Source organism: Salvelinus fontinalis, chromosome 5, assembly GCF_029448725.1.
Source record: "Salvelinus fontinalis isolate EN_2023a chromosome 5, ASM2944872v1, whole genome shotgun sequence".
NCBI classification, from domain to species: Eukaryota; Metazoa; Chordata; class Actinopteri; order Salmoniformes; family Salmonidae; genus Salvelinus; species Salvelinus fontinalis.
In genome coordinates this window covers 55,536,056-55,608,144 of record NC_074669.1, presented here as the reverse complement: position 1 = coordinate 55,608,144, position 72,089 = coordinate 55,536,056, and the positions used below count along the sequence as shown (strand labels likewise).

The following is a 72,089-nucleotide window of genomic DNA, read 5'->3' as shown; positions in this document are numbered from 1 at the left end:
TTAACTCTTCTTGAACTGCACTGTTGATTAAGGGCTGTAAGTAAGCATTTCTGCGTAAGTTCTACACTTGTTGTATTCGGCGCATGTAACAAATCAAGTTTGAATTGATTTGATTTGATTGTGAACACACATCTAGAACTATTCCTAAAGCTAGTGGGAGGAAGCATGAAGTCAAGCTTTGAAAGTCCACAAACCTTTATTTTAAAAGACTATGTGAAGATCAAAGGTTTCACGATATACCATATGTGCTGTGTTGCTTCTCATTGTGCAACCCAACCATATCATATGCGCAAAACTGGTTGCAATGACATCAGCCCAGGTATCAAACTCTGTGGTGGGATGTGCAACTCAATACCGCATTAACCCACTGGCACAGAGCTAAAGCCTACAGTTGTAGCCATGAGGGCTGCATAGTGAATGTCAACTTGCACTCTTTAGATGAAGTACAAATAAAGGAAGGTAAATATATGGCTAGGGAGGATGTGACTAACTGACAGAGATACACAGATGCTCAACCACACAGGAGTCATTTGTTACCACAGTATGCGTACTAACTGTGTCTGTGCTTTCCTGCCTTTTTGGCGCCAGAGAAGTCAAGCTATTCAGTAATCATTGTTAGGGTGTGTGTGTGTGTGCCTTCTGCTTTTTTAATATTTAGATTTAGAGAAGTATATCAGACAGGTTAAAATAAATCAACTGTCTGACAAAGCAGAGAAGGTGACACTTTATTTGACCTGAATCCTATGTTCAAAGATGTCTGAAGAAGGCCCTAAAAATCCTCAAAGACTGCAGCCACCCCAGTCATGGACTGTTCTTTCCGCTACCAACTGGCAAGAAGTGTCGGAGCACCAGGTTGCGAACCAACAGGCTCCAAGACAGCTTTACCTCTAAGAAAAATATCCATCTGCATTGACTCGTCATGCACTGATTATATACACACTCATAGACTCCATCCACACATCCACAGACTGATAGCCCCCCACCCTTACACAATGAACATCATACGCACACACACACACACACACACACACACACACACACACACACACACACACACACACACACACACACACACACACACACACACACACACACACACACACACACGCGCCCAACGGTTCTGATTATAACATGTCACCTGTAGATAAGTGTCTGATAAATAATTAAAATGTAATTATCTAGGGAGAAGTTTATCATATATATACATATAGTTATTATTTTCTCAAATAAAAAAAGTGCTAACTGTAAAAAAACATGAAGGTTTTAGGCCATGATTAAGGAAGAGCAAATGTTTTGTTGCACATCCTCTGAATAGACATCGGTTTACTGTATGTGGCAGGAGAACTCAATTAGACATTAGGTTACCCATTTTATTAGCTCAATGTGCATAATGTATTTGTCCTCCTATAGCGACCTGTATACATTGTTTATACGGCGTGGAGTCCAGAATTTTTGGATTCATTTGTAAAGACGAGCAAAAAATACTGTATAAAATATATAATACAAATACTGAGTTATATTGTATGCTCCAAAAATAAAAATAAATATATATAGTGTTTTATACTAATACTATTGTTCTGTGAAACATATTTTGTTTAGCAAGTAAAACAAAAAAATATGGGGTTCACGATAATTGGATACCCTGTTTTCAATACTCAAGCACTTTCCCCTTGCAAGGATTACGACACCGAGCGTTTTTCTGAAATGCCACATTGGGAGGGATCTTAGACCATTCCCCCATACAGAATATTTCCAGATTCTTGATATCCTTCGTCTGTGCTTATGGACTTCCCGCTTCAATTCAAACCATAGGTTTGTGTGGCCAAAGAGCTCTATTTTCAGGTCATATGAACATAGTACAGGTTCCATTCCAATTGCCAATGCCATTTAGCAAATTCCAGGCAGTGCTTTGGCCAGATGTCATGAAAATAGAGGTCTTTGGCCACTCACATCAATGATGTGTATTATTTATTTTATACAGGCTTTTTTGCTCGTCTTTATCAAGGAATCCAATATTTCCGGATCCCACTGTACACATGTGACTGTGTCTCTGCTTGTGACCACAGACTCCTTTCCATTCCCATCAGTCTGTCACATTGTGTGGTCAGTGCTTTTCTGTCCCATGTTACTGGTGGTTTGACCCCACTGAGAAGCAGCCCCACACAGTCTTCTCTGCGTATAGGAGTCCCATCTGACACGCAGGCCTATGTGGTGAAATACCACTGCTATGAATACATTCCATTGCAGCAAACAAAATAGTTCTCAATAATACTAAACGTCTACTAAACGACAATTTTACAATTGTCAGACCCATGTAGGCCTATAGGTGTCTTTGGATTTCTAAAAGATAAAGGGTTACACTGGAAAAAGTAGGGCTATTCTGCATGGGTGGGTAGGCCTGGGAGTGTAACATTTTCTAACTGAATGATATATGCAAATCAATGATTTGCATACCTAATTTGCCTAGAAAATGTGTTCTGCCTGTTCTTCAACACAAGGGAGACTCCAGCGTACATTCTCCAGGCACTCGATAATATAGTATGCATATGGTATAAGCCTAATATCTTTCTGTGTTTATGTATCACCCACACAAACTCACATACCAAACTCCTGTTAATCTAAAATGGTTTAGGATCCTATTCACTAGCCTTTTCCACTAGAATTTAATTGACTAACACTTAATTAATAACTATTTTTCACCCCATGTGACTAGCATGAGAGAAAACAAAGAATCATAAAACACAGGACGAGATGTTAAAACTGTCCATTGTGCCAATAGATGGTATGCACTCACATGAGATTTGCCCGTGATGTTGACAGAGTGGCATGGGAGGTTTATTTCTTAGACTGGGTTGAGATGTCAATTTTGGAACACATCCTCAGTAGTGTGCCTTCGAATCAGTGGGTGTTTCGGCCTTTAATCACTAAACACCCTCATCAAAGGTGGCCAGCTAAAGGGTGATCAAGCCTTAGCTTGTGTCCCATGCCCAATTAGGATTTCCCACGGGACTATGCAAGGCAGGGGCGTCCTCTTCCCTGAGCCAGCCCTACAGCTGACCGCATACCTCATATGCCCTCAAGTTGGAGGGATCTGAATTGGGTTTTCAGGTGAGGGTGGGGGGGTCAACAATGTATCCCCTTCTAAACATGTTTATTATGGTTTATATTTATATTTCAGTTGTTACGTATATAAAAAATAGGTATATTTGATGACATTGTGATTTCATTGCAAGTCATCATCTCATCTCTATTGAGCTGCTGCTATGGAGGTACATTTGTGTCTTTTGCCGAGAGCAAAACTGTTTTATTTTCAAGCAAAAATAATTGTTCTGAAAGCAAAAATTAGGCTTCAAAGTAGAAAAAATCAGTTTTGGAATCAAATATTCTGTAATAGAGCGCAAAACATTATGCATTTTATTCTCCAAAAATATTTTGAGAGCAAAAAATGTATTTGGAAACAAAACTCGCTATCAACCACCCTCCATTTTGGCTAGACTGCCCACTTTGCTTAACTTTTTGTTTGAAACACTAGTTCTTCATTTGCACCTTTGACCCCACAGCTGTGGGTGGGCTTTAGTGGGTGGTGTAGATGATGCTTCTCCATTGGTCAGCCATTTTTTGAGTGTCAGTTTGGCTACAACCAATACTGTTCAGCCTTTCTTTCTGACACAAAGGAAGTCTGGGGGTAGGAACCCTGGGCGTACCACAGGGTTCAATTCTCGGGCCGAATCTTTTCTCTGTATATATCAATGATGTTGCTCTTGCTGCGGGCGGTTCCCTGATCAACCTCTACGCAGACGACACCATTCTGTATACTTCTGGCCCTTCCTTGGACACTGTGCTATCTAAACTCCAAATGAGCTTCAATGCCATACAACACTCCTTCCGTGGCCTCCAACTGCTCTTAAACGCTAGTAAAACCAAATGCATGCTTTTCAACCGTTCGCTGCCTGCACCCGCCCGCCCGACTAGCATCACCACCCTGGACGGTTCCGACCTAGAATATGTGGACGTCTATAAATACCTAGGTGTCTGGCTAGACTGTAAGCTCTCCTTCCAGACTCATATTAAACATCTCCAATCCAAAATCAAATCTAGAATCGGCTTTCTATTTTGCAACAAAGCCTCCTTCACTCACTTACCCTAGTAAAACTGACTATCCTACCGATCCTCGACTTCGGCGATGTCATCTACAAAATAGCTTCCAATACTCTACTCAGCAAATTAGATGCAGTGAAGTGCCATCCGTTTTGTTACTAAAACACCTTTTACCACCCACCACTGCGACCTGTATGCTCTAGTCGGCTGGCCCTCGCCATATTCGTCGCCAGACCCACTGGCTCCAGGTCATCTATAAGTCCATGCTAGGTAAAGCTCCGCCTTATCTCAGTTCACTGGTCACGATAACAACACCCACCCGTAGCACGCGCTCCAGCAGGTATATCTCACTGATCATCCCCAAAGCCAACACCTAATTTGGCCGCCTTTCCTTCCAGTTCTCTGCTGCCTGTGACTGGAACGAATTGCAAAAATCGCTGAAGTTGGAGACTTTTATTTCCCTCACCAACTTTAAACATCTGCTATCTGAGCAGCTAACCGATCACTGCAGCTGTACATAGTCCATTAGTAAATAGCCCACCCAATTTACCTACCTCATCTCCATACTGTTTTTATTTATTTACTTTCTGCTCTTTTGCACACCAGTATCTCTACTTGCACATGATCATCTGATGATTTATCACTCCAGTGTTAATGTTAAATTGTAATTATTCGCTCCTATGGCCTATTTATTGCCTACCTCCTCATGCCTTTTGCACACAATGTATATAGACTCTTTTTTTTCCTACTGTGTTATTGACTTGTTTATTGTTTACTCCATGTGTAACTCTGTGTTGTTGTCTGTTCATACTGCTACGCTTTATCTTGGCCAGGTCGCAGTTGTAAATGAGAACTTGTTCCCAACTAGCCTACCTGGTTAAATAAAGGTGAAATAAATAAAATAAAAGTCATAGTGCACACCTACCTACGAACTTGTACCTATGAGCATAGATATAGAGACGATATCTATGCCTACGAGGACTGTATCTCGGGTAAGCAGCACTGAGCTTTCTTCCGTCAAATTTTTACATAAATTCAGTGTTGGTTCATTACTTTCTACCATATTACATACATTCCGCAGAAGACAATAAGATAAATTATCTTATGCCATCATCAATTAAGCTAACCTAGCAGTCTATTAGTGCTAAGTGCTAATGTTAGCTTATCTATCTAGCTAACTACGTCTCATCTTGAGGGTACACTTGCGTTCTCCAACCATGTATTTGTAGGGTAATTGTGATGTATTAATCTGTAACTAGAGGATGCCTGGTTGTTCTTCAAAAGTGCATTCCTCACCATCTTAAATAAGCATGCCCCTTTCAAAAAATGTAGAACTAAGAACAGATATAGCCCTTGGTTCACTCCAGACTTGTCTGCCCTTGACCAGCAGAAAAACGTCCTGTGGCGCACTAGCTTCAAACAGTCCCCGCGATATGCAACTTTTCAGGGAAGTCAGGAACCAATATACACAATCAGTTAGGAAAGCAAAAGGCTAGCTTTTTCAAACAGAAATTTGCATCCTGCAGCACAAATTCACAACATTTTGGGACACTGTAAAGTCCATGGTGAATAAGAGCACCTCCTAATAGCTGCCCACTGCACTGAGGCTAGGAAACACTGTCACCACCGATAAATCCACGATAATCGAGAATTTCAAGAAGCATTTCTCTACGGCTGGCCACGATTTCCACCTGGCTACCCCAACTGCGGCCAACAGCTCTGCACCCCTCGCAGCAACTGGCCCAAGCCCCCCCCCCCCAGCTTCTCCTTCACCCAAATCCAGACAGCTGTTGTCCTGAAAGAGCTGCAAAATCTGAATCCCTACAAATCAGCTGGGCTAGACAATCTGGACCCTCTCTTCCTAAAATTATCCGCTGCCATTATCGCAACCCCTATTACTAGTCTGTTCAACCTCTCGTTCGTATCGTCTGAGATTCCTAAAGATTGGAAAGCGGCCGCGGTCATCCCCCTCTTCAAAGGGAGAGACACTCTCAACCCAAACTGTTACAGACCTATATCCATCCTGCCCTGCCTAAAGTCTTCGAAAGCTAAGTAAAAACAAACAGATCACCGACCATCTCGAATGTACCTTCTCCGCTATGCATTCCGGTTTCTGAGCTGGTCACGGGTGCACCTCAGCCACGGCCAATGTCCTAAACGATATCATAACCGTCATAACCGCCATCGGTTATGATAACCGCCACAGTACTGTGCAGCCGTCTTCATCGACCTGGCCAAGGCTTTCGACTCTGTCAATCACCGTATTCTTATCGGCAGACTCAACAGCCTTGGTTTCTCTAATGACTGACTCACCTGGTTCACTAACTACTTCTCAGATAGAGTTCAGTGTATCAAATCAGAGGGCCTGTTGTCCGGACCTCTGGTAGTCTCTATGGGGGTGCCACAGGGTTCAATTCTCGGGCCGAGTCTTTTCTCTGTATATACCAATGATGTCGCTCTTGATGCGGGTGATTCTTTGATCCACCTCTACGCAGACGACATCATTCTGTATACATCCGGCCCTTCTTTGGACACTGTGTTACCAAACCTGCAAACAAGCTTCAATGGCATACAACACTCCTTCCATGGCCTCCAACTGCTCTTAAATGCTACTAAAACCTAGTGCATGCTCTTCAACCGATCGCTGCCCGCACCCGCCCGCCTAGCATTCCTACTCTGGACGGTTCTGACTTCGAATATGTGTAAAATCTGGCTTTCTATTTCGCAACAAGCCTCCTTCACTCATGCTGCCAAACATACCCTCGTAAAACTGACTATCCTACCGATCCTTGACTTCAGCGATGTCATTTATAAAAAAGCCTCCAACACTCTACTCAGCAAATTGGATACAGTCTATCACAGTGTCATCCGTTTTGACACCAAAGCCCCATATACTACCCACCATTGCGACCTGTATGCTCTCGTTGGCTGGTCCTCGCTACATATTCGTCGCCAAACCCACTGGCTCCAGGTCATCTTTAAGTCTTTTCTAGGTAAAGCTCCGCCTTATCTCAGCTCAACCTTAGCACACGCTCCTGCAGGTATATTTCACTGGTCGTTCAAAGCCAACATCTCCTTTGGCCGACTTTCCTTCCAGTTCTCTGCTGCCAATGACTGGAACAAATTGCAAAAATCACTAAAGTTGTAGACTTTATTCTCCTCACTAACTTCAAGCATCGGCTGTCAGAGCAGCTTACCGATCGCTGCAGCTGTACTCAGCCCATCTGTAAATAGCCCATCCATCCAACCAACTACCTACCTCATCCCCATATTTGTTTTTAGTTTTTTTCTGCTCTTTCTGCACACCAGTATTTCTACTTGCACATCCTCATCTGCACATCTATCACTCCAGTGTTAATTGCTAATTTGTAATTACTTCGCCACTATGGCCTATTCATTGCCTTACCTCCTTACCTTATTTGCACACACTGTATACAGATTTTCTATTGTGTTATTGACTGTACGTTTGTTTATCCCATGTGTAACTCTGTGTTGTTTTTCTCACACTGCTTTGTTTTATCTTGTATATCCTATAGTGGGACAACGTTAGCCTTATCAAATCCATAATGAGCCTCTACCACCCCTCCCCCACACAGCATGGCACATCAACCAAGATCATCCGCACATTCTTATGTGTGTAACGTTACTCACTCACACCACTTACAAAAGTAAAGCCAGCTAGCTACGCATTTGTAGATTCATATTTTTTGGTTTGTACTGGTAGACCTCTTGCACTGGACAAGCAATTTGGTACACCTAGTTTTCTTATTTTTCAAAATTATAAACACATGTATTGTCTAGATTAAACTAGGCTATACCTGCTTGATCTGAATTGATTGTCGGTAACAATGACTAACTTCATCCTCATCCCAGCATGGGCAGCATGCTGTAGCTGCAGTAACACAGACTTTTTTTCCTCAATGCTTTCCCAGACATTTGAAGAACCCAGACAGGGACAGAGTCAGGGAATGTCTACGAACCCAACCGTTCCAAACGAGATTGCCAGGTCGTGTAGTCAGCAGCTTAAAAAGTAATGTTAGTACACAACCATTTTTCCATGTTCAACAATGCATGGTTAGTGGAATTGTGAGACAATTCATAGTGGTATACCAGAAATCAGGAAACACTCCCAATGACCAGCCTTTCTTTTTCCCTCCAGCCCATTTTTGTGTCTTTACACTACTAATATTGTTTAAAATCTTGCAGATCATTCCCTGGGCTGTTCAAAACAAAACGTAAATGTCAAGACACAAATTACTGACCAGCTAAAGTTGTGGAAGCCTTTTGATATATCATTTTTTTTTAAATGAGTTGAATCTCTGAAATGACCCCATCCACAACTGAAGAGCTGGAGATAATCCCTGCCGGACTAGGGAAGAAAACTCTCTATAACAGAGGACCTAACTCATGTGCAGGTGACGCCCCCCCCCCCCCCCCCCCATCCAATTGCCTTGCCAGATATATTGTATACATGTACTTTCCTGAGATGTTTTGTTTTTGTAATTACCATAGTTATCCAGTTTACTAGAGATGACAATCCCAAAGATAGAACATCTACAAGGCGGGTGGCTTCTTCACAAAGCAGCAGGTATGGTATAAGTACCGTTATATTTTTATCATCAATTTCATACTTAATACGAGTCTTTTCCTTAAATGTGAAAATTTTCCAGCACACTGACAGATGTAAATCTAATGCAATCAGTTCCAGCAATGTTCACCTGGTCACTGCATTACATGTTTTATTAAATTTCATTCAATGTATCAAATTCAATGGATCTAGTGGTAGTACACAGTAGTCAGTCTGGACTTTACACTTACATTCAGTATTTATCATCATGAAACATTTGTTTTTTGCGGGTGGAAATTGAGGAGAATGACCCGCAGTCCTATTAGAGTCAGAGGGATACACCGGCTGTGATATTAGAAGCGCCGCAGCAGGAGGGAGATGTATGCTTTATGTATTGCTCCTCTACAAGAGGAGTTGGATCTTACACCACAACCAGTAAATGCTCCGGAGTTTGCTCTAATGCCGAAAGCCACATGCACACAATGCAAGATGGTAATGCCACTGCAGATGCTTGCCCTACATGTGAAAGGCCGCTGTGACCAGAAATCTGGTTTAGAGTTGGAGGTAAGACAGTTGCCTTTTCACATTGACACATCATGCTATTTCAAGTTGTCACAACATAGCGGTTAAAGAGCATCACATTCTAGCGTTCTTATTTGCTATTTTTACGGGAAGCAGATGTGGAGCTTGTTGAGTCTGTGGAGCCAACATCTGTATCATTCCCAATGTCATCCAACAAGGTGTGGTTGTGTGTAGGGGTGTGGATACTTTGCTGTAACTGTCTTTATAAAGCTTTTGGTAATGTTGTTCATGTGACATAGAGTTGTGTGCCAGTTTCTGTGGAGAAAGGTAATGGTGTATGTTATTAGAATAATATTACAGTTGTCTATGTTTTCTGTTTATGGAACTTCAATATTATATGAACAGTTTGAAAGGTCATATTAATCTCAACCTCAATAATACTATATGTTTAGTAATAACATGCTAATATTCTTATCCATAGTCCTGCACTGAGTTTAGAAATTGGCCCTTCAAGTCCTCCTGATCCAGAAGTCACGCAAAATCAAGCAGATACAATCTCATGGTAACCAAATCAGGCTGTTGACAATAGTATTTAGTTCTCAGAATACCTTGTGCCATCTATTTTATTTTTTATTTATTTTCCCCCCTTTTCCCCCCAATTTCGTGGTATCCAATTGATAGTAATTACTATGTTGTCTCATCGCTACAACTCCCGTACGGGCTCGGGAGAGACGAAGGTCGAAAGCCATGCGTCCTCCGAAACACAGCCCAACCAACTGCTTCTTAACACAGCGCGCCTCCAACCCGGAAGCAAGCCGCACCAATGTGTCGGAGGAAACACCTGGCCCCCTTGGTTAGCGTGCACTGCGCCCAGCCCGCCACAGGAGTCTCTGGTGCGCAATGAGACAAGGATATCCCTACCGGCCAAACCCTCCCTAACCCGGATGACGCTAGGCTAAATGTGCGTCGCCCCACTGACCTCCCGGTCGCGGCCGGCTGCGACAGAGCCTGGGCGCGAACCCAGAGTCTCTGGTGGCGCAGCTAGCGCTGCGATGCAGTGCCTTAGACCACTGCGCCACCCGGGAGGCCCGGTGCCATCTATTTTAATTATGTCATGTTTTTAACAGTGAAGAAGATGTTTTGCAGTGGGTGGCATCACAAGTGCAATATACAAAGACCTTCAACATTTGTGTGTCGAGGGACAACATGGTGGAGAGAAGTCTGAAGGCATATTGCAGCAGAATGCTGTGGTAGCCATTCTGGTTAAGTGTGGTTTGAAATCTAAATAAATCACTGACTGTGTCACCAGACAAGCAGTTTCATCATAGCGCTTGATGGTTTTTATGACTGCACTTTAAGAAACGTTAAAAGTTCTCGACATTTTCCATATTGAATCACCTTCATGTCTTAAAGTAATGATGGAATGTCGTTTCACTTTGCTTATTTGCGTTGTTCATGCCATAATATGGACATGGTCTTTTACCAATTAGGGCTATCTTATGTATACCACCCTTACCTTGTCACAACACAACTGATTGGATCCAATGCATTAAGAAATTACCCAAATTAACTTTTAACAAGGCACACCTGTTAATTGAAAAGTATTCCAGGTGACTACCTCCTGAAGCTGGTTGAGAGAATGCCAAGAGTGTGCAAAGCTTTCATCAAGGCATAGGGTGGCTACTTTAAAGAATCTCAAATATAAAATATATTTTGATTTGTTTATCACTTTTTTGGTTACTACATGATTCCATACATGTTATTTCATAGTTTTGACGTCTTCACTATTATTCTACAATGTAGAAAATAGTAAAAATACAGAAAAACCCTTGAATGAGTAGATGTGTCCAAACGTTTGACTGGTACTTTATATCCTGTAGGCCTAGGGTTTCATTCATGCTTTGGATCTGAAGGCACTGTGTGTTATGTACTGTACCTGTTTCCCACACACAACTCCACACTACACAACAAAGACGAGAGGCATGGAGAATGATAGTGTCCTGTTTCCCAGGAATCTTTGCAGTGTTATTCACCATAGGGAGAGTCCAACAAAGGTAAGATATACTGTATTTACTGTAACACATTTCATTTATCTTGTACGTGTCCCTCAAAAATAGCTGTTTTTGTCTAACCCATTCTGTGTGCATTAATTTTCTCACTTCATATTCTCCAGAGAATATTTGAGAGCAAAGTTAGCGAGAGAAAGTAGGGGGGTTGAAATTGAAGACCAGTGGGATAGTAACACAACACTGCTAGGAACAGTCTTTGGAATGATTTAAGGCTGGGCTGCAGGTGACTGAACAAAGGAAACATCTGCCTTAGGAATGATTCCTTTGGGAGGAGCAGCAAGATTGTGGGGGGCCTGTAACCAGAGATCTATCTGTGGAGGCGTTGTCTAACTCACCCAGGTGAAACCTTTACTAGAAGATTGTACTTGCTAGTGGTGGGTGGGATAAACAAGCTGTGTGGGGGGTTAAAACGTGCCTTGGCAAAGAGCTCATCAACTGCTTTAACGTTTAAATTAATAATTTACCCTGTCCACAATCAGACATACAGCGCTGAATGTATCGCCAGTATCATATTTGCATATAACTGTACCGGTCTCTGACTCTCTCATTCCCTTCATAAGTTAACCTGGTGTGTGTTGCAATACACTAAAAGTAGCATTGTGTATTATTGTTTAGCTGTAATATGACTTGACATACAGTAGAATCAACTGTTGTAAATCCTAAAGACACTGAAAAAAACGTGTTATTTTCCAAGTGCTATTCAGAAACTTGTGGTGGTTGATCTAATGTGTTAACATTGAATAGGATATCAAGGTGTTTTGAAATTGGAACAAGTGTATCTATGGGTCAGTTGCTGTCATTTTCACTTGCTTATATTGGAGATGTGGTACCTCCCTCTATCTCTGCACAGCTTCACTCAAGCAAGAGCGCTGACACCACAAACCATGCTCTCAGTCCCCTGCACCTACACAATATCACAATCATTCCAAAAATAATCTCTATTAGCCAAGTTCTCAGGGGAGCATAGTCCTCCATAGCTCATTGGTAGAGCGTGGCCCTTACAATCCCAGGACAGTGGATTTGATTCCCGGCAACACCCTCACATAAAATGTATGCACACATGACTGTAAGTCACTTTGGAAAGAAAGTCTTAAATTACACAATTATTTTACAATGTATACTCAATAGACATTCTAGCTGCATGCTGAAATTTTTACATGATATGGCCCCTCTCAGAGGGGGTTAGAGAGAGACGTTGCTATGTGGAGACACAATCACGATCATAAAGAATGCATTAACTATTGGAAAACATTTTAAAGTGCTTGAGTCGTGAGGTGATAATGGTTGGGCAGGCTTAGCCGGAACTGGAAAGTGTGGTTGCCATGCACAGACAGGAGGGCAGAGAGATGGGGTCTTAGTGTTTGAGATGTGTTCAGGTTTAAAATCTCTTCCTCTTGCTGTGAAGTTCACAAGCTCCACAAAGATGAAATGCTCATAAGATCATTTTTAGGTTTCTGTATAAACACTTTGTGACATCTGCTGATGTAAAATGGGTGTCAGGACCCGGTTACGAACTCGGGTCTCCAGTGTGAGAAACAGTCACTTAGTAAACTGAGCCACTAATAGTCGGCAGAACCCAGAAGATGAGGCAGACACAGCAGTACTAGAGACAGTGGTTTAATAAAGGAAAAAGGAAAAGATCTTCAGGCAAAAAATATAAATACACAATGTCAAAAGTAATTCCAAGAGAAAAAATGTATAACCTCCAAGACACAAGGAAAAATCCACAAAGTGGTAAGAACAGCAGGGAAAAAACAAACCTCAAAAGAATAATCAAAAATAAACAAGAACAAAACCAGAGTACCTCAAGAAAATCCAACTAGAGAAACAAATGTTCACAGCATGGCTGGGGCTGGGTGCTAACATACAAACACAGAGCAAAGAACTGAGGAACACTAAGGGTTTAATTACTTTCAAGGGAAATGAGGCACAGGTGCAAATAATAACTGGAACAAGGGAAAAAACAAAAGGGTGAAAAAAGCACAATGGGGGCATCTAGTGACCAAAACCTGAACAATCCTGGCCAAATCCTGACAATGGGCTTTATAAATCAATTTGATTGATTGAAGATACAAGGGATATGAAGATGATAACTTGTGTTCATTTCTGTTTATAGAGATGTGTAGTTAGGGTCTCGATCTCTAAGCTATACAGGATGTGGTGGGGCTGCAAGGAAACAGAGATTATAGAAAGCGGGGGTACCATCTCTGACTGACATCCTCAACCACACGGCCAAGGTGACAAGCACCAAAAACCTGTTCAAACTAGATTAATTGAAGGTGTTAAAATGTGGGATTCAGAGTAGGGCTAATGTCAAATAAAGTAGTGTTAATTGTATAGAATTTGACCTTTTGAGGATATGGTAAGAGCTTTATTTGTCTCTTCCCCACGGTGGAGTCTTAGCAAAGATTAGGGACGGCTGCTGTGAGAAACTACACTGTAAAAATAGAAAGTCTCAAAACAGCATGGTTGTGTAATGAAACCATGAAAAGTAGTGCTCCTAATCAAAAATCAAATCAAATACTATTGATAACATCTGCAACATATGTGTTTGCTAACGCACGTGCAGTGAAATGCTTATGTTTCTATCCCCAACAGAGCAGTAGTGTAGGAAGCCTGGCGGTTTGGACCGTTGGGCCAGTAACCAAAAGGTACAAATCTGTTGTTCTGTCCTTGAGCAAAGGAATTAACCCTAATTGCTCCAGGGTCGCTGTCAATATTGGCTGATCCTTGGCCGTGACCCCCACTCTCTGAGGGTGTCTCAGGGGGAGTGGGATATGCAACAAAACACATTTCCATTACACACCTCACACTTGCACAGGTTACCCACTTGTACATACAGTGTAACATGACTATATAAGTAGCCCCTAATTATAACAATACACACAAGTCCCAAGTATAAATTAATTAAGAATTAGCAGTCATATCAAGTAATGCAGAGCCTGTGGTCTAGAAGACAGCAGTCATGCACACGGCTTAGATGCTTCACCCCTTTCCCCACTGAAGACCTCGTTTATTATAGGGTATGGGGAGTGATTCTCCCCATACCCCATAAATATCTCTCCAGGAAGCAGAAGGGTGGAGGGGGGGGGGGGGTGTTTCATGATTAACAACTCATGTGTAATTCTAGGAACATACAGGAACTCAAGTCATTTTGTTCACACGGTATAGAATACCTCACAATGAAATGCCGACCATATTATCTCCTAAAAGAATTCTCCTCAGTCATCGCCACGGCCATTTTACATCCCACCTCAAGCCGAAACCTTGACGGCTCTCAATGAACTTCACTGGACTTTATGCAAACTGGAAACCACATATCCGGAGGCTGCATTTACTGTAGCTGGGGATTTTAACAAAGGAAATCTGAGGACTAGGCTGCCAAAATTCTATCAACATATTGATTGTCCTACTTGTGCTACTAAGACTCTAGACCATTGCTATTCAAACTTCCGGGATGCTTACAATGCCCTCCCCCGCCCTCCTTCGGCAAATGTGACCATGATGCCATCTTGCTCCTCCCATCCCATAGGCAGAAACTCAAACAGGAAGTGCCTGTGCTTCGTACTATTCAACACTGGTCTGACCAATCGGAATCCATGCTTCAGGATTGTTTTGATCTCGTGGACTGGGATACAGTTGAAGTCGGAAGTTTACATACACTTAGATTGGAGTCATTAAAAATAGTTTTTAAACCACTCTACACATTTCTAGTTAACAAACAATAGTTTAGGCATGACAAAAGTAATTTTTCCAACAATTGTTTACAGACAGATTGTTTCACATATAATTCACTGTATCACATTTCCAGTGAGTCAGAAGTTTGCATACACTAAGTTGACTGTGCCTTTAAACAGCTTGGAAAATTCCAGATAATGATGTTATGACTTTAGAAGCTTCTGGTAGGCTAATTGACATAATTTGAGTCAATTGGACGTGTACCTGTGGATGTATTTCAAGGCCTACCTTCAAACTCAGTGGCTCTTTGCTTGACAGTTACAAAAGTATCTATATCCACAGTAAAACGAGTCCTATATCGAGATAACCTGAAAGGCCGTTCAGCAAGGAAGAAGCCACTGCTCCAAAACCGTCATAAAAAAGCCAGACTACGGTTTGCAACTGCACATGGGGACAAAGATCGTACTTTTTGGTTAAATGGCCTCTGGTCTGATGAAACAAAAATAGAACTATTTGGCCATAATGCCCATTGTTATGTTTGGAGGGAAAAGGGGGAGGGTTGCAAACCGAAGAACACCATCCCAACCATGAAGCACGGGGGTGGCAGCATCATGTTGTGAGGGTGCTTTGCTGCAGGAGGGACTGGTGCACTTCACAAAATAGATGGCATCATGAGGCAGGAAAATTGTGATGATATATTGAAACAACATCTCAAGACATCAGTCAGGAAGTTAAAGCTTCGTCGCAAATGGGTCTTCCAAATGGACAATGACCCCAATCATACTTCCAAAGTTGTGGCAAAATGGCTTAAGGACAACAAAGTCAAGGTATTGGAGTGGCCATCACAAAACCCTGACCTCAATCCCATAGAAAATGTGTGGGCAGTACTGAAAAAGCGTGTGTGAGCAAGAAGACCTACAAACCTGACTCAGTTACACCAGCTCTGTCAGGGGGAATGGGCCAAAATTCACCCAACTTATTGTGCAAAGCTTGTGGAAGGCTACCCAAAACGTTTGACCCAAGTTAAACAATTTAAAGGCCATGCTACCAAATACTAATTGAGTGTATGTAAACTTCTGACCCACTGGGAATGTGATGAAAGAAATAAAAGCTGAAATAAATCATTCTCTCTACTAGTATTATGACATTTCACATTCTTAAAATAAAGTGGTGATCCTAACTGACCTAATAATTTTTACTAGGATTAAATGTCAGGAATTGTGAAAAACTGAGTTTAAATGTATTTGGCTAAGGTGTATGTAAACTTCCGACTTCAACTGTATATAGTAGATTCACACATGACAGATGTTATTTGGTAATTATTGTGGATGGGTTGATTTTCTTTATTGTGAGGACTGCGTTACATTGGTCAAAAGCAAAGGCAATGCCTCCGCAGTTAACACACAAATGTTATTGATATACTTTAATTCATTAACATCTCAGGTGCAATGCTGGTATTACTATTTATGAACTGTGTTTGTATATTCACATTTACACAATTGGTATACAGACAGCAAAAAGAGAATGACAGTTTACAGTTTTAAATGTGCCGACACCAGTGTAGCTATGGAATCATATTTATATGGGACAAATACAGGCCATAAATAAAGTAGCTACACCATCAAATATCTAATTAAGGGTTGATGTGATACATAGATAGGGGTAATCATTAAATGGTCCATCATAATTAACGAAATGAGCTAAATTAACAGCTACAATTTAGCCCAGCCTTAAATATTGCGAAAAGCGATCAAATGTCACTCAAGATCAAACAACAAATCAAGATCAATCCCTCACAAATGTTTCAATACAACATACATGAAAAAATGTATCTATGGACCTTTTGTGTCTAAAGGAGCCTAACAGCGATTGGTTCTATGGAGTAGGAGGGCTTTATCTCAAACGCCTGCTCTTTTTATATTATGTACACAGCTGCTATCCACTGGCAAGCTAAACCATGACCAGCTATAAAAATATACAGGGGAGGAGCCTACATTGAAACAACAGAACAGACAGTACTGAAAAGAAGCTTTGGCACAGCAATAGCATAGCAAACACGCTAGTGAATTGGATTAAAATATATGTTCCATTTGTTTTAACTTATACATTGGGATTTGGGACAAAAGGCACTTGACAAGAAGGATTATCCTGATCCTGCTAACAACTCAAAGCATAGCTATTGAATTGGTCCGTATCAGTGGATGTCATCGAGGCCCCTATTTGACAGAATAAGAATGACCTACGTTCCAGGGGAATGTTCTCCCATAACAATTGTGCCTCTAAAAGGTTTTCTGGGCGAAAAATTTTTAACTTTCATTTTGTTTCAACGTCCTCTTTATGACATATCGTCCTCTCCAGGATATGAGTTATCATGTCGGCCTCTCAGCATGAAGGAGCAAAATGGAAAGTCACTGTGTCAACATCCCCGCTGGCAACGCTGCGATGTAACTGGAGTGTAAACAGATAAACAGATGTCAGTTCAGGGTTGTCTCTAAGCCATTTCAGTTCTTGTATACCTGTTCTCTCCTCCTAGGCAAGAAGAGGTAGGGAGGTAGGGGAGGGAAGGACGGACGGAGAGCGACAGGGAAATCGTTACAACACTGTATATATACATAATATGACATTTGAAATGTCTTTATTATCTTGGAGCTTCTGTGAGTGTAATGTTTACTGTTAATTTTATTGTTTATTTCACTTTTGTTTATTATCTACTTCACTTGATTTGGCAATGTTAACATATATATTTCCCATGCAAATAAAGCCCTTAAATTGAATTGAATTGAGAGGGGAGATAAAAGGGGTAGTAAAGCAACAAAAATAAAAAAAATATCTTAGGGCTCTTTATTAGAAACTTTGTGCCAGAGGAAGGAAACAGGACAGGAAACTGATCACATGCATTATTATATACTATATGTGCTGTGTGGCTTCTCATTGTGCAACCCAACCATGTCATATGGGCAAAACTGGTTGCATTGACATCAGGCCGGGTATCAAACTCAGGTGGTCTGTGCAACTCAAGACCTCATTAACCCACTGGCACAGAGCTAAAGCCTACAGTTGTAGACATGAGGGCTGCAAAAGCTGCTGTATTGTCAATCAGCCTGTAACATTTTTACTAACCTGATTATCTGTTCGTTTTTTAGGAGTTATCGATGCATAATCAATGTCAACTTGCACTCTTTCGGATGAATCTGAGGAGCCAAATAAAGGAAAATAAATATAGGCCTAAGGTGAGGTGTGACTAACTGGCATACAAACGCTCACCCCCCAGGACAGGTGCTGTAAACACTCAGGACTCATTTGTTACTATGTGTCTCTGCGCTTGCAGTCTTTTCGGTGTCAGATAAGCCATGCTATTCAAGTAGTCATTGTCAAGAGTGTGTGTGCCTTCTGCATTTTCAACATTTAGAGAAGTTGTCTAGATTTATGGCACTTTCTGACCAAGCAGAGGAAGTGCAGAATATATATTACCTGTATCTTGTGTTCAAGCAAACATTTGCTACCTTTTCCAAAACAACACCCTCGATTGCAAAAAAACAGTAACAAAAAACAAAGCAAAGCATGTTTTGACTTTGGGGAGTGACCTCACACCTCTCAAAGATAAATACCTGCCTTGTGAGTGTTCATTTCCCCTCTTCTTTAGATAGATTGCAAGTCCAACCAGCCCCGAGGCAACCAGAACGCAGATTACAGCAATAATAAGCAAACCCAGAGTCATCCCATCACTGTCTGAAATAAAACAAGGTAATCATTTTTGTGAAGTACGTTTTGAATGAGCTCAACTAAACTTCACTTTCACTTGGTAATTGTTATTTCACACCTCCCGGGTGGCGCAGTGGTCTAGGGCACTGCATCGCAGTGCTAGCTGTGCCACCAGAGTCTCTGGGTTCGCGCTGGGCTGGGTTCGCGCCCAGGCTCTGTCGCAGCTGGCCGCAACTGGGAGGTCCGTGGGGCGACGCACAATTGGCATAGTGTCGTCTGGGTTAGGGAGGGTTTGGCCGGTAGGGATATCCTTGTCTCAGTATGTAAAATGTAATAAAATGTATGCACTCTACTGTAAGTCGCTCTGGATAAGAGCGTCTGCTAAATGACTGTAATGTAAATGCAATTTCCTGGATGGATTTAATTCAAAATGTGTCTTACCTGCATCATTAGGACGACCATCTTCACTGCAACATTTTGGGACATGAACTGTCTCATTGCTGACAGGGTTAGCAGCCACACAGCTGTAGGTGGAGTAGTAGTTATTTCCCTCTACCTCCAAATGGAGAGATAGATCAGTGGTGAGATCAGGACTGCTGGTCTGGTTTAGTATTTCCTCTCCTCTGTACAAGGTCAAGGTCACCTCTTTTTCATTGTCCACAGAACACACCACACTACAGGAGCTGCTGTCACACTCTGTCACCTGAGGTTTGGAAACAAAATCTGGAAGAAAAAATATGAATAAATTGAAATTGCAACCTATATTAAATGTTTTTGTAATATACAACACACAAACACTTACTGTATACAATGAGCTCAAATGTTTTAGTTTTTTTCCCTTCGTCTGTATTCTCAACAGTATAAAGCCCAGCATCGTCTATCTGAAGGTCTGATAGAGTGAAGTATCTTGTAACATTGTTCAAGTGGAGGCGGTTTTCAAATCTCTTCTCAAGGGTGATTTTGCCTTCTTTACCAGGGTACACATTTGCAATAGTGTCAAGGTCTCCATAAAGTAAATTGCCATTCTTGATCACCCTCTCTGGAAAAGAGAAAGACTGTCCCACGATGCCTTTCACCTGCTGAATCTCAGACTGGACTGTTTGCTGAGAAGCACAGAGTACTGTGGAAAGAGAGACTAAATATTAACACAATGACTGCAGTTACACACTAAATCTCACAATACCTGGATAAGTGTTTAACATGTCAGTAACTGCATCCACATGATATTGTTATCTGATGTCAGACGGCACTGAAGATGACAATGACATTCAATCATTGGTTAATGTTTTCTGCACGTCTGCATTGTAGTCGTCTGGAATGACACGACTGTGAGTATCACAGTCCTTCGTAGTTATTCACAGGCCTAATGTGATGGTTGGGGTCAGGAAATAATTGTTAGGACTAGTAGTTGAATGTTTTGTCCGAAATTAAGTTCACATGGAAATGCATTCCCTGAGTGAGGGAAGTTCTTCCCCAATTGACTGTTGTTTTTTCCCCCAAATAAAAGTAAAGGATATCACTGAAAAACCACATGACTTTACAGAGATATTTCACTACCAAGTAATATAACTTTCCACTACAGCCTCTTAAACAGCCTAGATTGTATCTTTTGAATTTCAGGGTCAGAGGAACATTGCAACATGACAGAGTACTAATGTAGGCATTAGACTATGTGTTATTTGTTGAAATAAGGTTGTGTTGAGAACACAGAAACAGAGACAAGGAGCATGCTGGTTGTCCTATTAGCAGTAGGAAAGAGGCTGGAATTCTGTACATATGGACACTGCAAAAATAGTATGATTATAAGCATCTGTAGCCTGTAGAAAAGTGTGTGCAAATGTAATTATCTAGACTGAAGTAACGTACAGTTGAAGTCGGAAGTTAACATACAACTTAGCCAAATACATTTAAACTCAGTTTCACGTTTCCTGACATTTAATCCTAGTAAAAATTCCCTGTCTTAAGTCAGTTAGGATCACCACTTAATTTTAATAATGTGAAATGTCAGAATAATAGTAGAGAGAATGATTTATTTCAGCTTTTATTTCTTTCATCACATTCCCAGTGGGTCAGAATTTTCCCTACACTCAATTCATATTTGGTAGCGTTGCCTTTAAATTGTTTAACTTGGGTCAAACGTTTCGGGTAGCCTTCCACAAGCTTCCCACAATAAGTTAGGTGATTTTTGGCCCATTCCTCCTGACAGGGCTGGTGTAATTGAGTCAGGTTTGTAGGCCTCCTTACTCGCACACGCTTTTTCAGTTATTTCCACACATTTTCTATAGGATGAGGTCAGGGCTTTGTGATGGTCATTCCAATACCTGGACTTTGTTGCCCTTAAGCCATTTTGCCACAACTTTGGAAGTATGCTTGGGGTCATTTAGGTTATGTTGATATAGGACTTGTTTTACTGTGGATATAGATATTTTTGTACATGTTTCCTCCAGCATCTTCACAAGGTCCATTGTTGCTGTTCTGTAATTGATTTGCACTTTCCGCACCAAAGTAGGTTCATCTCTAGGAGACAGAATGCGTCTCTATCCTGAGCGGTATTATGGCTGAGAGGTCCCATGGTGTTTATACTTGCGTACTATTGTTTGTACAGATAAACGTGGTACCTTCAGGCATTTGGAAATTGCTCCAAAGGATGAACCAGATCTGTCGAGGTCTACCATTTATTTCTGAGGTCTTGGCTGATTTCTTTTGATTTTCCCAAGATGTCAAGCATAGAGGCACTGAGTTTGAAGGTAGGCCTTGAAATACATCCACAGGTACACCTCCAATTGACTCAAATGATGTCAATTAGCCTATGAGAAGCTTTTAAAGCCATGACATCATTTTATGGAATTTTCCAAGCTGTTTAAATGCACAGTCAACTTTGTAAACTTCTGACCCACTGGAATTGTGATTAAGTGAAATAATCTGTCTGTAAACAATTGTTGGAAAAATGACTTGTGTCATGCACAAAGTAGATGTCCTAACCGACTTGCCAAAACTATAGTTTGTTAACAAGAAATTTGTGGAGTGGTTGAAAAATTTGTTTTAATGACTTCAACCTAAGTGTATGTAAACTTCTGACTTCAACTGTAAGTGTATGTAAACTTCCGACTTCAAATGTATGTTTGTCAATGGAATATAACAGAGATTTTCAAAACAAGTTATGAGTTAGTGAGTTATTGTTCCAAGTTCCATGAGCAGCTGGTAAAATTATGAGCTCCTAATATCTACTATTAGATATCATATTTCAAATGATTTCGAGGAATATAACATTTGAGTTAAAAATACCTCTATAGGATCAGTGTCCCCCCGCGGTACGGTTGAGCTAATGTAGGCTAATGTGATTAGGTTGAGGTTGTAAGTAAAAATAACATTTCCCAGGACAAAGACATCTGATATGGGCAGAAAGCTTAAATTCCTGTTAATCTAACTGCACTGTCCAATTTACAGTAGCTATTACAGTGAAAGAATACCTTGCTATTGTTTGGGGAGTGTGCACAGTTATGAACTTGAACATTTATTAATTAACCAATTAGGCACATTTGGGCAGTGTTGATACAACATTTTCAACAGAAAGGCAATGGTTAATTGAATCAGTCTAAAACTTTGCACATACACTGCTGCCATCTGGTGGCCAAAATCGGAACCAAGAATAGTACATTGTGACTGTTCTCTTGCATTTCAAAGAGCATAAAAATAAAAACGTTTTTTTTAAACGCCTGTTTTCTTTGTATCATCTTTTACAAGATTTAATGTGTTATATTCTCCTACATTCATTTCACATTTCCACAAACTTCAAAGTGTTTCCTTTCAAATGGTATCAAGAATATGCATATCCTTGCTTCAGGTCCTGAGCCACAGGCAGTTAGATTTGTGTGTCATTTTAGGCTAAAATAGAAGAAAAGGGTCCTTATCCTTATTAAGATAAAGGAAGAAGGACTAAGAATATAACATCAGAAGAAAAGAATACATCAGAAGACAACGTTTATCCTGATAACTCACCTGGATAGCTAACAAGCCACAGTAACAGTTGTTTACACGTTGCTAGGGAGTTGCTAAGAGTTCATCTGCTGCATCCCTAGTTATAAATTATGTGGATAAAAGGCAAGGTTGAGATGCCCTCTTCAATGACCTGTCAAAGGCTTTTGATACTGTTGATCACTCACTGCTAATTCAGAGGCTTTCCTCAATTGGCTTAGACCAGTAACTCTAACTATTTATACAATTACTTGACAGATCAATGTGCATCTACTGATGGTGTCAAATCAGGTTTCCTCGATATTACGAAAGGTGTCCCGCATGGGGTCAATTTTGGGTCCTGTACGTTTTACTGTTTATATTAACAAAATCGACTTGTCTGTAAAGAATTGTAACCTGCACTTGTATGCCGGTGATACTGTTGAGTATGTTATTGCCCCTGTAGCGTGGTTCATTCTGCGTTGTGTAATTCTTAATGAAGACGCTGCCACAACTGATGGTCTGCTCGTTGAAATCTTTTTATTTGCCCTGCACACGAAGAGACAACACACACGTTACCCTTGGTGCAGTCACAGCTCTCCGGCACCTTGCTAGCCGAGGGTCAGGCAAAAGAGCGCCAAAAGGAATTAACAGGTGCTGCGTGCACACTCGCTGCACAACAGCATATACAAGTAAAACTATACAGAACATAATTCTGACAAAATAAAAGACATACCTGCACACGAAGAGACAACACACACGTTACCCTTGGTGCAGTCACAGCTCTCCGGCACCTGCGCGAGCACATGTACACTCACTCAACCACTGTCACAAGTACTTAGAAGTTACAACAGATACCCCAGTCAGTGAGCTCTGTGAAACTTGACATAAATTAACATAAATTCCTACACTGTCCACACTATAACAAACGTATGGTTGCAAAACAGTACATTGTATAACCTTATGACGGTTCCATATTAAACAGTTTCGGAGCCAAGGACAACATACCTTGCTAGCCGAGGGTCAGGCAAAAGAGAACGATAAAGTGGTATGGGGATACAGATAACCCGCGATGGGCCAAACCAAAATATACAAAACTTTTACAATCACTTGTATGTACAATATTGGTATGAAAAAGTGTTTGTACACCAAATAAAAACATTAGCTATGCAGCTGTAATTAAATAAAAAAAATACACTGAATTATTATTATTATTATCAGATTATTAACATCCCCTCTTGACCTGACCTATTTGAATTGGTCCTTGTGTGCAATTTGGTGCGTAATCTAGGGGAACAACATCACACTGCTACATTCACCCCCACTGTTTTACACTAGATTATAGACCCAAAACAAAACACATTACCTCAAAGGTAACAAAGCAAAGAAAGAAAAAAAAAAAAAATCACACCCACAGGGCGACAGAGTAACCCAGTGTAATCCCTTAATTCTAGACCCACAAATGGTCGATCAGCTGAAAAGCTATCCCGCGAAGGATTAGGAAAAATAAGGGGTAGCTAATCCCTTATTCAACCGTATACGAAAAATGCCATATACATTTTATGCCGATGGACTACACACAAAGTTACATGAATTGTCAAATATATTAGACAAACCCACAAATCATTCTAAGACATGCTTAGATTTCCTACATTCCTACAAAAGAAAAGGTAGGCAATATCCTACCGTCACTGAGAAACCAAGAACTGTTTCATTTCCTGTGTAGACATAGTTTGGATTAACCTATCCACTGGCTTAATAAGTCTACCCAGTCTAGTCCGAACACCCTCACCCACAAACCTAGCAGGAATGTCACAGACAGCACTAACCCTGCTCAGAGGTCTAACCACAGGATGGGGAGTACTACAGATCCGCAACTCCGGAGCCAGCACACTTTCAGTTACCGACTCAACACTAGTAGTGTCAGACGACTGATCAGAATCCTGGTAGATTGTCACAGACCACACTGACGAAGCATCTTCAACCAAGGTAACATCATCCACACTGAATGGAGTTTCGCAATCAGAACTCTTGTAGGCTTCAGGGATATCTCTCTGGTCCACTTCTGCTGAGCACACCTCACTTAAGGGGACTTCATACGGTTGTTCCACCTCACTTCCATCAGCCGGGACTTCACCATCCTCTTGGAGTATCCTCCCAGAAGACTCAGGAAGGCCTGCTACCCAGTGGACAGTCCTGGCGTCACTCCCATCCATTTGGCTGGACATTGCAGACATCTCAGAGATCACGTCACCACTCGATAGAGATCCGTGACCCTCAGGTTCCTCCCACGAAGGTAAAGGCAGAAAGTTGACTGACATAATCAGGTTCCTATGCACAGTTTTGATGCGTCCAGTGGTAGGGTGTTGGATACGATATGTGTTCAGTGAGCTGTTCTTTGCAACCACTATGTACACCACACTCTCCCAGCGATCAGCCAGTTTCTTCTTGCCCCTCTCCCCCTTGTTAGCAAGTAGAACTCTATCTCCCTTCTGCACCGAGTGACCCTTAGACCGTCTGTTGTAGACCTCGGCTTGTCTCTTTTGTTGCTTACTGGCATGCTGCTGGGCCAATGTCATGGCCTCTCTCAGATCCTCACCCAGAGACTGGACATACTTATCCACATCTACTGTGTCCCCATCCAACAGCACACTTTCAAACATAACATCTACCGGCAACCTAGGGGTGCGTCCGAACATCAAGAAGAAGGGTGGAAACCCAGTAGTCTCATGAACAGTGCAGTTATAGGAGAATGTCAATGTGTTCAACATCTGAGGCCATTTAGCCTTAGACCTAGCTGGCAGAGCTCTAATCATCCCACCCAGTGTGCGATTCAGACGTTCTGCTTGACCGTTACCCATGGGATGATAAGGTGTGGTGTGGGACTTTTCAACACCAGATAACTGAAGTAATTCTGCAATAAGTAAACTCTCGAAGTTTGCACCCCTGTCAGAATGGATGCAATCAGCGAACCCATAAATGCAGAAGAAATTATTCCAGAGAACACGAGCAACAGTCTTAGCAGACTGGTTTGGACATGGATACGCACAGGCCAGCTTAGTAAAGTGATCAGTCACTACTAACACATCAATAGACTTGTTGTTTGAATCTTCGGCAGTCCAGAAATCAATACACACAAGTTCTAAAGGTGCCGTTGTCACAATGGAGACAAGTGGAGCTCTTGCTTCAGGCTCAGGTGCTTTACTCAACACACATCTCTTACAGTGGGCCACATATTCCTTGACATCCTTCTCCATAGATTCCCAGTAAAACCGCTGTCTCGTGAGCCACAATGTGCGCTGCTGACCCTGATGACCAGCATCATCATGAACTCCCTTCAACACAAGGCCTCTCAAAGACACAGGTACGACATACTGGAATATTTTCTTCTTACTCACTGGGTGTTTTGAGACACGATACAGAATCCCTAACCGCGTGGTGAGTTTCCCCCACTGTCTTAGAGTATAAACTGTTTCTTTAGCTTCAAAGACTCGCTCTCTCCTAGATGGGCGCCGGCCTCTATCTACAAAGAACATTACTCTGCTGATGATAGGATCCAGTGACTGGTTATCATACAGCTCCTTGTGTGTAAGGACAGGTAAAGGGCTCTGACCCATGGACATCAACTTCTCAAGGTGCTGCACATGTGAAACGGACCTCACTGTGGCACCATCATCCCATCGGCGATGGGCTTGGAGGACAGCAGACACCTCTTCACAGGAAACCAACCCACTGACATCGTCTCCAGCTCTACTCAACTCACTCCCAGGAGCCATAGACGTTCCACAGCCAGCCTCGGGCTGCTCACAGGAGAGACGGAACATGTCTTGTACATCATCCAGTCGAAGACCTCTGGCTTCTTCCAGCAGGACATCATATGGAATTCTTGTCAGTCGGTGCAGAACTTTGGGGCGGACAAATGGCTCTCTGCTCAAAGCATCAGCAACGACATTCTTGGGCCCTGGTATGTACTGGATATCAAAATCAAAAGGTGCCAGCTTTGCAACCCATCTCTGCTCACATGCATCAAGTCTCGGCTTTGTAAGAATATATTTGAGTGGATTGTTGTCGGTCCACACCGTAAACTTATGCCCTCGCAGCCAATGGCTGAACTTATCATGAATGGCCCATTTCATGGCTAGAAATTCCAGCCGGTGAGCAGGATACTTGGATTGTGCATGATTAAGAGATTTACTAGCAAAAGCTATTGGCCTGGCTATGGCCTTCCCATCTTGCACTTGGGATAGTACAGCTCCCAAACCACTAGTAGATGCATCAACAGAAAGCAAAAATGGCTGAGAAAAATCTGGATGAGCCAGCAGTGCCTGGTCAACTAGTGCTGCTTTCAAAGCTTCAAAAGCGAGTTGACACTCGGCAGTCCAGTCTGCAGCAGTGAGCCTGCGAGAGGGACCAGGCCTCTTTCTGCCCTTGCCTCTCCTAGGCTTCTTCTGACCTGTAGTCAGCTGAAACAATGGCCTAGCAACCATGGAACAATTCTCAATGTAGTGTTGATAGTATACTACCATACCAAGGAAAGAACGGATTTTGCTAGGAGACGGAGTGACACCATCAGCTTCCATCATCTCACTCTCAGTCACATTCAAAATGGTTTGAATCTTAGCAGGATCAGTGGCTACGCCCTCCTGAGAAATGATGTGGCCCAAAAACTTAACAGACCTCCTCAAAAACTTGCACTTAGACGGAGACAGTTTAAGATTGTGCTCCTGCAACCGCTGGAAAACCATCTCAAGTCTCTGCAGACTCTCTTCCTCCGTCTTAGCAAAAACCATCAGATCATCCAAATAGCAAAGGAGACTTAGAAAGTTTTGGTCCCCAAAGATGGTCAGCATCATTCTCATAAACGTAGCCGGGCTGTTGCAAAGGCCCTGAGGCAAACGATTGTACTCGTGCAGACCTAAAGGAGAGGAAAAGGCAGTGTATTTCTTATCCTCTTCATGCAGTGGCACATTGTAGTACCCTGATGTCAAGTCCATTGTGCTGAAGAAGGCATTACCTCCCAGCGCCGCCAGTACATCAGCCTGATGAGGCAGTGGATGAGCATCCTTCACTGTGCGGGCGTTTAACCACCTAAAGTCAGTACATAGACGCAAGTCCCCATTCTTTTTCCATACCAGCACCAATGGTGAGGCATACTCGCTGCTGGATTTTCTGACGATTTCCTTTTTCTCCATATCATCCAGTGTTTCCCTGAGTTTTTGGTAATCAGCTGGAGAAAGCCTACGATAAGGTAATCGAAATGGGCGGTCATCAGTCAGCCGTATGCGATGGCAGAACTCTTTTGCCTCTCCACAATCCAGGCTATGTCTAGAGAACACCGTGTCATACTTCTCAATTAAACCGACAAGTTTGTCTTTCCAGAACTGTGAGACTGGACACTCCTCAACAGACAGGCCTTGAAGTCCAAGATTGCTCAGTGTACTGTTGTCATTAACTACACTGCCACCAACTGAACTCTTAGCTGTAAGACTGCCATGTGAGCTGTCACATTGTACTTTTGCCACGTTCTGGTAAGCAGCTTGCTGCTTGACATCCTCAAAATCCTCCAATGCAATACAAGGGTACACATCTGCCACTTTAGCATTTCGTCTCAGGGTAACTGGCGAAGTTGTTGGATTCACAATCTTCACAGGGAGCCATCCATCCCCCCACAGAGGCGTAACTACTCTCCCTACTAGTATGTGTCGATTCACACAACGAGACGTGCTGGGCTCGACAACAACAGTACTGCCCACAGAGAGTTTTGTCTTTGGGGGTAAGCGGCCCCACACCAGATGCTCACTCATGGGTTGGAGCGTTACTGCCCTCTTCAACTTAATGGTGCCCACTTTATCTGGGATGGAGTCTCCTCTCCATCTCTCCAGATTTGATAGGAGACGCAGGAACTGGCTGTCCTCACACTGGCCAGAGGGACCTGGCGTACCCACCACCCGCCAGTAGCTGTCATTTGATTTGAACTGTCTAATCAGAGACTTCAACACGTTAGTGCCAACAATGAGTTCATCAACCTGCCCATCTACAATCAGCACTGGGACTACATAACTGAAGCCATAAAGCTGTAGTTTCAAGTCACACATGCCCACTGGGCTAGTTTGCGTCCCACCACAACCCACCAGTATGATGTCTGAAGGAGCTAGAAAGTTCCCCTCTACCACTCCTGCCTCCCTCAACCGAGGTACAATATCTGCGCGCAGAGTAGTAGCCATGGACCCACTATCTAACATCCCCTTCAGCTCAACTTTATCCTGTACTAGCACGGTGGTGTAAAACAAACTGTCATTCTGAGAAATTCTCATTGTGTTCTGAAAAATTACTGTGTTGTTCTTGGGTACTGACTCACAAAAATAAGAATAAACAGATTGGATATCATCATCATCAGTAGAGGAAAAATTAGCCTGCCCCACATTGCCTTCCTCAGAATGGAGGCTTTCTAGTTTTCCAGACCTGCCAGTCTGTCCACATTCAGGGCTCTTTCGCTTCCCAGTCTCACTACAGTCAAAGCTCATGTGGCCAGTAGAGAAGCACTTGAAACACAGCTGGTGCATCTGACAGTGAGCTTTGGTCCAGTGATTAGTGCTTCCACAGACAGCGCACTCACGCTCACGTTTGGGGAACTGTTTACGGGGCCCTCTGTTCACAGACTGAGTATTGCTGACAAGAGCCTTCTCTAGCATACTCAAAACTTTCTCTAATGTCCCACCCTCAGATACAGATTGGGCCTGTTCTGGTTCACGGCCACATCGAGAAAAAGATGACACATTAGGTCTGCTCTCAGGATCCACTTCCTCCTGGGGGGAGTCGAAGACAGCAGCCACCTGCTGTGAAAGTTGTGTTCTACATGCTTTACGCTCCCTTAACAGTTCATCCAAACGATCCTGTACCTCACTGGCTGTCCAGTCACGAAGGGGTTTGCATTTGAACACTTGGGCCAACTCTTTATCGGGACAGTTGCGCACAAACATGACTGCCAACTCTGAGCGCTGATTGGGCAAAGTTCTACCCTCACCTACAAGATACTGTTCAGCTGCGTCTGCAGCTTTGTTAAGCCTAATCCAGAAATCTAGTGGACCCTCATTAGCATATGGTTTCATTGAATAGAAATCAGCTAATGGCATACCTGAGTAGACAGTATCCCCAAAGTGTTGCATGAGAACACTGAACACTGCCTTAACATCTGTGACAACAGGGTTGTTACGCATCCAGACTTTGGTCACATCCCGTGCCCTCCCCATGAGCCTAGACATCACCTCCCCAACATTCTCAGACCCAGTGTAACCCCTCTTCTCTAGGTAGACTCCCATTAGCTCCTCCCACTCCAGGACAGAGTACTCATCTGAGCCATCACCCCTGAAGAAAGGTGGAGCACTAACCTCTGACTTCACAACCAGATTCAGCTTGGACGCATCAATAAAAGTTGACCCACATTGTTCAGGCCGGGGAAACTGCTGTGATTGGTCAGGGGAATGGGCAGGAGAAAGACTTGAAGCCCCAGGCTGCAGTAAACTCGCCCTGATAGATTCTCCTATCTCTGAACCAATCTGCTTTATAAGGTCACTAAGCTGACTCGGTGTCCCATTATTACTGAGGACTGGGGACGATGGTACATCAAGAGACAGAGGTGGGATACCCTGGTCAGGTGGAGTAAACAGCCTACCCCTCCCAGTGCTTGTAAACTCAGGACTAGCAAACACTCTACTCCCAGGAGCTGACTGTACAAATGGTGTAAATGCATGGACACCCCTCCCTCTACCCACACTAACCACACCAAAATCCCCAGCATAACTCATCTTATGGACTTGAGAGTCTTCCATGGCTCAATAGAGAACTAAACTACAATGTAATTTACTGCATACAAATACAAAAAAAAAAAAAATGCAATAAACAAATTCCCTCAAAACATGCAAATAAACACCAATACAATTATCTAGTGAATATGCTACATTCACCTTCACTATTTACAGTATACATTCACTTATAGCAAACCATCAACAAGTGCGCATGCGCGGATCGCGCATCTCCTCCACATGCACAGCTCCGGTGGTCAGCTTGAGCTAACCAGTCGGCAGGTCGCGGCACCAGTTTGTAGCGTGGTTCATTCTGCGTTGTGTAATTCTTAATGAAGACGCTGCCACAACTGATGGTCTGCTCGTTGAAATCTTTTTATTTGCCCTGCACACGAAGAGACAACACACACGTTACCCTTGGTGCAGTCACAGCTCTCCGGCACCTTGCTAGCCGAGGGTCAGGCAAAAGAGCGCCAAAAGGAATTAACAGGTGCTGCGTGCACACTCGCTGCACAACAGCATATACAAGTAAAACTATACAGAACATAATTCTGACAAAATAAAAGACATACCTGCACACGAAGAGACAACACACAAGTTACCCTTGGTGCAGTCACAGCTCTCCGGCACCTGCGCGAGCACATGTACACTCACTCAACCACTGTCACAAGTACTTAGAAGTTACAACAGATACCCCAGTCAGTGAGCTCTGTGAAACTTGACATAAATTAACATAAATTCCTACACTGTCCACACTATAACAAACGTATGGTTGCAAAACAGTACATTGTATAACCTTATGACGGTTCCATATTAAACAGTTTCGGAGCCAAGGACAACATACCTTGCTAGCCGAGGGTCAGGCAAAAGAGAACGATAAAGTGGTATGGGGATACAGATAACCCGCGATGGGCCAAACCAAAATATACAAAACTTTTACAATCACTTGTATGTACAATATTGGTATGAAAAAGTGTTTGTACACCAAATAAAAACATTAGCTATGCAGCTGTAATTAAATAAAAAAAATACACTGAATTATTATTATTATTATCAGATTATTAACATCCCCTCTTGACCTGACCTATTTGAATTGGTCCTTGTGTGCAATTTGGTGCGTAATCTAGGGGAACAACATCACACTGCTACACCCCCATGGTTGACAAGCTCTATCTGAACTACAATCTGCCTTCATTGTATTACAGAAAAACTTTATTGACCTGAAATTAGTACTGAATGCAGGTACAAAGTATATGTTGTTCTCTAGAGCGCATAAAAATAACTCTGATGATTTAAGCATATGTACTTTGGATGGTGTCCCTGCTTGCAAGTATTTGCGCATCTAGATAGATGAAAAACCTTTTTTTTTAAAAAGCATATTGATAAGTTCATTAAGAAGCCAAAATTCGCTATTCAGTCGACGTTCCTATCGGTCCTAGACCATGGCGACATCAAATCAAATTGTATTGGTCACATACACGTGATTAGCAGATGTTATTGCGGGTGTAGCAAAATGCAGCTGCTACTTCATTAAAGCCGTTAGATGCAGTTTATCGTAGCCCACTGTGCTTTATTACGGGCAACAGTTGTAGCACTCATCACTGCATTTGTATTTGTATTTATTATGGATCCCCATTAGCTGCTGCCAAGGCAGGAGCTACTCTTCCTGGGGTCCGTCAAAATTAAGGCAGTTAAACAATTTAAAAAACATGAAAATACACTCATTCATTACAGAATTCACAACACACTAAGTGTGTGCCCTCAGGACCATACTCCACTACCACATATCTACAACGCAAAATCTGTGTGTACGTGTGTGTATAGTGTGTATGTTATCATGTGTGTGTGTGTATGCATGTGTCTGTGCCTATGTTTGTGTTACCTCACAGTCCCCGCTGTTCCATAAGTTGTATTTTACCTGCTTTTTAAATCTGATTCTACTGCTTGCATCAGTTACCTGACGAGGAATGGAGTTCCATGTAGTCATGGCTTTATGTGGTACTGTGCGCTTCCCATAGTCTGTTATGGACTTGGGGACTGTGAAGAGACATCTGGTGGCATGTCTTGTGGGGTATGCATGGGTGTCCGAGCTGTGTACTAGAATTTTACCTTCAGCTTGTTAACAGCTCTTACAAAAACAAGTGATGAGGAAGTCTTACTCACTTCCACTTTGAGCCATGAGAGATTGACATGCATGCCATTAATGTTAGCTCTCCGTGTATTTTTAAGGGCCAGCCGTGCTGCCCTGTTTGAGACAACTGCAATTTTCCCAAGTCCGTCTTTGTGGCACCTGACCACACAACTGAACAGTAGTCCATGTGCGACAAAACCAGGGCCTGTAGAACCTGCCTTGTTGATAGTGTTGTTAAGACTCGACAGCCTTGGTTTCTCTAATGATTGCCTCGCCTGGTTCACCAACTACTTCTCTGATCGAGTTCAGTGCATCAAATCGGAGGGTCTGTTGTCCGGGCCTCTGGCAGTCTCTATGGGGGTGCCACAGGGTTCAATTCTTGGACCGACTCTCTTCTCTGTATACATCAATGATGTCGCTCTTGCTGCTGGTGATTCTCTGATCCACCTCTACGCAGACGACACTATTCTGTATACTTCTGGCCCTTCTTTTGACACTGTGCTAACAACCCTCCAGGCGAGCTTCAATGCCATACAACTCTCCTTCCGTGGCCTCCAATTGCTCTTAAATACAAGTAAAACTAAATGCATGCTCTTCAACCGATCGCTGCCTGCACCTGCCCGCCTGTCCAACATCACTACTCTGGACGGCTCTGACTTAGAATATGTGGACAACTACAAATACCTAGGTGTCTGGTTAGACTGTAAACTCTCCTTCCAGACTCACATCAAACATCAAACCAAACCAATCCAAAGTTAAATCTAGAATTGGCTTCCTATTCCGCAACAAAGCATCCTTCACTCATGCTGCCAAACATACCCTTGTAAAACTGACCATCCTACCAATCCTCGACTTTGGTGATGTCATTTACAAAATAGCCTCCAAAACCCTACTCAATAAATTGGATGCAGTCTATCACAGTGCCATCCGTTTTGTCACCAAAGCCCCATACACTACCCACCACTGCGACCTGTACGCTCTCGTTGGCTGGCCCTCGCTTCATACTCGTCGCCAAACCCACTGGCTCCAGGTCATCTACAAGAAACTGCTAGGTAAAGTCCCCCCTTATCTCAGCTCGCTGGTCACCATAGCAGCACCTACCTGTAGCACGCGCTCCAGCAGGTATATCTCTCTGGTCACCCCCAAAACCAATTCTTCCTTTGGCCGCCTCTCCTTCCAGTTCTCTGCTGCCAATGACTGGAACGAACCTCAAAAATCTCTGAAACTGGAAACACTTATCTCCCTCACTAGCTTTAAGCACCAGCTGTCAGAGCAGCTCATAGATTACTGCACCTGTACATAGCCCATCTATAATTTAGCCCAAACAACTACCTCTTTACCTACTGTATTCATTTATTTATTTTGCTCCTTTGCACCCCATTATTTCTATCTCTACTTTGCACTTTCTTCCACTGCAAACCAACCATTCCAGTGTTTTTTGTTTTTTTAAACTTGCTATATTGTATTTACTTCGCCACCATGGCCTTTTTATATTTTTATTTATTTATATATATATTTTGTTTGCCTTTCACCTCCCTTACCTCACTTGCTCACATTGTATATAGACTTATTTTTCACTGTATTATTGACTGTATGTTTGTTTTACTCCATGTGTAACTATGTGTTGTTGTATGTGTCGAACTGCTTTGCTTTATCTTGGCCAGGTCGCAATTGTAAATGAGAACGTGTTCTCAATTTGCCTACCTGGTAAAATAAAGGTGAAATAAATAAATTTAAAAAAGAAGGCAGAGCAGCGCTTTATTATGGACAGACTTCTCCCCATCTTAGCTGCTGTTGTATCAATATGTTTTGACCATGACAGTTTACAATCCAGGGTTACTCCAAGCTGTTTAGTCACCTTTTTGGTTAAGTGAATGATTTGTCCCAAATACAATACTTTGGAAATATTTAGGACTAACTTATTCTTTGCTACCCATTCCAAAACTAACTGCAGCTCTTTGCTGGCTGTTGCAGTCATTTCATTTTCTTAATGGGTGCGTGCTTATTAGTAACTGGAATAAGCAATTTCATAAATGTGTCAAGTGCGGCGTCTGGTTGCTCCTCATTACACACCACAGACCAGCAAATATTCTTTACATCATCAACATATGAATCACTACAAAATGTCTTGTATGACCTCTTATACACTATATTAGGCCCATCCTTTGGAACTTTGGTTTTTCAGAAAGTTTGTTGGCCCTCTATGATGTCACGTAGGTTGCCATATTGCTATGTTTTCATTTATAAAGCCCTTTACAAAAAGTCCCACTGTACCTAATGTCTTGACTAAACTTTAGACATACGAGTTACCAGGGATGGCTAACCCTGGAAATTCATTTGGTCTCTACTGAGTTAGGTAAATTAGCTTTTAGCTTTGTTGCACCTTATTTGATGAACAATCTTCCAAACGTTCTGAAATGTTATGTTTTGGTGCCTCTAGGCCAATTCAGAATGCTGATTGAAGACCTTTTAACCGATGAATGTCTTTGTTTTTTTTATGATCATGTTTGTCTTTCTTTCTGCTTGCATTTTGTATTTATATTTTGATGTGTGTATTTTCTGTAATTTATGTGATTCAGGACCCATCTGTGAAAGAGACCTTGGTCTCAGTATGACTACATGATAAAAAAAGGTTAAATAAAAAATACAAAAATACACAGTCAGTACACTCTTTGAAAGAAAGGTGCTATCTAGAATCAAAAAGGGTTACTTCGGCTGTCCCCATAGGAGAACCCTTTGAAGAACCCCTTTTGGTTCCAGGTAGAACCCTTTTGGGTTCCATATACAATAGAACCCTTTCCACAGAGGGGTCTACATGGAAACCCAAAGTTCGACCAGCCACAGAACCCTTTTGGAACCCTTTTTCTAAGAGTTTAGCTGGTAAAAAAGTTCAAAATCTCCTCTTTTATCACAACTTTAATAGATGTTCATAAAATGTTCATGTTCCACATGTTTTTCTTAGCTTGTTTGCTATTTCTCTGACGTTAGCCAATATTAGTCCCCCCCCCTCTTTTTTTAGGTGATAAAACCTTTATTTCCCCCACCTCAAAGTACTCTGGAATGTATAGATGACGTCCCTGAACCAATAACAGTTGGTTGTAAAGTTAACTAAAATGTTTTTTGTTTGTTGACAAAGTCAAAAAATACAAAAGTAACTGCCGTGGATTGGACGGGTGAGATCGCTAAACCAATAACAGTTTGTTGTATTCAGGCAAGTCATATGGGGTGGTAGCTTTTAAGGAAGTATTTTCATGTAAATTCAAAAACAAATATTATATGTTTTTTAACAATGTCAAAAAGCACAAAAGTAATTGCCGTGGATTGTAGAGGCGAGGTAAACTGGGCACCAGTCTCTTTAGCTAACATTTCCCTCCTTGCCACTCCTGTCATTTCCCAACAGACTGCCTTTCGGCAATCTCAACATTCAATATACATTCGGATTTACGGAGCAGTTGCTGATTGGTAGTTGGAAACAACATTCATATTTTCCATGACAACGTTACGGAACATGGGGTGAGTGCAAATTTGGCACAATATAGCATTTTAAGAACAATGTAAACATTATACAAAAAATTGGTCTAATCCTGAACGCTGATTGGTTAAAACCGCATTCCAGCCGGTGTTTATTCCACAAGTTATCACCGGCTAAATCTATGACATTAAAATGCAGATTTACTCTATTCCATCCAATCCCCTCCCTCATCAGCCCAGCCAAGCAATTTACAAACTTGATCTCCACTATAAAAAGCATCTAGACATTATCTTGCATTTCTTTTAGACTAACATTTAGTTTTCAACAGCGGAGACTTGTATAAACCTTGCTGTCTGTCTCTCCGACATTTGCAACATTGTTTCAATATTTAAATTCGATCTCCAGCTGTCCCATAGTAATGAACATGTAGGGCTCGGGAGTCCGGACGAGAGACAGGCAGGCAGCGTTTCTCTACCAGTTGAAATCATCAATCAGCTGGCATAATTTTTGGGGATATCTACAAAGAAATGTCAATTGAAAAAGATTAAAACTAAACAAAGTGAAGATAGTTTGCAGTCTTTCCAGCTTCAGTTTGAAGTGATTATGTTAGCTGTGTTGTTGGCTAGCTCCTCTGAACAACAGTGTCCTAACCACTGAACAGGGTTGGGGAGCAAAGGATTACATGTAATCAGTTAAATGTAAGGATTACAAAAAATGGTAATCAGTTACGTTACAAGCAAAATATTTAAATATTTTAAACTAGATGATTACTTTGAGGATTACTTTTAAATTCAAAAATGATGTTTGCGACAAAAACCTTTGACACTTCTCGTGTTTTCTCAAGTCAGAGAACACTATGATGGCGGGAAAAGAGAAGGAATTGTCTTTCGTAGACTACAGTGTTCCAATGGTGGGACTGCTGTCTATATTCAAAGATTATCCAACTTGAATAAAAGCTCAGAGGTAATGTATAAACGCTTGGATTTAGGGCTCCCGAGTGGCGCAGTGGCATCTCAGTGCAAGAGGCATCACTACAGTCCCTGGTTTGAATCCAGGCTGTATCACATCCGGCTGTGATTGGGAGTCCCATAGAGCCGTGCACAATTGGCCCAGCGTCGTCTGGGTTTGGCCGGGGTTGGCCATCATTGTAAATAAGAATTTGTTCTCAACTGACTTGCCTAGTTAAATAAAGGTTACAAGGATGACAGCAGTGGTGTAGTCCACAGTGATACGGATATCACTTATTAATGATATCTACATTGATGTGAATCCCACAGCTGCTCTCTCATTTAGCTATTTGCACCTTCCGGATCGTGGTTGTTGCGGATGTATATTTGAACCTAATAGTGGTTGGATTCAATAAGTTTAAGCTGCCTATCAATCATTGTTTTTGAAACCAGTGGACAGCCAGTGAAAAGGGCGCTCTAGCAACTGCTGCATAATGCGGATCCCAGCCTATCGAATAAAAGTGGGGCTTTTATTACTCAATCTAATTCATGCTTATAAAAAAATACATCCATAGGCCTAATGGACACATGCTCAAACTCACACACTTTTTTGATAGTCTTAAAGGGGCAATCTGTAGTGGCTACATCCTTAATGTAAAGATATAATTTTATCGTATTATTATATGTAGTAGAAAGTGATGGTTTAGAAGAAGCCTACATAAACCAACCCATAAAGTAACATTTTACATTTATCCTGCAATAGATGTTGTTCAATTGGTAACATACATTTTTGTCTACTTTTAATGCCTCTTAAGGGGAAAGTAATCTAAAAGTAACGGAATGTAATAAGTTTGGGTAATCCAAAAGTTACATTACCGATTACAATTTTGGACAGGTAACTAGTAACTGTAACACATTACATTTAGAAAGTAACCTACCCAACCGTGTGAGTGAGCACATTTCCTATGCCAGGCAAAATTGCACCTCATTAGCTCATTGCTATGGATGTAGACAAAAATTGTTCAGAGAAAGAGGGAATTGTCACAACTGCATGTATGAGAAACTAGGGAATGAGCTCTGCCCATGGAAATGTGCAATTCAATGTGAATCATAAATAAATAGCTGTCGATGTTGTGACCATCCCCCCAAAAATGTACTGTGGTTTCTATTCTGATATAATGCATCCAGGTCTTTGCTACAATGTTTCACCGCTGTTTTCAGATCCATGGACAGCGCCCCCTATACACTGTTTCGATCTGGCATTCAATTTTACTATGCATAGACCAGATGTGCGCTGTTTTCAGAACCATGTACAGAGTCCCTAGAAAACAAAGTTCTAGAACTATCACCCAGCGCTTGAGCAGTTTTGCTTTACATGGCAGCCAATACGAATAGAACTAATGGCCAGAGAACGGCTAACATGTCACTTGACAACCAGTGTTAGTTGATGTAGCATCACGTTTTGTTGAAAAATGGATGGTTCGGGAAATAATCTTGATTTTAAATGCTGGTAACCCATTGTATAAAAGCAATAATACACTTAAGTCCATGTGTTATGACATTTTTATAATGGCTATGATGGTCTACACCACTGGGCTTTGCATCGTGGCTATGACCACAGCCATGATAAAAATGTCATAACACATGTCCTCTCATGTATTATCGCTTAAATACCAATATGACCTGCTGCGGTCATTCCCTTGAGATGGCAGTGTCAATGCACGTTCATGTTGTTCAAAGTGGCTAGAGAAGGCTTCTTAATGATAGAAAGATATGATACGGAAAATATGTACCTACATATTCAATCGAACTACGTTTGCTTCAGTTGCATCCCATTAATGATAATGAGAGAAAATAAACTGAATAACTGGCATCTGTCGTCATTCCTCGCACATATTCTGAGTTGATATTCATGTCATAAGAAGGAATTCCCCTTACCACGCCCACAAATTGGGAATAACAAACATTCTTTCCCATTGACCCCCATTGTAAAAGAGCCAACTTCATAGAATATTTTTTACTTACATAGAAATAACACAACATTTCAAAAGGCTGCTGTGTTGTTCAATGTATATGTAAGCAGGTAAGAAATCCCGACCTATGATCCGCGGTGCTCCCATGTAGGGAAATAAAGCCTGCAAGAAAAGCTCTGTGGCTTCAGGCTATTCGGCGTAGGAGAGTGGGAAACGTGGGGACCCGTTGTCCAAGTATTTACACGAAGCTACGTGTGCAGAAAACATTTAATCACAAGTAAGACAATGAACTTGTGTTGAGTGTAGTCCGTGTGTAACTCCACTCTCTACTTGTATCTGTATAGTCCGTTTGTGTTGTTGGTCTTAGCTAGCATAATGTTCCGCTCAGCAGCTAGCTTGCACTCACTCACGTGGCTGCTAGCACGTCATGAAAAGGGGCATGAGGGAAGCCCTACAATATTACATTTTTCTAAGTAGTGAGAACACTCGGGAGCAGGCAATGTTGAAAAGTCATCTTAAGACGTGTTGTACTTTTGTTAAATGTAGTTTTGTAAATTGACTAAAACAAGCAGACAACAAGAAAATTGCCTTTTGAAAAAGGCTGTGAGCCAATGACCTAAGTAACCACAGGATGTTTTCCCCACAGGCGGGCGGGGTCGCAACGTTCTTTCTAATACCGACTGGAACTACCTGCTGATAATCATGACTTTCTTACATTTAATGTTTGTATGGTCATTAGTTATATTATCTGTCTAGACAGGCTACTTTAGGAAACTTTCCGAATGGACATAGAGAGAATTATCGAACTCACACACACACACCCTAAAAGTCTAGACCATAAAAGGCTACACTGATCACGCGTGCCAGGCTGAAAAATGTGTCGGTGTCCCCATTGGCCTAATATTTAAATTGAGGAAATGTGATCATAATCATTATTTTAGCGATCCATGCTCGACGTCCCTCCTAATGAAAAGGTCCCCATCCTGCTGACGTAAGCTGCAGGATAGCACTACACTTGCAATTGATCTGCTTTTATGGATGAGAAAGTGAACTTGCCATTTCCAAGAAGGAGCTCGGTGGGGAGTCGCAGATTCCCTGTGTTAAGATCTATTGTCTACCTCAACAGCAGGGGTTTCATTAAATCGGCCAAGGCACTATATTTGATTTATTACACATTTAAATAAACATGACGCATTTGACGATGTTCAAGTTCAACTTAAATTCATTGTCCCACAGTGTGCGTCAGACCCCAACATTTTTTTTGTCTCTGGCTTGCATAGCACAGGCGGTGGTCACCTACATCCACTGTAGTAGGCTAGGCCTAATATAGTCTAGCCTACGAATGGTGGATTAATTGCCCAGCCTATGAATTAACTTTTTTTGCATAAACATTGTGATTGGAGGATAGCTGTGAGTTGTTAGAGAATCAGGATCAAATCTTCAGATTTTCTCAAGCTCATTAATGAAAGAATGTTCACATTTGAAGATTGCCAAAAGGCAAGTCCTTTTGGCAATGACAAGGAGTGGTAACGAGTGGAATGTTAGCTAAGAGAATGGTACTTAGGCTAGAGGTGAGGTCCCTGAACCAATAACAGTTGCCCAGTGACAGTGGTTGTATTCATATTGGGTGGAAGCTATTTAAAGGGCAATTCCGCCACTTTTCAACATTATATTCATCATCTCCAGCACCAAACCAGTGTCTACATATGTGAAAACATCGCATTTCTATGATCTGTGGTTTAAAAGACAAGAAGAAAGTTCCATCACAGGGTAGGATAAAAAATCATAAACAGTGATTTTCAAAACCTGCAACGAGTTTCTAGGCAAAGGGAGGGTATTTTCTTGCTCCCCACGTCACCGCAAACACTTCATATTTTTGGGGACAAAACATAGGAACGTGCCATTTTCACATATGTTGACACTGATATTGTGCTGGAGATTATGAAAATGAGATTGAAAAGTGCTGGAGTTGTTCTTTAAGTGTTAAGGAAGCATTTTTTACATGAAATGAATAAACATTTATCAAAAAAATAGACAAAGTAAAAAAACATACAAAAAAGTATTGCTGTGGATCGGATAGAAGAGGCCCCTGAACCAATAATAGTTGGTTAAGTTGGGAATGCCGTTAGGGAAATTCACATTTGGTCTGTGCTCTAAGCACAAGTCTAGGCTTCCTTGTCAGGAATCGTACAAAAATAGACCTAAATGTTTTAAATTTCCAAAGTTATTAATTAAAACATTGAACAACAAATATAACAATATTTAGGCTACTTATCTATCATCTCCCACATACACTTTTAGTTAGTGCAACAAATCAGTAAGAATAAAATAAACATACCATCAATGGCAAAATATAGCAGAATGAACATCAGTCTGGCAAGACTTCTCCATCCGAACAAATGGTTCATTTCTCTAAAGCTCCAGCTGTTCAGTGGTGTGATCTGTGAAGAACCGGAAAGATGTGACCTTGTCTTGGTACAGAGGAGAGAATAGACTCAACCAGACCAGCAGCCCTCTGGTGTGTATTCATTACGCCGATTCTGTTGTAAAACCTTTCTTAAACGGAAGCAAAAGGAACAGGGAGGGACGTACCTGAATTTGTCCAATAGAACCTGTTGTTTTAGTTGCAATTGTTTGGACTAATGATTACACCCCTGATCTCATCACCAGCCTGTCTCTCCCATCTACGAGGTAGTCGAGGTAATTAAGGTCATATGTACATGTTCAGCAGTCTTATGGCTTGGAGGTAGAAATTGTTAAGAAGGCTTTTGGATCTAGTCTTGGTTCTCCGGTACCGCTTGCCGTGTGGTAGCAGAGAGAACAGTCTATGACTAGGGTGGGTGGAGTCTTTGGCAATTTTCAGGGCCTTCCCCTGACACCGCCTGTGTTAGAGGTCCTGGATGGCAGGAAGCTTGGCCCCAATGATGTACTGGGCCGTACGCACTACCCTCTGTAGCACCTTGTGATCTGAGGCCGAGCAGTTGCCATTCCAGGCGATGATGCAACCAGTCAGGATGCTCTCGACGATGCAGCTGTAGAACATTTTGAGAATCTGAGGTCCCATGCCAAATCTTTTCAGTCTCCTGAGGGGGAAAAGGCATTGTCACGACTCTCTTGGTGTGTTTGGACCATGATAGTTTGTTGGTGATGTGGACACCAAGGAACTTGAAGATCGCAACCTGCTCAACTACAGCTACGTCGATGAGAATGGAGGAGTGGTCAGGCCCTCCTTTTCCTGTAGTCCACGATCATCTCCTTTGTCTTGGTCATGTTGAGGGAGAGGTTGTTGACCTGGCACCACACTTCCAGGTCTCTGACCTCCTCCATATAGGCTGTCTCATTGTTGTCGGTGATCAGGCTTATCACTGTTGTGTCATCGGCAAACTTAATGATGGTGTTGGAGTGGTGCGGTGCTTGGCCACGCACTCAAGCGTGAACAGGGAGTATGGGAGGGGACTAAGCACGCACCCCTGATGAGCCCCCGTGTTGAGGATCAAGGTGGCAGATGTGTTGTTGCCTACCCTTACCACCTGGGGGCGGCCCGTCAGGAAGTCCAGGATCCAGTTGCAATGGGAGGTGTTTAGTCCCAGGGTCCTTAGCTTAGTGATGAGCTTTGAGGGCACTATGGCGTTGAACGCTGAGTTGTAGTCAATGAACACCATTCTCACGTAGGGGTTAGTTTTGTCCAGGTGGGAAAGGGTAGTGTTGAGTGCAATAGAGATTGGGTCATCTGTGGATCTGTTGGGGGGGTATGCAAAGGGTGAATTGGGGGGGTATGCAAATTCACAGGGTGAACAGTGTATGGCAGTAGGTTCCAGATGCACCGGTTTGAGTCTGTCAAGAACTGCTATGTAGCTAGGTTTTTCACTCTCAACAGTTTTCCAGTGTGAAAAGACATCCAGTCCACTTGACACAACTGTGGGAAGCATTGGAGTCAACATGGGCCAGCATCCCTGTGGAACACTTTCGACAACTTGTAGAGTCCATGCCCTGGCGAATTGAGGCTGTTCTGAGTGCAAAAGTGGGTGCAACTTAATATTAGGAAGATGTTCCTAATATTTTGTACACTTAGTACCTTCAGAAAGTATTCATAACAATTGACTTATTTGACATTTTGTTGTGTAATTAAATAAAATAAAAAATGGATTAAATAGATGTTTTTTCCTCACCCATCTACACACAATACCCCATAATGACAAAGTAAATATATGTTTTTAGAAATGTTTTCACATTTATTGAAAATTAAATACAGAAATAAATACAGAAATATCTCATTTACACAAGTATTCATACCCCGAGTCAATAGTTTGTAGATGCATCTTTGGCAGTGATTACAGCTATGTCTTTCTAGGTAAGTCTATAAGAGCTTTGCACACCTGGATTGTACAATATTTGGACATTCTTATTCTCTAAGCTTTGTCAAGTTAGTTGTTGATCATTGCTAGACAGCCTTTTTCAAGTCTTGCCATAGATTTTAAGTCCAAATTGTAGCTTGGCCACTCAGGAACATTCAATGTCTTCTTGGTATGCAACACCAGTGTAAATTTGGCCTTTTGTTTTAGGTTATTGTCTTGCTAAAAGGTGAATTTGTCACCCAGTGTTTTGAAAATCAGACTGAACCAGATTTTCCTCTAGGACTTTGCCTGTGCTTAGCTCTATTCCGTTAATTTGTATCCTAATAAACTCCCAAGTCCTTGCCGATGTAGCCACAAACATTTTTGAAAATATAAATAGTGGTACACAGTGATGTGTTGTGTTGGATTTGCACCAAAAATAATGGTTTTTATTCAGGAAATAAGTTAATTACTTCACATTTTTTGCAGATTTACTTTAGTGCCTTATTGCAACAGGATTCATGTTTTGGAATATTTGTATTCTCTACTGGCTTCCTTCTTTTCACTCTGTCATTTAGGTTAGTATTGTGGACAACTGCAATGTTGTTGATCCATCCTCCATTTTCTCCTATCACAGCCATTAAACTCTGTAACTGTTTTAAAGTCACTATTGGCCTCATGGTGAAAACCTTGAGCAGTTTCCTTCCTCTCCAGCAACTGAGTTAGGAAGGACGTCTGTATCTTTGTAGTGACTGGGTGTATTGATACCCCATCAAAAGTGCAATTAATAACTTCACCATGCTCAAAGGGATATAATTCAATGTTTGTCTTTTATATTTTTATCCATCTACCAATAGGTGGTCTTCTTTGTGAGGCATTGTAAAAGCTCCCCGGTCTTTGTGTTTGAATCTGTGTTAAAAATTCACTGCTCGACTGAGGGACCTTACAGATAACTGTTTTAACATTTAAACTAATAATTTACTCTGGCACAATCAGACATACAGTGCTGAATGTATCATCAACATCATATTTGCATATAACTGTACCGGTGTCTGACTCTCTCATTCCCTTCAGAAGTTAACCTGGTGTGTGTTGCAGTACAGTAAAAGTAGCATTGTAGCATGACTTGCCATACAGTAAGATTAACTGATGTAAAGAAAAGTAAATCCCAAAATGTGTAATAAAATGTAAAGATTTTTGCTTTCATAAAGCAGTGATGGAAAAAGTATCCAATTGTCATACTTGTTGTGGTTGATTGTTAGTTGATCTCATGTGTTTACATTGAATAGAATATCAAGGTGTTTTGACACTTGAACAGGATTTTCGGGTGTATCTCTAGATCAGGGTTTCGCAAGCTCAGTCCTGGGGCTCCCAGGAAAACTTCAACAGAGCTTGATGATGAGATGATGACTTGAATCAGCTGTGTAGTGCTAGGGCAAAAAACTAAACGTGCACCCGAGGTTGGTAACCCTGCTCTAGATGACAGATTGATAAAGCCATCACCTGCTGCTTATCTATTGCATCATATTTTCAATCAGCCTATGAAATGTGATGCATTAGATAGAAAGGAAAACTGCCTGAAGACCAGGGTATCAGGCCGGGGTATTATTTAGATACAATGGAGGTTACTGAAGGAGTATTAGGTACATTTACAATGGAGGTTACTGAGTGTTAATGTCCGTTAGAGAGAATGGTAAATGATATTTAATGTTTCAAGACTAATAAATGCAGTTCAAAAGAAAATGCTATAAAAAGGTGCAGCTGCTACATCTTTTCAATACTGTATTAGAAAGTTATTACACGTGTTGCCTCTATCAGATCAGAGTAGCATGTCTCTTTCTATGAGCATGGTGTGGTCCTGATAGAAATGTGTTGTATAGAACTTACTGTACAGACACCTCTTCTGTACATCACTCTGCAAGGTTCTTTGAATAAGGCCCTGGTGTTAGTCTCAAAACAACACCCACAAACGGAGAGAGAGAGTGGGAGCCTTGTGGTTGCTTTAGCTCAAGTAAAACTACACAAATACATGTATCAAAATGAACGTGTCAACTTACATGGATTCCATCAACCCCCACAACACCCCCATATTGTCTGTGTACGTGTGTTAGCGTGCGTGTGTGTGCATGTACGCTTCTCTATTGCCATCTATGTTAGCGTGTGGTTATCGCTTATTTGTTCTCTCTGTTGTCAGTAGCCTATATGGGTCAGTCGCTTTCATTCTCCGCACAGCTTTTCTCAAGTAAGAAAGCTGTCACCACAAACCATGCTCTCAGTCCCCTGCACCCACATTTAGCAGACACTTTTATCAAGTGACTTACAATATGTGTATTCAACTAAAATAGGTAAGATAACCACATACAGTTTCACAATAATTCCCAAAAACTTATATCGGCCAATAAGTCAGATCTGTGCTAGGTAGCTAGTCAAATTAAGCACTCCTGTGCCTAACCTTTAACCTCAACAGTTTTAACTGAACAGAAAGGGAAATGAACAGAACAGATAATGACGCCTGTTGTTCTGTGGTCAGAGGCAATAGGACGGCTTCCAACTCTGACCTGTTATCAAAGTGCCCGTCTGTTAGTTCTCAGGGGAGCATAGTCTTCCATGTCTCATTTGTAGAGCGTAGCCCTTGCAACATCAGGATAGTGGGTTTGATTCCCGAGACCACCCGTACGTAAAATGTATGCACACATGACTGTAAGTCACTTTGGATGAAAGTGTCTGCTAAATTACCTAACGATTCTACAATGTATACTGAATAGACTTTCGAGCTGCATGCTGACATTTTAACATTATATGGCCTCTCCTCTCACTTTCACAGGATAGAGATAGAGAGAGAGGCAGACACAATGAGAGTTAGAGAGAGAGACAGTTGAGATGGAGAGAGACACTAGAGAGAGAGAGAGTCAGAAATAAAATAATGTATTAACCATTGGAAAACATTTTAAAGCGCTTGAATGGTGTGGTAATTATGATTTGCCAGGATTAGACAGAGCTGGAAAGTGTGGTTGCCATGCATAGACAGGAGGGTAAGAGAGATGGGGTCTTAGTGTTTGAGATGTGTTCATTAAGTACAACACCACAAGCTCATCAATAGCATCTTAATTGGATTAAATGCTCATAAGATCATTTTAAGGTACAAGGGGTTTGATCAATTATGTTTATTTCTCTTTATGGAGACGTGTAGTTAAGGTCTCTGTCTCTAAGCTAGACAGGATGCGGTGGGGCTGCAGAGAAACAAAGATGATAGAAAACGGGGGCAGGGAGAAATACACCATCTCTGACTGATATCATCAACCACACGGCCAAGGTGACAAGCACCAAAAACCTGTTCAAACTAGATTCATTGAAAGTGTTAAAATGTGGGATTCAGAGTAGGGCTAATGCCAAATAAAGTAGTGTTAATTGTATAGAATTTGACCTTTTGAGAACATGGTAAGTGTTTTATTTGTCTCTTCCCCATGGCGGGGTCTTAGCAGAGATTAGGGACGGCCGCTGTGAGAAACTACACTGTAAAAGTAGAAAGTCTCAAAACAGCATGGTTGTGTAATGAAACCATAGAAACGAGTGCACCTAGTCAAAAATCTAATCTAATCAAATATTATTGGTAGCACACACACATTTTGCAGATGTTATTGCAGGTGCAGTGAAATGTTTCCAGTTCCAACAAAGCTATACTGTAATATTGGGGCGTCAGGTGGTTTGGAGCATTGGGCCAGTAAGTGAAAAGTAAAAATATAGTAAGGCAATTAACCCTAATTGCTCCAGAGTCGCCGTCAATATTGGCTGAACCCTGGCCGTAACCCCACTCGATGAGGGTGTCTCAGGGGAAGGAGATCCTTGATAATCTTATTGTCGCTCCTGTGATATCAGGTACTGTAGATATCCTTGAAGGCAGGCAGTAAGCTGATATCTGGTGTTTGGAGGGTGTCTGAATGTTTGAATGTAAAGTGCTTTAAAGTGTTTTAATACATAGAAATTAAGTGCTCTGAAACACTCAACCTATATATTGGTGTTTTTATACTGAAACTTTTGGGGGTTTCAGTATATGTAAAAGGCAGCATCAAAAAAATATATGTATATACATATATACAAATGTATGCAAGTCATTTAAATAATTTGTTCATTTAATTTTCTGAAAAAAAAGTAAGAATAAATCCAACTTAATGTATTGCTCAAAATGTAAGACTATTTCAGAAAAATAACCAAAGAGAGAGAAAATTTAATGATTGAACTCATTAGAAGTATTTGGTTTTAATCACCTTGCATTTCTTATCTTGTTTTAGAGGATTGTGGTTAATACAAAAATACTGACTATTATTCTTTCTTTTATTATTCTGTATGCATTCCAAAGTGATACACTACTATGCAAAGTCTTCCCAGAGCCACCAGTCATAAGCTTTAAGAGATGTCCTACCCTAAATGACAAACTAGTCTACAGCTACCTTCCTTGTGACTCTCAAAACACTTGGCTAGACCACAAACCCAGGGGCTCTTTTAAATGCAACCAATGTAACCATTGCAGAAACATTGCACAGAAAAAGTATTTTGTTGACACAAAACGGAGTATCAAGACAAGCATTTAATTAACTGTAAAACCACTCATCTACAGATTGGAATGTCCACAGTGCAAGGTATTCTATACAGACATAGAGACGCCTTCAAGACTGCTTAGCGGAACACAAGTACGCCATATGGGTAGGCAACGAAGACTACCCCATGGCAAGGCACTACAAGTCCTTACACCATTGCAACCCAGCCTTCAAACAAGCTATACGTACTGATCATGTTCCGTCCTCAATTAGAAAAGGGGACGGTACCATCATCTTTGAAATGCAAGAGAAAGGCCATAATGTATTATTCCAGCCAAGACACAATTTAGATTTTGGCTAGTAGATGGCAGCAGTGTATGTGCAAAGTTTTAGAATGATCCAATGAACCATTGCATTTCTGTTCAAAATGTTGTATCAAGACTGCCCAAATGTGCCTAATTGGTTTATTAATACAATTTCAAGTTCATAACTTGAAACATACAATAGCATGGCATTCTTTCACTGTAATAGCTACTGTAAATTGGACAGTGCAGTTAGATTAACAAGAATTTAAGCTTTCTGCCAATATCAGATATGTCTATGTCCTGGGAAATGTTCTTGTTACTTACAACCTCATGCTAATCACATTAGCCTATGTTAGCTCAACCGTCCCACGGGGGACCCACCAATCCTGTAGAGGTTTTAAACAGCTAAACCGAAGTGAAAGTTTGGGGATTTACATACTACAGGCCACTAAGTTAAGTATCCTGGTTTAAATGAAGATATACATTTTTCACCATTCCTGTAGAGTTGTGAGAGGCCCCTTTGCTGTCATCTAGTGGACATAAAGCTTTATTTCCCTCAGCTATGTTGCTCTGGTCCTTGTTAGCTGTGATCTAGTGTACTATAAAATATATGGCTCTCCTATCCTCACCACTTTGCCCAGTCATATTTTTATTTATATAATTTTTTGGGGGGGTTTGATGCTTCTGGCCTTAATTTGCATTTTGATAACATGTCTACAGCATTTCAACTTGTAATATTTATAGTATTGTTTGCTAGGTGTTGTCCAATGAATTCTGTAACCAATCCCTCTTCAAATCAGGGTTGATTGGAAAATGCTGTTCAAAAGAGGATATTGTATCTTTGTACTCCCTGATGAAGGCCATGCAGCCAAAAAGCATCAGTTTTTAATCTTTGTTTCCATTGAGCCTGCCATACAAATGACAAATGAAGGCATTTTAATCAATTATATGAAGATTGCTTGTAATGGTGTAATGGGTTATGATGAACAAATTAATGTTCAATGAGGACAGTACCTACTCACACATCCAGGATTGTCAATGTAAAGGAATGTGTGGTATCGGTGGAGAAAGTTGTATGTTGTTAGTTGTGGGGGCTGGAGATCGGAGGTGTCCAGTGAGAGAAAGGGAGACTGAGTTTGCCAGGGTTAGAGTAGTACACAAAATGTATTATGCCAAAGCAGTGAAGAGAGTGGTAGAGGATGATGTGTACAGGGTGAGGGATCCTGAGAGGATTCTTGTGAGTAGGCAGAGACCAAGAGAGAGTGATGGGAAGAACATGAGCTTCAGCAAGGTGGAATATTTAGCATTTATAGCCATGGTTGTCAATTATACTGCAGAAGTGGATAGAAAGTCACAGAAAATAGAGGTTGTGGAGGCAGCGGAAGAGAAGTATTTGAGATTGCAAGGATTTACTGCAGAACAGCTGCAGGGGGTGTTGAGTGGTAGTGTTATGTCCTTTCGGACCTTTGGTCTGGAGTAGGATGAGATAGGGTTACATAGTGGAATGGGTGCTGTTTTTGTTAGAGAGTGCTAATAGTTGTCAGGGCATTTTTCCTTGACCTTTTTCCAAATGTTGTATTATCGTATCAAACAACAGTATCGAGAATGTAATGTAGATAGGTGGTGAATGGCCTCACACACCAGTACGGTGGCGCTGTATGCAACTAAAAGTTGGATGCGATCCACCAACCAAATTCCGAAGAAGAAGTAGGATTTCCAATGAAAGAGGCAAGTGCAAAATCCTAAATTATTTCAGGTCAACCTCCCAGTGGAGGCTCCTTAGAGGAGGAAGGGGAGAACCGTCCTCAGTGAATTTCATAAAATAAAAATAGTGAAACATTAAAAAAGTTATCCTTTTTAAATAAAACTATACTAAATATATTCACGTCACCAAATAATTAATGAAAACCCACTGTTTTGCAATGAAGGTCTATAGTAGCCTCAACAGCACTCTGAAGGGTAGCACCATGAGGACAGCTAGTTTCTGTCCTCCTCTGGGTACAATTACTTCAATACAAAACCTAGGAGGCTTGTGGTTCTCACCCCCTTCCATAAACTTACACGGTAACTATGACAACTTCCGGAGGACGTCGTACAACCTATCAGAGCTCTTGATGCATGAACTGACATGTTGTCCTCCCAATCAAAGGATGAGAGAATGAATCTAGTACTGAAAGCATGAGATACAGCTAGCTAGCACTGCGTTGCATAAAATGTGCTGAGTAGTTGACTCAACGAGAGAGAAAGACAATAATTGAACAGTTTTGACCAAATTAATTTATTCAAAAAAGAAGGAGAAGCAAGAGAGAGAGAGAGAGAGCTATGGTTTGAACTTTCACAGGTAGCAAATGCAGCTAGCTAGTTTAGCCTATTCAAACAGCCGGCTCAATTAGAGAGTGAAGCTATGTTACCTAGCTAGCTATGGCTATCCAACACTGAAACTCTACCAAGTCAAGGTTAGCATTTGGTTTTATAAAGGTATTGCCATGGGGCCTGCCGGTGCACCTGCTAAACTACTTGCTAACTGTACACTGTACTGCACGATTGTAACGGGTTTACTAACGCTATGTTGACTTGATGCTAGCTAATATGGTGACAACAACGTAGGCTGTGTATGATATGAAGGTTTGGCTTGGACAGGTTTGTTCGCCTGGTCACAGACAGCTAATGCGTTGTACACTCAAGTTCACAAGCCAAGGGAAAAGAAACTATCCAACGATCAAAGGGAAGGGATCATGCTGTTTATATATGGCTGTTATGAAAGTGAACTGGGTTTGTGTATTCATTCCTCCGATTCTGTTGAAAAAGAATCTTAAATGGAAGCAAACAGAACGGAACAAACTAAGATATATATACCTGGATTTGTCCAATAGAAACTCTAGTTTACCACTGTTGGACTAAAGACTACACTAGATCAGCTAGATGCAGACAAGTTTGAAAGGCGGTATTGAATGTGTCAATGTCTGTCATGGCGATCACTCACATTTCTCTCGACCTGTGCACTTACGTTTGTAGGCTTACCTGGCAGAAGTACAGTATATCATGAGTACATATCACCAAAGCCCCATATACCACCCACCACTGCGACCTGTTTGCTCTAATCGGCTGGCCCTCGCTACATATTCATTGCCAGACCCACTGGCTGCAGGTCATCTATAAGTCTATGCTAGGTAAAGCTCCGCCTTATCTCAGCTCACTGGTCACGATAACAACACCCACCCGTAGCACGCGTTCCAGCAGGTATATCTCACTGGTCATCCCCAAAGCCAACACCTCCTTTGGCTGCCTTTCCTTCCAGTTCTCTGCTGCCAATAACTGGAACGAATTGCAAAAATTGCTGAAGCTGGAGACTTATATTTCCCTCACTAACTTTAAACATCAGCTATCCGAGCAGCTAACCGATCGCTGCATCTGTACGTAGTCCATCTGTAAATAGCCCGTCCAATATTCCTACCTCATCCTCATATTGTTTTTTTTTACTTTTCTGCTCTTTTGCACACCAGTATTTCTACTTGCACATCATCATCTGCACATCTATCACTCCAGTGTTCATCTGCTAAATTGTAATTACTTGCTACTATGGCCTATTTATTGCCTCCTCACGCCATTTTCACACACTGTATATATACTTTCTTTTCTCTACTGTGTTATTGACTGTACGCTTGTTTATTCCATGTGTAACTCTGTTGTTGTTTGTGTCTCACTGCTTTGCTTTATCTTGGCCAGGTCGCAGTTGTAAATGAGCACTTGTTCTCAACTAGCCTACCTGGTTAAATAAAGGTAAATGAAGGCTACTCCATACGAGAAAATGCAAAGCGACTGAAGATCTAATACAATACCGTATACTACTCCCTTCACAGAACAGCGCAAACTGGCTCTAACCAGAATAGAAAGAGTGGGAGGTCCCGGTGCACAACTGAGCAAGAGGACAAGTACATTAGAGTGTCTAGTTTGAGAAAAAGACGCCTCACAAGTCCTCAACTGGCAGCTTCATTAAAAGTAACCGCAAAACACCAGTCTCAACGTCAACAATGAAGAGGCGACTCTGGGATGCTGGCCTTCTTGGCAGGGGGTTGACTGTGTTATGATCAGCAGGTTGGAGTGTTTTTTGAGGGGGACAGGACTTTCTCCCCATCTTTATCACCTTTCTCTCCATCTTCTTTGGTTTGGTTTGGGTGTAGCTGGTCTCCTGGGAGGTGGGGGATATCGGGGGTTCAACTTGGTTGAGGATGGGGGTGTAGCTGGTCTCCTGGGTGGGGGGGGGTTATTGGGGGTTCAACTTGGTTGAGGATGGGGGTGTAACTGGTCTCCTGGGCGGTGGGGGATATCTGGGGTTCAACTTGGTTGAGGATGAGGGTGTAGCTGGTCGGCTGGGCACTGTATCAGACAGTTCTTGTGCAGCAACAGGAGGGTTGGAGGGTTGTAGTGTGGGGGTATGGGTGTTGATTGCCACTGCGAACTAGAACATATTAAGGAAATGGAACAGACAAGTGGACAACAGTTTCAAATTGGCAGAGAAGAGCATGTATATTTAAGCAATAAGGCCCGAGGAGGTGTGGTATATGGCCAATATACCACAGCTAAGGGCTGTTCTCTGCATGGCGCAATGCGGAGTGACTGGACACAGCCCTTAGCCGTGGTATATTGGCCATATATCACAAACCCCAGAGGTGCCTTATTGCTATTATAAACTGGTTACCAATGTAATTAAAGCAGTAAAAAGACATGTTTTGTCATACTCATGGTATACGGTCTGATAAACCAAGGCTTTCAGACAATCCGCGTTCAGGGCTGGAACAACCCAGTTTATAAATGAACTTCTACACAGAATATGTGAAAAGAACGTGTTGAAATGTTGCTTGCCTGAACTAACTCCTCTACATTAATAATGACAATAATTATACATCAAACAAACATACATTATTTTTAGAAATTAGTCTACACAGTCTTATCTGTGCACTGTGAACAGATTTACTGGTCCCACCTTGTATGCTAATTCTTTGACAGATGTTCTTTCAAAATAATACTTATTTATTTTAAGACACATATATACAGTGGGGCAAAAAAGTATTTAGTTATCCACCAATTGTGCAAGTTCTCCCACTTAAAAAGATGAGAGAGGCCTGTAATTTTCATCATATGTACACTTCAACTATGAGAGACAAAATTAGAAAAAAAATCCAGAAAATCACATTGTAGGATTTTTTATTAATTTATTAAATTCATTTAAATAGCCCAAAACAAAACCCAAACAATAAACAGGTGATACTAATCAGGAAGAGGGACCATCTTCGGTGGGATTCGTGACACTAGCTCTATTAGACAGGGGCGTCAAACTCATTCCACAGTGCCGAGTGTCTGCGGGTTTTTGGTTTTTGATTTCAATTAAAACCTAACCAGGTGAGGGGAGTTCCTTTGTAATGTGTGACCTTCATTTACCAACCAAGGGTGGAGCAAAAACCTGCAGACACTCGGACCTCCCATGGTAGGAGTTGGACACATGTGGATTAAAGTAATTAACCAGTCAAGCTAGTTTAATCAGGTGTGTAGATGTTGCCCAGAACAAAACCCTGCGCCCACCATGAAACTCCATAGACTGTAGCGTAGCTCTAGCTAGCTGAAACTGTTGAGTAGGCCTATAGCTGAGATTTTAATTGAAAACCTTGACAGATCAGTGAAAATGCATACTGGTTTGAGAAATGTCTAAAAAGCTATAAATCAATCTCCAAAACATTACATACTAGCGATTACAATTACATTGTTTTATTGCATACTTCACTTACCGGGAAAGAGGGTGTTCGCATGGGAGGATCGGGTACGTTCCAAGTTGCCTTCTTTGTTGAAGTCATGATGCGCATATGTGTTGTAGGTCAACATACACAGATTCTGCACAGAATAAGAATATACATTCTAACTGCCTGGAAATGCGTTTGTTAGATTCATTTAATTTTCTATTCATAAATAAACCGAACAACGCAGAAAGTAAACTCCCTGCAGCCGATTATGTTGACGAGCTGGAACGCGCTCCGCATTACATTGGGTTGAAGTTGCCTGTACAGGACTGATCTTGGGTCAGTTTTCCGTTATTTTCTCGTATGACTTGGGGAGGAAGCAACATCACCCGCAAGGATTTTGATCGACAACATATGTTTTCTGACTGCAATGAGCCCAACATCAGCCACAAATATTAAGTGAAATTAAGCATAGAAAACAGTATTAACCATTCATAATGTATTTAAATGTTCCCTGGCAAAGAACCCAAAGAGTGCCATTACTTGGAGTAATAAAAATATTAAGTGAAATTAAGCATAGAAAACAGTATTAACCATTCATAATGTATTTAAATGTTCCCTGGCAAAGAACCCAAAGAGTGCCATTACTTGGAGTAATCTCTGAACGGTTTCAAAATGCTTACCTGTTGAATATCCTCTTGTCTGCAGAAAAGAAATGTATCAAAGACCATTGGTTAAATGAGGAAATTCATACTACAGAAGAGTGGAGTGGTAGATTGAAAGAAACGTATTTAATGGAAAAGTCACCCATAAAATAAATCTAAAGACAAATGTAGGCTATGCATGTAGGCTACACATTGGATGTAGACTAAACATTGGAACCGCTCCTTGAAAAATATTGTGTAGACATGACTTATTTTAAAGCAACCAAACAATTGTTTGTTATTTTTGCATGTATTTAATTATTACTTTATTTCCCTTGGTTTCTTAATTCTATAGTTATATTGTTTGTTGTATAGCCTGTTGGTATCTCAGACGACCAGAACCTTAATAATAATCACCGTACTTACTTCACAAACAATAATTATACTAGTCGACTGCACGGACACATAGTGGGCTACTGACTCACACTGCGGTGGTCGTGAATGGGTATGAGTGCTGGACACGCCGCGACCAGGACCCTACTGTTGTCTATCACACATACCGATGCCTCGTTCAGGTGCTATCGGAGTTCTCGGATATTCTTGGTTCCGACTGGGAAGTTTCACTTGAATGAACCTCCAAATAGGAATTACATGTGGGAAATGAGAAAATTATGATGTCAATCTTATTGGTTTAAGAATTATTCCGACTTCAAAAGCACTTGCACACAATCATGTCGTAGTTACACATTCCCATTTTCCCATGAAAATGTGAAGCCAGCACAATACAGCATTCAAGTGCTAGTCAGTACTAGGAAACTGATATTTCTGATTTGCTAACTGGTTGAACGCGTTACAGCTGTCTAAGTATATAACATGATTGACATGTCCGTAATAATCATAATGGCAAGGCCTTGGAAGTGCCATAAGTGTAATCCAACATAATTCATTATTTTACATGAACATGTAATACATGCATTATGAAGAAAATGGTGTAATTTAGGCTCAACAAAATGTGAAATGTGTTATGAAGAAAATCGTGTACTGTTGCCTACACGAAAAAGCCTTTCTGATTACAAGTGCACTAGTATCCCAAAGTATTAAGCGAAATCATGCATAGAAAACAGCATTGGCATTAATTAAGCAATTCTCCCCACGAATTAATTTGCATGTAAATGTGTCTTTTCTCACAAATTCGGTTCAGCGAGTTTAAAACACTACATATAAGCATACAGCTACACATTTTAAAACAGTGTTAAACAAAGACACCATTTATGTATATTCATAACGTTGAATTAGGCATACAGAAGAACAATATGTGTAGTATATGTGTGTGTAGTAGCCTACTGGTTAAATTCGTGTCTTTTCCAACGAATTAAGCCTCACAAAATTTGCTGAAATGCGTTATGTACATATATCCACGAATTGAATGTGAGCATTGAATGTGAGATTGCGTTGCAAAATGCAAAACAATCTCGCAACAGGAGATTGCGTTGGAATCGCAGTGGAGGAGCACGGTGTTGTCACAGAAGCATTTTTAAACCACAGATCATAGAAACGCGCTGTAGACATTGGTTTGGTACTGGAAATAATGAATATGAGGTTGAAAAGTGGCGGAATTGCCCGTCAAGGCTATCTTACAAACTAATGTAACAATATTTATTCAACCTTAAAATGAGTAACACATACATGGCCACATTGAGGTTACTGTAACTAAATATGTCAAGTGTGCATGTTCACTGTACTGTAGCATGCAAAGGTAGCAGGTCTGTGGAAATCTTGTGTACTTTTAATGTCATCTAAACTGCTTTCTAGGTCAATTGGTTGTGCTATTAGATGAAGCACAGTGATAATACATTTAGTTGTTGTATAAATATAAAATATCTGACATTGTATTCCGATTTTAACTTTGTTGCAGTTTTAAAAGTTGAAAGCGCGATGAGAACACATTTAGATGACAACTTAACCAAAAATCTGACATTGTGTTTCCATTGGAATTTGGTTGTGCTTTTAGATAGTTGAAAGCATAGAACATATTCGGAGTTCATCCAACTTCTGTCTTTTTGAGTGGGTGACTAAAGGTGGAAATCTCATTGAACAACGTCTCAACCAAATATTACCCAAATTTCCACATTGAAATGATGTGGTGAGTCCAGTTGGAGGCTTCTAATACCGTAGTAAATACTAATATGTATTACGGTATTAGTATATTAGTATTGTTTTATATGATGTCTAACCCCCAGCCCTGGAAGAATAGCAGTGAATGGGGATCCAAGTAAACTAATTAACCAGTCCAATAACAAAGAAAATGTTGTACATTACCATTAATGACATACCTACAAATTGAAGGCAGAGCGTTTCAACGTTAAGTTTGGTTGTCTGGTTGCTGACTGGGTTGGCAGCCACACAGCTGTAGATATCTTTGTCCTGTAGCTTTATCTCCAGAGGGAGAGACAGGTTGGTGGAGAGGTCAGGGCTGCTAGTATGGTTGAGTCTCTTCTCTCCTCTGTACCAGGACAGGGGCATATCTATCTGGTTCGCCACAGAACACACCACTGAACAGCTCCCCTTGCCTGATGAACTGTCCAGAAAAATCACCTTCAGGGATAGATTAGACAGAGCATTTTAGGCTACCAAGCAACGAATAAAAAGAGGTTTTGCGCGCACAAACCAATTGTCTGCGTTCGACCACAAACTCTGAACATGGTTTATTTTATTTGACAGGTGATCAAAAAACAAGACATCGGATAACATGACTAACCCCACATTATTACAAGAACATACATGTGATTATCATAAACGGTTTCAATTCTCAATGTCGGGTTAGGCCCATTTATAACAATCGCTACAATTGGGTTGTAAATATCATAATTGATACACTGTAAGCTGATGATAATGTAGCAGTTACAGTAACAAGTCACATAGAAAAGTTGATATTGTGTAATGTTGCTTGGTGCAGAAATGGTATACAGTATACTACATCAATACCTTCTACTGTAGTCTTCTGTTTTACAATACATGCCACAATACTCTTGGGCATTGTGTCCCACTTGAAACACTGTTATATATAAAACCAAAACTCACCATAGACAGTTCGATAGAATCTCTGAGAGGTTTTGTGTGTTTTGAAAATGTCTATCTGATAAACTCCAGAGTTGTTGAGGGTGAGATTTCTGATTGTGAGAGATCCAGTTTGTCTGTCCAGCTGCAGTCTGTCTGGGAATCTTCCTTTGAATCCTGTGATGTTCTCTCCTCTGATGACCTGACTCTCAACTATTGAGGTGTTTGGAATGACTGGACCAAAGAACCAAAATATCTTATAGCCTGTAGTCCAGTTAGTCCAGTGTGTAGAGTGACAGATTGCCTCTCTCTCTGTGTCAATGTATTCACTTCAGCATTCACAGCTCCTGACAGATCTGGAATCAATGAATATGAGTTGTTCAGTAACAAAGACAAAGGGCACAAATCATACTGTTTGTGTGTGTCAAGGTAATTATTGTTTTGTTTGAATTTTCAATTTGAAATTCAGTTTAGCTTAAGTTTGTTTTCAGATCAACTTTATTTGTTTTTATTTAGTTTAAGTTTTATAAAAACATGTATTTTCATTTGATTTGTTTTAGTGTTAGGGACAGAAAGTTGCCTCTTTTTGGGAGGCTAGGAGCCATTTATGTTTTAGTGTTTTGGGGAACGTCACTTCATGCAGCTGTGGGGCAGTAATGGTGCGTTCAAGACAACGGGGAAAATCATGACATGTGATGTAGTTGTTGAGCGGCTTCACTGCAAGTATTTTGTATGTTTTAAATATAAATGGAAAAAAATCATGAACTTCAGGTAGGAAAGTTGGAGGTCTAGAAAGAGGCCCGAGTTGGAATTCCGAGTTGGAACAAATCAAAACGATTTTTCCCTGTAGGAGCTTGTTTTCTTCCGAGTTCCTAGTTGTGTTAAACGCACTGAGTTCCGAGTTCCCTGTAGTTTTGAAATCGGCATAATGCATAATAAGGTGATGGTTAGGTTCAAAGGTAGACTCAGCGAGATGACGTAGATGCACAAAGTAAACTGTAGTTGTGGGTCAATTGCCAAAACCTGGTCCCGGTTTCCCAAAAGCCCAAAACATTTCATTTATAGAACCTTGATAAGAACATCTTTAAATCTCCGAGCTGTTTCCCAAAGCAATCTTTATTAATATTGCACTTGAAAACGCTCGTAATCTAATGCTGATAACTTCAAATTCGACTACAAATAAAGCCACTCTCTTTGCAAACCAGCGATGTATAAAAATATGCTTCAAATTAAAACCGAGATGACTGCATTAAAATATAAATATAGTGGGAGAATAATATTCAAATGCATTTCATGTTCAATCAATTGAGTTATATTTTGATACTTGTAGGTTGTCTGTAATTTGTCTCAAAATATTAGATGATGTGCATTAGAATAAGCCGCCTCAATATTTGTAGCCATAGGTGACAATATCTTTCTAGGAGCATCAATAAAAACACTCTTAAGCCTGGACTTCCTGACGGGCCGCCCCCAGGTGGTGAGGGTAGGTAGAAACACATCTGCCACGCTGATCCTCAACACTGGAGCTCCCCAGGGGTGCGTGCTCAGTCCCCTCCTGTACTCCCTGTTCACCCACGACTGCATGGCCAGGCATGACTACAACACCATCATTAAGTTTGCAGACGACACAACAGTGATAGGCCTGATCATCGGCAATGACGAGACAGCCTATAGGGAGGAAGTCAGGGATCTGGCCGGGTGGTGCCAGAACAACAACCTATCCCTCAACGTAAGCAAGACAAAGGAGATTATTGTGGACTACAGGAAAAGGAGGACCGAGCACGCCCCCATTCTCATCGATGGGGCTGTAGTGGAGCAGGTTGAGAGCTTCAAGTTCCTTGGTGTCCACATCAACAACAAATTAGAATGGTCCAAACACACCAAGACAGTTGTGAAGAGGGCACGACCAAGCCTATTATCCCTCAGGAAACTAAAAAGATTTGGCATGGGTCCTGAGATCCTCAAAAGGTTCTACAGCTGCAACATCGAGACCATCCTGACTGGTTGCATCACTGCCTGTTGTAGCAATTGCTCGGCCTCTGACCGCAAGGCACTACAGAGGGTAGTGCGTACGGCCCACTACATCACAATTGTCAAAGACCCCAGCCACCCCAGTCATAGACTGTTCTCTCCACTACCGCATGGAAAGCGGTACCGGACTGCCAAGTCTAGGACAAAAAGGCTTCTCAACAGTTTTTACCCCCAAGCCATAAGACTCCTAAACAGGTAATCAAATGGCTACCCGGACTATTTGCATTGTGTGCCCCCCTTCAAACCCCTCTTTTTACGCTGCTGCTACTCTCTGTTTATCATATATGCATAGTCACTTTAACTATACATTCACGTACATACTACATCAATTGGGCCGACCAAATAGTGCTCCCCCACATTGGCTAACCGGGCTATCTGCATTGTGTCCCACCCACCACCCGCCAACCCCTCTTTTACGCTACTGCTACTCTGTTAATCATATACGCATAGTAACTTTAACCATATCTACATGTACATACTACCTCAATCAGCCTGACTAACCGGTGTCTGTATGTAGCCTCGCTACTTTTATAGCCTCGCTACTGTATATAGCCTGTCTTTTTACTGTTGTTTTATCTCTTTACCTACCTATTGTTCACGTAATACTTTTTTTGCACTATTGGTTAGAGCCTGTAAGTAAGCATTTCACTAAAAGGTCTATCTATACCTGTTGTTTTCAGCGCACGTGACAAATAAACTTAGATTTGAGAATATCCGTCTGTCCCTGATGATTTTCCTGGAGAGAAGTTGCTTCTTTGCTGCCCTTTTTGACACCAGGCCATCCTCCAAAAGTCTTCGCCTCACTGTGTGTGCAGATGCACTCACACTTGCCTGCTGCCATTCCTGAGCAAGCTCTGTACTGGTGGTGCCCCGATCCCGCAGCTGAATCAACTTTAGGAGATGGTCCTGGTGCTTGGTGGACTTTCTTGGGCGCCCTGAAGCCTTCTTCACAACAATTTAACCGCTCTCCTTGAAGTTCTTGACGATCCGATAAATGGTTGATTTAGGTGCAATCTTACTGGCAGCAATATCCTTGCCTGTGAAGCCCTTTTTGTGCCAAACAATGATGACGACATGTGTTTCCTTGCAGGTAACCATTGTTGACAGAGGAAGAACAATGATTCCAATTCCTTTTGAAGCTTCTAGTCTGTTATTCGAACTCAATCAGCATGACAGAGTGATCTCCAGCCTTTTCCTCGTCAACACTCACACCTGTGTTAACGAGAGAATCACTGACATGATGTCAGCTGATCCTTTTGTGGCAGGGCTGAAATGCAGTGGAAATGTTTTTTGGCGATTCAGTTCATTTGCATGGCAAAGAGGGACTTTGCAATTAATTGCAATTCATCTGATCACTCTTCATAACATTCTGGAGTATATGCGAATTGCCATCATACAAACTGAGGCAGCAGACTTTGTGAAAATTACTATTTGTGTCATTCTCAAAACTTTGGCCACGACTGTACAACCCTCAAACTACTTTCAGAATATCCACTGACTAGCCTTATATATTGCACACCCTTTTGTTTGTCTCGTTCAAATATTTTTATTGAACACACACAGGAATGGTGTATAGGTATGAAAGGCAGGTATACAATTTTTAACTAAACATAAAAGAGCAGACAGAAATAAAAAGATCCAGAGTTCTGGGTACAAAACAATTATTACAAAACAAGGACAGGTAGAAAGAAAGAGGGTGGGTGTCACCCCCCCCTTATTCCCCCCCTTTATCCCTCCCCCCCTTTATCCCTTCCCCTTATACCCCTCCCCGCTGCTCGGGTGGCGGTGCCAGCACGTGCTGCCCAGAGGTGGATTAAAATATTACAATGGAGAGTGCGTTAAAAAGTACAAATTCACAGCGCCGAATGGTCCAAGTAAGAGAGGAAAGGCTGCCAGATCTGATCAAATGTTAATAATTTATTGTTCAGAATATGTCTAATCCTTTCTAAGTGTACAGTGTTTGCCAATTCGCTGAGCCATAATTTGGTAGTGGGCGCTTCCCTCTTTTTCCAGAACAACAAGATTAGTTTTTTTGCCGAAATGAGACTGTAAGAGATGAGTTGTTTTTGGGGGTTGGTTAGTCCGATTAGGGAATCAGACACTCCCAGGACTATCAGAAGCGGGTCTGGGTCAATTGAAGTCTCCAGAACTTCAGAGAGGATCCTAAAAATTCCACACCAGTAACCATGCAAGCTAGAGCATAGGGCAAAGCAGTGGAGAAGTGTACCCTGTGCAGCCTGACATTTATCACACAAAGGGGATGTATCAGGAAATATCCTATGCAGTTTGGTTTTGGAATAGTGTAATCTGTGTAATACCTTGAATTGTATGAGCCGATGTCTGGAGTTAATGGAGCAGGTGTGGATATACTCCAAGCTATCTTCCCAGTCTGCCATCGAAATGTCAGTCCCTAGTTCTTCCTCCCATTTTGCCTTAATGGCCTCTGTAGAGGGTGTGCTAACCGATTGAAAAGAGTCATATAAACGAGATATCAGTTTGTCTGAGGTGGGGGATGTTTTTATGCATCCGTCAAACATGGAAGGCTTAGCGTTCCCAAATGTTGGGAGGTGTTTCCTAACATAGTCTCTGATTTGTAGGTATCTGAAAAAGTTATTTCTGGGAAGATTATAAGTTTCCCTCAGCAACTCAAAGGAAGCAAAGGTCCCTTCTATATATAAATCCCCTATGGTACTTATCCCCAACTCTCCCCATTGCTCAAAGGTGTTATCAAGGTTGGAGGGGGCAAAGGAGGGGTTCCTGGCAACAGGGAGCATGAATGACATTGGTCTAAGCTCAAAGTGGGTTTTAATTTGCTTCCAGATTCGGACTGTGCTATGTATAATAGGATTGTTACGATAAAGTGACCTCTCCAGGTTGACAGGCGACAAAATCACAGCACCAATAGCGAAGGGGTGACACTCCTCACGCTCCATACTAAGCCAGGTGGGTGACGGACGTGCGTCATCCAGCAAAAACGTAACCGCACGGAGGTTAGCTGCCCAATAATAAAATATAAAATTTGGGAGAGACAATCCTCCTTCCATCTTGGATTTGCAGAGGTGTTTTTTACCTATCCTGTGTGTTTTATAATCCCAGATGAAAGGATTGATAATTGAGTCCAGTTGTTTATGAAAGGATTTAGGTATGAATACTGGGATGTTCTGGTATAGGTAGAGCAGTTGTGGGAGGAAGACCATTTTAATGGCATTAATTCTTCCGAGCAGAGAAATTGGGAGAGTTCTCCAAAATTGTATGTTTGTTTTTAGTTTTTGCATCAGCGAGGGGAAATTCTCTTTAAATAGTAAGGAATATTGTTTGGTAACTACAATTCCTAGATAGGTAAATTTTTCTGAAGATAACTTAAGTGGAAGATGTTCTAGCCAGGAGGTGTTTTGTAACCGTATGGGCATTAATTCACTCTTGTTCCAATTTATTCTGTATCCCGAGAAGGTACCAAACAAATTAATCACATCAAGAATAGCTGGAATACTAGCTTGGGGTTCTGTTACATAGAGGAGAATGTCATCTGCGTACAGGGAAATCTTATTTAGAGTATCTTTAGTATTATAGCCGTGTATTGCTGCATCAGATTTAATCGTCTGAGCGAGAGGTTCAATGATTAGGGCGAAGAGCATAGGCGACAGCGCACAACCCTGCCTTGTCCCTCTGTAGAGGTTAAATCGGGGCGACAATGATTGGTTAGTGAGTATTCTCGCACAGGGGTTCCTATATAAAAGCTGGATCCAATTTATGAACCCATCTCCAATACTAAATTTCTGTAGGACTTTGAATAGATAGGACCACTCAACTTGGTCAAAAGCCTTCTCGGCGTCAAGAGATATAACGGCAAGGTCCATGTTTGGTAACCTCTGAGAATACATAATGTTGAAGAGGCGCCTGAGATTGAAGAATGAGTTTCTGTTCGGGATAAAGCCGGTCTGGTCCGAATGGACCAGTTTGCCAATTATACCCTTTTGTTTGTCCATTTTCATCTCACACAATTTTACATGAATTTAATGTTTTTCAAACATTTGAATTTCAGTAGCTCCTTTGTCATGTGACCTACTGGACTCAACCAAGGTTCAGAATGTCCACTGACTATCCTTCTATATTGCACACCCTTTAGTTTGTCCATTTTCATCTCACGCGGTTTTACATACATTTTTTTCTGTTTTTAATTATCAGCGCTCCTTGGTCATGTGACCTACTGGACTCAACCAAGGTTCAGAATGTCCACGGACTGGCAGTGATGGGCGCCGCGAGGCATCCGGTGCGGTAACGTGACTGATCCAGGAGAATCTGGCGGGAGCCCCGGGGAGAGTTCTCTTTTCTTTGTGAAGGGCAGGGAGCCCTGGAATGGGTTCGTCCCGAGAAAGGGGCCCAAGCCTTGGAAAGCGTTGCGGTTTCAGCAGCGTCCGGTGAGCTCTCGCTGGCCTTTGAAAATCCGGGGGAGAGTGTGTAAATATCGTGCCGGGCCGTACCCATATCCACAGCAGGTCTCCAAGGTGAACAGCCTCTGGCATGTTAGAACAATGTAGTTAAGGGAAGATGGCAAAGTCAGATCCATAACTTCCGGATATATAGTACCATAGCCCATGGAGGGCTCTTCCATTCTCTACTCTGTGTGTCACCTGTTTTGAGGGAGTCTCGCCAATGGCTAGGAGACAAACTGTCTCTAGCATGTTAGTACAGGTGGGGTAAGGGAGATAACGAGGTAACCTTCTAGCAGGGCTCTTCCAATCCCTCACCGTATGTCACCTGTTTTCAGGTGTCACTAACGATGTAAACCAAATGGGAGTTACCTCGGTACTAGTCCGTACGCAAAGAGAGTCCTGCAGATGGTGACGGCTGTTGATCGTTAACGGAAGGCGGCAGTCGGTCTTGGAATATCGGGCTTTCGGTCAAGCATGAAAATGTGAGGGCGGTTCCACCAGACTCAATGATTTGCTATGGTGCTCTTGTAAGTGAATCCTGACCTTGACAGGAAGCCAATCAAAGAATGATGGCTTGAACACATCCCTGGCTTTAGCTGGGAGGGGGGAGTTAAGACCTGGGAGATGCTGATGAAAATGTACTACTGGCATCAGTCTGATCACAGAGCGGATGTGGTGAAACGTTTAAACACGCGTCCCCCGTATACTTAGCTTACTTAAATTTCGAAAGTTTGAATCGAATGCTGGCTTTGGCAGGACCCGCTAACAGTGGAGCACTAAATAGAGATGAAATGTGCTTAGTGGTTACTGCCAGGTCTCAGGTCCGCCTCAGGTCCGCCTGCGGGACTCTATACATTCTATGTGGGAGCTCTCCTCTACGCTCATTGGAGCATGTAGTGGAGATTGCATGTGCCTTACCATTTGCTGACACTACCAGGCCTTAGGCTTACCTGAGTGTGGGACACCACACATTGTAGGTGGCGAGGTCTCCTCTACGCTCACTAGACTCGAGGCGGAGACTAAACCCATTGGCCCCGCAGTGATAGGGCATTGCATGGATCTGGCTCATGCCCTATGAAGTGGGGAGAGGTATCTCCAGCTTGTCTGGGGAGGGAGGCCTACATCTGATGTGGGTAGTACCATCCTTGCCAATTGATTTGGTGTGGACCCATAAAACGGACGGAAGAAGCCTAGGTTCCCACAGATCACTGAATGTCAACTTTGATGAAATTCAAAGGAGCGTATCCACCTGTCGCGTTCACACTCAAATCACCCAAGTACATATGTGCTTGGCTGAGGATCCAATAGTGCGAAGCTACCATCTGTGGAACTATGACTGAACGCCTCTAAGTCAGAATCCCCCCTAAATGTAATGATACCAAAGCGCCATGGATCTTTGGTTGGCCCGGGATAGCCTGCCTCTTTTGGCAGGTGAGTAGAGCCATTCATGACGGGGTTGGGGTGCGGCCGGATGAGTTGTCGCCCCTCTCCTGATGCGCACAGCATGTTTGTGAGGATTCTGGTGCTAAACCACTCATAGACGGAGGTCAGGAAGGCTCCAGGGAGAAGGCCCAAGTGAATAGGTGTGTGAGTGACACTGTCTTTCAGCGGGGCAGAACAGGCAAATTAATGTAAAATCGTGTGAGATGAAAATGTACAAACTAAAGGGTGTGCAATATAGGATAGTCAATGGACATTCCAAATCTTGGTTGAGTCCAGTAGGTCACATGACCAAGGAGGTATTGAAATTAGAAAATGTACAAAATTCATGTAACAAAGTGTGAGATGAAAATGGACAAACTAAAGGGTGTGCAATGTGTAGGCCCACTGAATGTACATTCTGAACTGTGTTTGAGGTCAGTAGGTCACATGACCAAGGAGCTATTGAAATTAGAATGTAAAAAAAGTTGATACTTTGTTTGCGCTCCCTAACTAATTCAACTCAGAATACGTAATGCTGCTCACATTTCCACATGTTTATTAGCTTTGGAAAGTGAATTAATGTCAAAATCGTGAAAATAAGACCTGTGCAATGTTGTGCACAATTTTCCAACATCATGACACTTATTTGGAGTCTGTGTCCTAAGTGGTTTGAAAGCTATTGAGGTTTGAAAGCCGAATATCTGGCGAATATCCAACCTGAAACTGTTTTTACCTTGGTCCTAAGTTAGTAGGCTAAATAGTGCATACAAAACGAAAGAAAAGAGATGGCTATAGAGTACATGGGGCAAAAGCGCTCTCTGTTAAATTATTATCATTTGACGTAGTCAGTCAGCACAACATAGTCTACATGTTCATATCCATGTGTCGCGGTTGCTTCTAAATTTAAAAAAAAGTCCATAATGCATAATACAAATATACACATTTTGATCTTATCCGATGATAAGTCATAGGCATAGGCTAGATGAATAATTTAGTCTACATTGAAATTTGACACCAATTATTTTTGGAATGCCTTTTACAATTTGCTGATAGCCCATGTTTGGTTAGCCTGTTCAGGTATTACATTCCACTCCTTGTCCTCCGTGTCATCTGGTATCATAACTGGCGATTTCCCCCTGGCAGTGAGAGCTGTTTGGTGGTGTGTTGTGTGAGAGATGTGACTCTGTCGTGGTACGGTAGAGATGAGAGACTGAACCAGACTAACAGCAATGTTCTCACCCACAACCTCTTTCCGAGGAAATGGCAGGTTTTGATACCAGAGCTGTATACTTTTTGTGCGACTTTATTCGTGGGGAATGGTGTTTAAAAAGGACAAGGACTATAGGCTAAACAATAGATTGACAACGAATTAAATGTATAAATGAATAACAGTAGTAACTAGCCTATACATTATGAGAAGGCATGCCTATATATTACAACAGTAACCAACACAAAGTACAACTTCTACAGGAATAGCCTACTTACCGATGATGAAACGTACTGATATTCCCAAATATTGAAGCGTTGTCATTTTCTAGTTCTCTATTGCTGGGACTTTAGAGGTCTCTTCACAGCCGCTGTATTTCCAATAATCTTTTAGGCGGGCTGAGTTATGTACTGTTGTGCTGTGAATGACCCGTTTCAATAGCAGCCGCTGCACTACTTCCCCTTCCTCTTCTCGGCGCGTTTCAGGAAGGGCTCTCGCTTGGTAAGAGCTCAATGTTAGAGTGTATAAGCGCAGAAGTATAGGATAACGGAATCTATTCAATAGCTTGGAGCAGCAAGCAAGCTAGCCTCCATCAGGGTGCTCTGCTGTCCCCCCGCTAGGTGTCGCTTGTGCCATCGTTTGGGTTGTGCCCTTGTTTTTATGACTTGTGACAGTGTACCAACCTGGGTGCTACCAGTATTGTGGCGCTGAGGATTTGTTGTCCTTGTGACTTGCTTTCGGTTTCGGTGACCGTGCCTACACCGCAAGATCAGGAGACTGTATGTTTTACTTGCAGTTCTCCCCTGAGAACTAGGTGTAGCGAGGCGCACCATGTCTAACGACGCTCCTACTATGGTTCCAATAAAGTGTCCTTGAGTGGCCCAGCCAGAGCCGGACTTGAACCTGATTTAACATCTCTGAAGAGATCTTAAAATAGCTGTGCAGTGGCTCCCCATCAAACCTGACAGAACTTGAGAGAATCTGCAGAGAAGAATGGGAGAAACCCTCCAAATACAGGTGTGCCAAGCTTGTAGCATCATACCCAAGAAGACTCAAGGCTGTAATTGCTACCAAAGGTGCTTCAACAAAGTACTGAGTAAAGGGTCTGAATACTTATGTACATGTGATATTTACTTTTTAAAATTTATAATACACTTGCAAAAATGTCTGAACCTGTTTTTGCTTTGTCATTATGGGGTATGTGTGTAGATTGATGAGGGGGAAAATGATTTAATCCATTTTAGAATTAGGCTGTAATATAACAAAATGTGGAAAAAGTAAATGGGTCTAAATACTTTATTTGCACTGTATTTCACCCATGTGAATGTGGCCAAAGACATGACTGAAACAGGAACCAATTGCCAATTTATGTGTACAGTGGATACAGTACATGTGATAATTGAGGCTCTATCTCAATAAGTAATGAACACATGTTATATTATGCTTTTAGCTTGTGGGTGTGTGATATGGGGGTTAGATTTGAAAGAAAACCTTTCATTTTATTATTTAACCTTTATTTAACTAGGCAAGTCAGTTAAGAACAAATTCTTATTTACAATGACGACCTACTCCAGCCAAACCCTCCCCTAAACGGATAACACTGGGACAATTGTACGCCGCCTTAAGGGACTCCCGATCAGTCGGGATCGAAACCGGGTCTGTAGTGACGCTTTAGACCGCGACGCCAGTCCCCCCCCCCCCCCACAAAAAAAGGTATTTATAAACAATGGCAACCTGACACGTTGAGTTGAGGTTTGTGGTTGGAAAACTACATTAGTGTCTGACTTTCGGCCGTTGCAGATGCACCTCCCCCTACCTCACTCCTTCACAACCCCCTAAAGGCATTAAAAACCTTTAAAAAAATGCGCACCTGGTAAATAGCAGCCGCTCCACTTCTTCCACTTCTTCCTTTTTTTCTGCACGTTCCAGGAAGGGCTCACTTGGTAAGAGCTCAATGTTAGAGTGTATAAGCGCAGAAGTATAGGCTACCGGCATCTATTCAATAGCTTGGAGCAGCAAGCAAGCTAGCCTCCATCAGGGTGCTCTGTTGTCCCCCCGCTAGGTGTCGCTTGTGCCATCGTTTGAGTTGTGCCCTTGTCTTTATTACTTGTGACAGTGTACCAACCTGGGTGCTACCAGTATTGCGGCACTGAGGATTTGTTGTCCTTGTGACTTGCTTTCGGGTTCCGAAATGTTTCGCTTGCAGTTCTCCCTTGAGACCTAGGTGTAGTGAGGCGCACCATGTTTAACGACACTCCTACTAAGGTTCCAACAAAGAACTTAAGATGCCTTTGAGAAACCAGACCCTGGTTGCTGTAGAAATTGACCCACTACTACAGTTTACTTTGTGCGTGTACGTCATCTGGCTGAGTCTACCTTTAAAGTTAACCTAACCTATGACCTGACCCATCACCTTATGCATTACTGCCCCACAAAGGCAAGAAGTGACACCCCCAAAATCTATACAACACATAAATGCACGTCTTTCTGTCCCTAACACTAAAACTGAAACTAAATAATATACAAACAAAGAAGTGTTTCTATAAAACTTAAACTAAATAAAAACTAGTCAAGTGGATCTGAAAACTAACTGAAACTAAACTGAATATCAAATAAATATCTAATAGATTATTTTTGGGAGTATATTGACACGGAGAGAGAGGCAGTCTGTCACTCTACACACTGGACTAACTGGACTACAGGCTGATAAGATATTTTGGTTCTTTGGTCCAGTCATTCCAAACACCTCAATAGTTGAGAGTCAGGTCATCAGAGGAGAGAACATCACAGAATTCAAAGGAAGATTCCCAGACAGACTGCAGCTGGACAGACAAACTGGATCTCTCATCATCAGAAATCTTACCCTCAACAACTCTGGAGTTTATCAGATAGACATTTTCAATACGCACAAAACATTTCAGAAATGCAATCACTGTTGATGGTGAGTGTTGGTTTTATATACTGTTCAAGCGGAAGTTTACATACACTTAGGTTGGAGTCATTAAAACGTGTTTTTATACCACTCCACACATTTCTTGTTAACAAACTATAGTTTTGGCAAATCTACTATGTGCATGACACAATACATTTTTCCAACAATTGTTTACAGACAGATTATTTCACTTTTAATTCACTGTATCAAAATTACAGTGGGTCAGAAGTTTACATACACTAAGTTGACTGTGCCTTGAAACAGCTTGGCAAATTCCATAAAATGATGTCATGGCTTTAGAAGCTTCTGATAGGCTAATTGACATCATTCGAGTCAATTGGAGTTGTACCTGTGGATGTATTTCAAGGTATACCTTCAAACTCTTGCTTGACATCATAGGAAAATCAAAAGAAATCAGCCAAGACCTCCATTGTAGACCTTCAAAAATCTGGTTCATCCCTTGGGAGTAATTTTCCAAACACCTGAAGGTACCATGTTCATCTGTACAAACAATAGTACACAAGTATAAACACCATGGGACCACGCAGCCATCATACTGCTCATGAAAGAGACACGTTCCGTCTCCTAGAGATGAAGGTACGTTGGTGCGGAAAGTGCAAATCAATACCAGAACAACAGCACAGGACCTGGTGAAGATGCTGGAGTAAACAGGTACAAAAGTATCTATATCCACAGCAAAACAAGTCCTATATCGACATAACATGAAAGGCCGCTCAGCAAGGAAGAAGCCACTGCTCCAAAACCGCCATAAAAAAGCCAGACTACGGTTTACAACTGTACACAAAGATCATACTTTTTGGAGAAACGTCCTCTGGTCTGATTAAACAAAAATAGAACTGTTTGGCCATTGTTGTGTTTGGAGGAAAAAGGGGGAGGGTTGCAAGCCGAAGAACGCCATCCCAACAGTGAAGCATGGGAGTGGCAGCATCATGTTGTGGGGGTGCTTTGCTGCAGGAGGGACTGGCACACAAAATAGATGGCATCATGAGGCAGGAAATGTATGATGGTATATTGAAACAACATCTCAAGACATCAGTCAGGAAGTTAAAGCTTGGTCGCAAATGGGTCTTCCAAATGGACAATGACCCCAAGCATACTTCCAAAGTTGTGGCAAAATGGCTTAAGGACAACAAAGTCAAGGTATCACAAAGCCCTTACCTCAACCGTATAGAAAAGTTGTGGGCAGAGCTGAAAAAGCGTGTGCGAGCAAGGATGCCTACAAACCTGACCAGCTCTGTCAGGAAGAATAGGCCAAAATTCACCCAACTTATTGTGGGAAGCTTGTGGAAGGCTACCCGAAATGTTTGACACAAGTTAAACAATTTAAAGGCAATGCTACCAAATACTAATTGAGTGTATGTAAACTTCTGACCCACTGGGAATGTGATTAAATAAATAAAAGCTGAAATAAATCATTCTCTCAACTTTTATTCTGACATTTCACATTCTTAAATTAAAGTGGTGATCCTAACTGACGTAAAACAGGGACATTTACGAGGATTAAATGTCAGGAATTGTGAAAAACTGAGTTTAAATGTATTCCGCTAAGGTGTATGTAAACTTCCGACTTCAACTATATACACTGCTCAAAAAAATAAAGGGAACACTTAAACAACACAATGTAACTCCAAGTCAATCACACTTCTGTGAAATCAAACTGTCCACTTAGGAAGCAACACTGATTGACAATAAATGTCACATGCTGTTGTGCAAATGGAATAGACAACAGGTGGAAATTATAGGCAATTAGCAAGACCCCCCCCCAATAAAGGAGTGGTTCTGCAGGTGGTGACCTCAGTTCCTATGCTTCCTGGCTGATGTTTTGGTCACTTTTGAATGCTGGCGGTGCTTTCACTCTAGTGGTAGCATGAGACGGAGTCTACAACCCACACAAGTGGCTCAGGTAGTGCAGCTCATCCAGGATGGCACATCAATGCGAGCTGTGGCAAGAAGGTTTGCTGTGTCTGTCAGTGTAGTGTCCAGAACATGGAGGCGCTACCAGGAGAAAGGCCAGTACATCAGGAGACGTGGAGGAGGCCGTAGGAGGGCAACATCCCAGCAGCAGGACCGCTACCTCCGCCTTTGTGCAAGGAGGAGCAGGAGGTGCACTGCCAGAGCCCTGCAATATGACCTCCAGCAGGCCACACATGTGCATGTGTCTGCTCAAACGGTCAGAAACAGACTCCATGAGGGTGGTATGAGGACCCGACGTCCACAGGTGGGGGTTGTGCTTACAGCCCAACACCGTGCAGGGCGTTTGGCATTTGCCAGAGAACACCAAGATTGGCAAATTCGCCACTGGCGCCCTGTGCTCTTCACAGATGAAAACAGGTTCACACTGAGCACATGTGACAGACGTGACAGAGTCTGGAGACGCCGTGGAGAACAATCTGCTGCCTGCAACATCCTCCAGCATAACCGGTTTGGCGGTGGGTCAGTCATGGTGTGGGGTGGCATTTCTTTGGGGGGCCGCACAGCCCTCCATATGCTCGCCAGAGGTAGCCTGACTGCCATTAGGTAC

At 41.8% G+C, this 72,089-nt stretch overlaps 1 protein-coding gene and 1 pseudogene across 1 annotated transcript; both read right to left on the bottom strand.

Annotated features, from left to right (window-relative positions):
* Window positions 1-16,167: 16,167 nt before the first annotated feature.
* Window positions 16,168-53,938, bottom strand: LOC129856135 (SLAM family member 5-like). Its single transcript, XM_055924239.1, has 8 exons — window positions 53,873-53,938; window positions 52,234-52,338; window positions 29,726-30,053; window positions 19,439-19,771; window positions 19,078-19,359; window positions 18,543-18,663; window positions 18,055-18,125; window positions 16,168-17,463 (listed from the first exon to the last, which is right to left on the bottom strand). Exons 1-7 carry the CDS (start codon window positions 53,936-53,938, stop codon window positions 18,101-18,103), a joined length of 1,260 nt encoding a protein of 419 aa, XP_055780214.1. The 3' UTR covers window positions 16,168-17,463; window positions 18,055-18,100.
* LOC129856133 (uncharacterized) lies at window positions 52,759-65,055 on the bottom strand (annotated as a pseudogene).
* Window positions 65,056-72,089: the final 7,034 nt, after the last annotated feature.

Bases quoted from the DNA above. Each gene is read 5' to 3' on its own strand.
- LOC129856135 (XM_055924239.1), bottom strand. From the start codon at position 53,938: ATGACTTCAACAAAGAAGGCAACTTGGAACGTACCCGATCCTCCCATG. The intron at 18,664-19,077 runs GTAAGACACATT...GTTTTATTTCAG, and splicing joins TGGTCGTCCTAATGATGCAG to ACAGTGATGGGATGACTCTG. The intron at 18,126-18,542 runs GTATTTATCTTT...TTGGCTCCTCAG, and splicing joins AATGAACACTCACAAGGCAG to ATTCATCCGAAAGAGTGCAA.